Consider the following 72089-nt stretch of genomic DNA (forward strand, 5'->3'; position numbering starts at 1 on the left):
TGCGGCGAACCAGGCAATCGGACTATAAGGCGTTAACACTCTCACTTAGCCATAGGAGTTTTATGGTGGGACTACGACATAGCCCCTGGTTAGTATGCGGCGTGTGGTGCCCTGTATAGTTGATCTGGAAAAGATCCTTCGTGTAACACGGAGAATCACTAAGGATTCCAAGAAGTCGTCAAGTGGTTGACCAGCTCTCGCCGCATCATGACAGTCAGTTTTCGGCTTTCTCTACTGAGGTGCTCATCCGGTTTAGACCAGGGCACAATCGCAGTAGTTCTCCCTTTACTACCCTAGCCGATAGAGCGGAATGTAGGGTAGCAAGCACAGGAGCCGGGCAACCCAACTATGGACCCAAGACAATGATTCGGAGCTGATGCATATAAGGCCAAACTTGCGACGCCGAAGTACGCTGTAGAGTTGTTCGGGCTTTTGTTGGCAACTCATTTGTTCCCATACCGAGCCCCTGGCAGGTTATGCCGAGGTGCCTCTGTAAAGTAGCCGTTAAGGCCGTACTCATTGTTGAAAGAGTATGAATGATTAGGTCGGATAAAGTTTACTGGGAGCGGAGCAATATGCCGATGATAAATTCATATATAGAAACCACTAACCCGGCTATTTGACATGCTCGAGATCGGGGATGGAGGTGAAAGGGCATAGTACAGGCTCGAAATATAGAGTGCGGTCTACAAAAAGTGATTTTGGACCTCCTGTCGCACGTCTGCGCCGCCCGTCCTCGGGGAGGGGGATCCTTAATGGAAGTAGCCCCTTAGGTGAGTGTACGGATCCGAACTCCGATAGAGCCCGTTGTAGATGCTATCCTGTTCGTCACCTATTTTTTTGAAGAGATAATAAAGAAAGGAAGACAGAAAACAGATAAAAAACGTTACGGGAGTGCTCGCAGGGTTGTCTGTATTGTGCTTCTGTCGACGCCCATGGTATCTTGAGTGCGTAGTGATGTACGCGCAGAGCGAATCTTGCTGGAATAAAAGGTGGGCGGCGGAAGCCGAACTGCTGTTTCCGTTTCGGGAGTGGTCGAACTTCAGGGGGAAACTTCTTTTGGTCCCTGGTAGTTGGCTGGTGGGCTGCTCCGTCGTTTTTAGCGCCTAGCGGCCTCCTCCATTTGTGTTCGGCGCTGAGCTTGCCTGCCTGCTTGAAAACCCAACAGTTCCTGTTGGTATGATTAGCTGGCTTATCAGGGTGGCCATGAATCTGGCAAGGTCTGTCCAATATCCTGTCAAGGGTGGATTGCCCGTCTTGGTTTGCCTTTAGTGGCTGTTCCGTTGACCGGTTTTCGGATTGTTGAATCCGGCGTTGACCGTTATGTCGTGTGATATATCATTGTTATTGCAACTATTATGTTTGGTTCGTCGTGGCTTGCCGTTGCCTTCACGGATTTCGGAGGTGCCCGGGTCGCTGGCATTGTTGCTTTTACGAGCGAGCCAGTTGTCTTCTCCCGCGCAAAAGCGAGTCATGAGAGCTGTGACTGCTGTCATGGATTTGGGTCCTTCCTGGCCGAGGTGACGCACTAGCCATTCATCCCGGACGCTATGTTTGAAAGCCGCAAGGGCTTCCACGTCCGGACAGTCGATAATTTGGTTCTTTTTGACTAAGAACCTAGTCCAGAGCTCCCTGGCATATTCGCCGGGCTGCTAGACAATATGTCTTAAGTCATCAGCGTCTGCTGGCCAGACATTTGTTCCTTGGAAGTTGTCTCGAAAGGCGTCTTCCAAATCTTCCCAGTTGCCAATAGAATTTTCTGGCAAACTGTTTAGCCAGTACCGCGCTGGCCCTTTAAGCTTGAGAGGTAGGTATTTGATGGCATGAAGGTCGTCTCCGCGAGCCATGTGAATATGGAGGAGGTAATCCTCAATCCATATTGCGGGACCTGTTGTTCCATCGTATGATTCGATGTTAATGGGTTTAAACCCGTCTGGATATTCATGCTCTATTACCTCATCAGTGAGGTAGAGAGGGTGTGCGGCTCCTCTATGTTGGGCCACACTATGAAGCACCTCCGGCGGACTCCGTTTACGGTTCTCGGACCGGGCATGGGTGGCTCTGTTGTGTCCGAATAGGTAACCCTCATCGCCAGTCGGTGCATGTCCCTGCGATCTGTATGTCGATTTTGTGTGTCCTGTTCTACCCTCCAGGTCTTGTTGGATGTCACGAGTATTCCCCCGAGCTGTTTTGTTCTTGTGTTGACGGCCAGATGGGTTGGTATGGTGCTCTGCTTGTGCTACTGCTTTATCCGAACCGAATTGTGGACGGCATACCACGTCGTTCGATGGTGTTGTGGGCTCCAATGCCCTGCCATCGTATTGAGGTGGCCACCTATATTTGGGGTGGCATTTGTTTGGGCTGCTAAGGCCATATTCATCGGTGGCCAGGACCTCGGTCCATCTTTCATTGAGCAAATCTTGGCTCGCTTGAAGCTGCAGCTGCTTCTTCCTTAGGCTCCTTGCTGTGGCAATGAGCCGACCTTTAAAGCGCTCCTGCTCGAGAGGTTTCTCAGGCACGATAAAATCCTCGTTGCCAAGGCTCTCCTCATCCTCGGAGAGGGGGAGGTAATTACTATCCTCCGAGTCTCCATATGTGACCTGTCCGTCAAGGCTGTCTTGCCCGCTTTCCTGTTCCTCCTGTTCGGATTCTACCTCAACAGGGTCTTCATTGTCCGGAGTGTTATCTTCTCTGGTGCTAGAAGTGTTTTCTGTTGGGCGATGTGACTTAGGGGGGCGCCGTGGGCGCCGGTGTTCGGACTGTGTACCAGGAGGTTTATCCTCGACTGGATTCTCCTTGTCATCGTTGAGGGCGTCGTCAGGTGTGTCTATCATACACACGTCATACCAGGAAGTGGCCATCCCATGTCTAGCTAGTAGTAAGCTCTGGCTCTGCCCCGTACCGTCGATGTTTTCGGAGTGGGGGTCAGGCGTGTTGGTTGGGTCTTCAACAGTGGTTATGAAGTGGGTATCGGGTGGGAAGCAAAATTCTCCATCGTCCGCCGTAAGTTCGAACCGAACACAGTTTGACGACGAGTCATTCGCCAGGGATAGGTTTTTTAATGAGTTTACTAGGTCGCCCATGGGTGAGTGTTGAAAGATATCTGCGGCGCTGAACTCAAAAATTGATAACCGATCAAGCTCGGTGTTCGCGGGTGCGCGCGGTTCAGGACTCGCAGCCGAATACGAGTCCGGCGTTCCGTTATCACAGATGTTGCATGAGGCTGAGTCTGTGTGCGGCTCCAATGCCGCAGGCTATGTGGCCTCGGATGGCACAATCTGCTCCGGCCTTACGGTCGTTGCAGCAATAGGAACCATCTCCTGGATGCGATCTGATGACAGATCTAAGTCATGTTCATCTGGGCGAGCGATCGCCGCGGTCTCGAATCCGGTGAAGATCAAGTCTCCACGGATGTCTGCGACGTAATTCAATCTTCCGAATCTGACCTGATGGCCAGGGGCATAGCTGTCGATCTGCTCCAGATGGCCAAGGGAGTTGGCCCGCAGTACGAAGCCGCCGAATACGAAGGTCTGTCCGGGGAGGAAGGTTCCTCCCTGGACAGCGTCATTATCGACGATTGAAGGGGCCATGGAACCTTTCGTCGACAGCATAATGGAACTCTCAATGAAAGCACCAATGTCGGTGTCAAAACCGGCGGATCTCGGGTAGGGGGTCCTGAACTATGCGTCTAGGATCGATGGTAACAGGAGACGGGGGACACGATGTTTACCCAGGTTCGGGCCCTCTCTATGGAGGTAATACCCTACTTCCTGCTTGATTGATCTTGACGAATATGAGTGTTACAATAGTTGATCTACCACGAGATCATAATGGCTAAACCCTAGAAGTCTAGCCTGTATGACTATGATAATGTGTATATCCTCTATTCGGACTACTCCCTCCGGTTTATATAGACATCGGAGAGATCTAGGGTTTACATAGAGTCGGTTACATAGGAAGGAATCTTCATAGTTGATCGCCAAGCTTGCCTTCCACGCCAAGCAGAGTCCAGTCCGGACACGGGTACAGTCTTCGGCCTTCTTGTCTTCATAGCCCATCAGTCCGGCCCATAGATAACAGGCCGGACGCCCGAGGACCCCTTAGTCCAGGACTCCCTCAGTGCATTTGAAGGCGACAACACTTACACCTTGGGAGCTATTGTGGCACGTCGCCTTCACATTAATAAATCCAAGGGTAAAATTCATGGTGTTATTTACGCTACTCGCTTGGCTGCTCACTTTAACGTTTAGATACGTCTGCATGATAATCCTTTGCCCAAGGTTTATCGAGATCGCTTTGCTATGGAGTACCACCAGTTTATTGCTGTCGATTATCCTAACTTCGCTATTCCATATAACCTGGTTTTCAGTGTGAGAACTCGTGATATTATTCCATTGCCCGCACCTTCTTTGTTTGATCCTATTGCCAGGGGTGGATACAGGGTTATGCCTGCAGACATCATCGCCTACCGGAACAACCAGGCCGTAGCAGAGGAGGAGCCTCAGCACAGGGATCCACAGGTTCCTCCTCCTCAATAGTTCAACACGGGACCTCATGGTTTCTTCGACTACTCATTGATTACCAAGATTAGGCCAAAAGCCTAAGCTTGGGGGAGTACGTATTTCCACGGACATAACATTCATGTTCACACATTTCATTTGTCGGTGTCCACACTTTTTCATTGTATTATCCATGTTAAATTTATCTCGTTTTCTTCTTGTGTGTTTGGAAAACTTTGAGAAAATCCAAAAATATTTCCTGATCCTTTTTGATTTTTCTTTCTAGAGTAGTTAGTTGTAACACTAAAAAGAAAATCCACAAAGATTTCCTTGTTCTTCTTTTGCTTGTTGGGAGCTTTCCGGTGTAAATAATTTTTCTCGTTTTTGTTTTTCCCTTTTATTTGTTTTCTTTCAGGAAGACCAAAAACTCTAAAAATATTTCAGTGTGTTCCTCTGAATTTCTTTTCTTTTTATTGAGTCATACCGAGGAGAAGACCACGATGAAAATGTTGAGTGGCTCTCATATGCATTATTGTTGATCTAACAAAGAGACCATTTTACCTTGTCTTCTCCTGTTGAATAAAATGTTTTCAGATTCCATCTTAGTCCATGACACTCTTGCACTATTATTATTTTCATATCATTCGGTCGTGCAAGTGAAAGGCAATAATGACGATATTTGATGAACTGGCCGTGGCAGAGAGAAACGAGTATGAACTTGACTTGTTCTGTTTTAGTAAATATGTTTAACCTATTATCCATGATTCAACCCATTATGATTAAACATGTTTGTAATGACAATTAGAGATTATAGTTTCTCATGCCATGCATAAGTAGCTAGGAGTGGCTAATGATTTATCTTAGATGTCAACATTGCGCTAAAATGATTGTGATGTAGTATGATGATATGGTATCCTCCTCTGAATGTTCGAGTGGCTTGACTTGGCACATGTTCATGCATGTAGTTGAATCAAAACCAACATAGCGTCTATGATATTTATGTTCATGGCGTTCATATCCTACTCATGCTAGTGTCCAATGTTACTTATGCATAATGCATGTTCATGACCGTTGTTGCTCTCTAGCTGGCCGCTTCTCAATCTAATTGCTAGCCTTCGCCTGTACTAAGTGGGAATTCTGCTTGTACATCCAAAACCTGAAACCCAAGTAATTCCAGATGAGTCCACCATACCTACCTATATGCGGTATTACCCTGCCGTCCTAAGTAAATTTGCATGTGCGATCTCTAAAAACTTCAAATAATTATCCTTTTTGTGTGCCTGGATCATTCATGGAACGACAGGAGGTGGTCGGTATCTTCCATGATTAGCGGGTTATTCTCAGGTTGAGTGTTCATTCACTCGCCATTACACGAGAAAAAGGGGGTAATAGGGATTCCCAGTCCCAAACTGCAAAAAGAAAAGAGCTTACAAATAATCAAACAAAAACTCCAAACGGAGTCATAACATTTACTTTATCATTTGGGAACCGCCACTAGCGTGTTTAGCATCGAAGATGTTGATAACTGATGGTCGTGAAGTAAACAAGAAGGGTGCATGTCTCAAAATTTCATTTACTTCTGTTTTAAAAACTCGAGCTCTGGCACCTTTGCAAATCACTGCTTCCCTCTGCGAAGGGACTATCTATTTACTTTATGTTGTGTCATCACCTTCTAAAATAAGCGCCAGAACCTGAGAGCACTGCTGTCATGCTGATGCATTGTGTGTAGCTAATATTGGGTGCATCATGACTGGATCTTTTCAACCATGAATTAAAACGTTTAGTCGCTGCTTGGACTTTGGAGGTGCTCTGCATTTATGTTTTGCGGTCTCAGAAGGGGCTAGCGAGATACCACTATTTTCATATTATATCATGGTTGTTTTGATAACGTGTTGCCGTTTGAGATATCTTATTATTGCTCGCTAGTTGACTATGTCATTGATATGAGTTAATATAATTTTTAAGAGTTATTGTCGACATGGTTAGTTAGAATCTTGGCTGAAAACCTGGGTGCTGTTTAAGCTTATTTATGCAAACAACAACAAAAGAGTTCGTAAAAGTTTTTCTTTCTCACTTTCAGTTTATCAACAGAATTGCTTGAGGACAAACAAAGGTTTAAGCTTGGGGGAGTTGATACGTCTCCAACATATCTACTTTTCCTAACGCTTTTCCTCTTGTTTTGGACTCTAATTTGCATGATTTGAATGAAACTAACCCCGGACTGACGCTGTTTTCACCAGAACTACCATGGTGTTGTTTTTGTGCGGAAATGAAAGTTCTCGGAACGGAACAAAACTTTGCGAGGATTTTTTATATCAATAAAGATAATTTCTGGAGCCAAGAACCACCGGAGGGGGGCACCTGGGTTGGCACAACCCACCAGGGCGCGCCCCCTCCAGGCGCGCCCAGGTGGGTTGTCCCCACCTGTTGGCCCCGCAGACCCTGAAACCGACGATATAAAATCCTATTTTTCAAGAAAAAAATCAGGGAGAAAGAATTATCGCAATCCACGAGATGGAGCCGCCGTCACCTTCTGTTCTTCATCGGGAGGCCAGATCTGGAGTCCGTTTGGGGCTCCGGAGAGGGGGCTCTTCGATCTTTGTGATCACCAACCCTTCTCCATCGCCAATTCCATGATGCTCCCCACCGGGAGTGAGTAATTCCTTTGTAGGCTCGTTGGTCGGTGAGGAGTTGGATGAGATTCATCATGTAATCTAGTTAGTTTTGTTAGGGCTTGATCCCTAGTATCCACTATGTTCTGAGATTGATGTTGCTATGACTTTGCCATGCTTAATGCTTGTCACTTTGGGCCCGGGTGGCATGATTTTAGATCTGAACCGTTTATGTTATCACCATTATGTCTATGTTCTAGATCCGATCTTGCAAGTTATAGTCACCTACTATGTGTTATGATCCTACAACCCCGGAGTGACAATAGTCGGGACCACAACCGGTGATGACCGTAGTTTGAGGAGTTCATGTATTCGCCGCGTGTTCATGCTTTGTTCCGGTTCTCTATTAAAAGGAGGCCTTAATATCCCTTAGTTTCCAATTGGACCCCGCTTCCATGGGAGGGTAGGACAAAATTTGTCATGCAAGTTATTTCCATAAGCACGTATGACCATTTGCGGAATACATGCCTACATTATATTTATGAACTGGAGCTAGTGCTGTATCGCCCTAGGTTATGATGGTCACATGATGAATATCATCCAACAAATTACCGATCCAATGCCTACGAATTTCTCTTATATTGTTCTTTCCAAGTTACTAGTGCTATCATTACTGTTGCACTTGCTACAAAATCACTGCTATCACTGTTACCGTGACTATTGCTGCTGCTACTATTATCAAGCTATCATACTACTTTGCTACTGATCACTTTGCTGGAGATAATTAATCTCCAGGTGTGTTTGAATTGACAACTCAGCTGCTAATACTGACAAATATTCTTTGGCTCCCCTTGTGTCGAATCTATAAATTTGGGTTGAATAATCTTCCCTCGAAAACTGTTTCGATCCCCTATAATTGTGGGTTATCAGCCGGTGAGGGAGTCCTAGACTAAGGGGTCCTCGGGCCGTCGACCCGAGGATATGGGCTGGACTAATGGGCATTATGGGGCCAAGTCTTGGTGGGGACCAGTGACCGGACAGGAGATCTTTGGAATCGTGGTGTGCCCTCCAAGTCAGGATTAGCGTGATCTTTCCTTTGTTGTAACCGATCGCTTGTAACCCTAACCCTACTGGTGTCTATATAAACCAGAGCATTTAGGCGCTTTAGAGAGAGAGCTACACCTCATACCTTAGGGTTTAGCTCGCTTAATCTCGAGGTAGATCTACTATGTAACCAAACCATACATCAAATACAATCAAGCAGGACGTAGGGTTTTACCTCTTCGAGAGGGCCCGAACCTGGGTAAATACCATGTTCATCGTCCTTTGTTCCCCATCGATCCTAGATCCACGGATAGGGACCCCCTACCCGAGATCCGCCGGTTTTGAGACCGACATTGGTGCTTTCATTGAGAGGTTCTCCACGGATCGCCGAAGGATCGATGGCTGAGCCATTCAAAAGAAACCCCACCAGCGCCGAGGACGTCTCCGCCCCCGGCCAGATTTTTATGTTCGGTAGCGTTACTTTCCGCGCTGACCTCACCGGACACTTAAACCCGGTTGAAAACCTTACCGCCGATTGCGAAGCTAGCCACCAGAAGCTAGATTTTTGGGTGTGCCCTCGGCAAGATCCCGCCTCCGAAAAGTCCACCGAGCCCGACGCCTTGTCCTCGGATTTGGCGGACGTAAAAGAAACCAGCGTATTCCAGGATCTGGCCCTAAAGCTGGATCCCATTGAAGTATCCGAAGAACGTCCCGCTGAACACTCGAGAGGCATGCCCCGGAGGGAACCTCGTTGGTAGACGACCTTCTGGATCGATTCCTGGCTATGGGAATGTCCATCAGCAGGCCTACCACCTACGACCAGATCGGGCTTAAACCCGACAACAACGAGATCGATACCCCGGCCATCACTCACCTCGTCGCTACCGTCGAAGAGGGGGCGGAGAGATCGCGATCTCTGAGGCTTATGACAGTATACACCCGGATCTCTAGCCCGGATACGGACACCCGTCAAGATAAGAGTACGGACTCAGCCCGCGATACGGGATTCGACCTCGAGCCGACCCAACCATGATACGTCTCCAACGTATCTGTAATTTATGAAGTATTCATGCCATGTTTACAACAATTTTATATGGTTTTGGTATGATTTTATTAGAACTAACCCGAACTAACGTTGTTTTCAGCCGAACTACCATGGTGTCGTTTTTTGTGTAGAACTCTGCGCTTGGAGGCCCAACACGAGTCTACAAGAAGAAGGTTGTGTAGTAGACATCAAACCACATGCGGACATTCATCCGGACACCGGGCTATTAGATCCGGACATGGCCTGGGCGCGGCTCGCCGCTACCGACGCCGTGGACTCAAAAAGGACGGATGCAACCAAAAATTTCCCACCCACCTCCCATGCCGAATACTGTAAGGATGCTGAAAGACCGGACGTATGGGATCTGATTTACGGCAAGCAGCAGCCCGGAGAAATGGTCCATCATTACTGGGCCAGATTCCTCCTGGTAAAAAACAAGATAAACAACTGTCATGGCGAAGAAATAATTGAAGCCTTTCGACTCAATTGTCGGGACGAAGTGATCTTAAATGCCCTCGCCCGCCGCCGGGTGCAAAATTTCGGCAAACTATCACACATGATACCCAAATATTGTGCCATGGAAAGCACCTGGAGGTTACAGCAGATGCGCAGGGAATCAATTATTGGCTCCAGGCCCAGCAAGGCCCGAGAAAAATGGGTGCATGCATCAGTTTCCCGCGAACACAATCCCGTCCGAAGAAGAAATAAACCCAGAACGGTTCTGGATGAATTGCTGGATAAACCATGACCTATACACTCGGCCCTGCTTAACGCAAATCTGACTCACAGACTTCCAGCTTGCTCGGTGGTAATGCGGGTGGCCAAAAGTGGCGATCACACCCTCGGCCTTACACCCCCCAATAGGAAATCAACAACGCCACCTCACGACGACGTGCTGACAGTCTACGGGACTTTCTCTTCCAACAGTAAAAGGAAAAAGGCTCTTCGAGAGCTCGGCCAAGTCTACCAAGTGATGGCCTCACAGCCATGGGCGGACGTACCTATCACCTTCGATCAGAAGGATGAGCCAATATCCCGCCGCGCCCACACGCCCGCAACACTAGTACTCAACCCCATAATCGACGGCTTCAGGCTAACTAAAGTACTGATGGACGGGGGCAGCGGCCTAAATCTCATCTAAGAAGACACGCTCGACAAAATGCAGCTCAACTGGCCCCGCATCGCGCACAGTCATACCACATTCCGAGGAATTATACCCGGCAAGGAGGCGCGTTGCTCCGGACGCATAACCTTGGACATAGTATTTGATACCCCCGATAACTACAGATCCGAACCCTTGTTGTTTCACGTCGTGCCTTTCCGCAACGGATACCACGCCCTCTTGGGATGCGAGGCATTTGCACGATTTCAAGCGGTACCACACTATGGATACATGAAGCTCAAAATGGCAGGGCCCAATGGCGTGATCTTGCTCGCCAGCGATCCGAACACAGCCCTGCGAGTGGAAAATAAGACCGCATCACTTGCCCTCGGAACACTATATGATGCTCTAGCAGCCGAAGAGTTGACAACGCTCCGCACTACAGTCAAAAGGGACGACGTGGTCCTCAATAAAAGGCCAAAATCCACGTCATTCAAACCAGCTGACGATATAGTAAAATTCCATGTACACCCGACGGACCCGAATAAAGCGGCATCCATCGGAGCGTAGCTGGATCCTGCAGTTGATGAAGTGTTGCGTGCGTTTTTATGTGAAAACTGGGACATATTTGCCTGGCATCCTACCGATATGCCGGGCATCCCACGAAGGCTGGCGGTGCACAGCCTAAATATCATCAAAGGCTTCAAGTCAGTCAAACAGACAGTACGCCGATTCTCCGAACCCAAACGACAGGCTATGGGTGAGGAGTTGGCAAAACTACTAGAGGCCGGATTCATCCGTGAAATAAAGCACCCGAGTGGCTAGCAAATCTGGTCATGTTACCCAAGAAGGACAAGTCATGGTGGCTCTGAGTCGACTTCAAGGACCTAAACAAGGCCTGTCCCAAGGATCCCTTCCCTCCTACCTCGCATAGACCAGATCATCGATGCCACTCCGGATATGATTCGCTATGCTTTCTCGACGCATACTTCGGATATCACCAGATAAATATGAAGGAGTTCGACCAAGCTGCAACCGCGTTCATCACCCCCTGCGGACCATTCTGCTTCAACACGATGCCTTTCGGGGCTAAAGAATGCAAGAGGCATGCTACTTCTTGAGCTTGCGTTGGTTTTTCCATTGAAGAGGAAAGGTTGATGCAGCAAAGTAGAGATAAGTATTTCCCTCTGTTTGAGAACCACGGTATCAATCCAGTAGGAGGTACAAGAAAGTCTCCAATCTATGCACATGCACAAACAATCAAACACTTGCACCCAACACGATAAAGGGGTTGTCAATCCTTTCATGGTCACTTGCAAGGATGAGATCTGATAGAGATAGATATAAAGGATTACAAAAGTGTAAAACAAAATTAAATTAAATAATACTCAACAAGGTATTTTTGGGTTTTTTTGGTTTATAGATATGAAAATATATGATGCAAAATAGACTCGGGGGCCGTAGGTTTCACTAGAGGCTTCTCTCTTGAAAGAAAACTTACGGTGAGTGAACAAATTACTGTCGAGCAATTGATAGAAAAGCGCAAAGTTATGACGATATCCAAGGCAATGATTATGAATATATGCATCACGTCTGTGTCAAGTAGACCGAAACGATTCTGCATCTACTACTATTACTCCACACATCGACCACTATACAACATGCATCTAGAGTATTAAGTTCATAAGAACGGAGTAACGCTTTAAGTAAGATGACATGATGTAGAGGGATAAACTCAAGCAATATGATATAAACCCATCTTTTTATCCTTGACGGCAACAATACAATACATGCCTCGCTACCCCTTCTGTTACTGGGTCAGGACACCGCAAGATTGAACCCAAAACTAAGCACCTCTCCCATTGTAAGAAAAACCAATCTAGTTGGCCAAACCAAACCGATAATTCGAAGAGAAATACAAAGATATTTAATCATGCATATAAGAATTCAGAGAAGATTCAAATAATATTCATAGATAATTTGATAATAAATCCACAATTCATCGAATCTCGACAAACACACCGCAAAAGAATATTACGTCGGATAGATCTCCAAGAACATCGAGGAGAACATTGTATTGAAGATCAAAGAGAGAGAAGAAGCCATCTAGCTACTAGCTATGGACCCGTAGGTCTGTGGTAAACTACTCACGCTTCATCAGAAGGGCAATAGGGTTGATGTAGAAGCCCTCCGTGGTCGAATCCCCCTCTGGTAGGGTGCCGGAAAAGGTCCCAAGATGGGATCTCACGAGGTCAGAGGCTTGCGGCGGCGGAAAAGTATTTTTGGTGGATGCTTCCGGTAGTTTGGGAATATTTCTGAATTTATAGGCCAAAGATTAGGGTTGGAGGACTCCCTTGGGGACCACAAGCTAGGGGGCGCCGCCCTAGGGCGTGCCCTAGGGCGCGCCCCTGAGGCTTGACGTCGCCTCGGGACTCCTCTAACTTCATCTCCAAGTCCTACGGGTGTCTTCTGGTCCACGAAAAATCATCGCGAAAGTTTTATTCCGTTTGGACTCTGTTTGATATTCCTTTCTGAAAAAGCCAAAAACAAGGAAAAAACAGCAACTGGCACTGGGCACCAGGTTAATAGGTTAGTCCCAAAAAATGATATAAAATAGCATATTAATGCATATAAAACATCCAAAACAGATAATATAATAGCATGGAACAAGCAAAAATTATAGATACGTTGGAGACGTATCAAGCCACATACCAACACATGATTCAAACATGCCTGGAAAAGCAAATTGGCAAAATGGTCGAGGCATACGTGGACGACGTGGTCATTAAAACCAAGAAAGTCGATCAGCTCGTGGACGATCTCCGCTTGACCTTTGAAAACTTACGGACCGACGACATCCGGCTCAACCCGGATAAATGTGTGTTCGGAGTCCCCGCCATCAAGTTGCTCGGATTCATTGTCTCCCATCGGGGAATAGAGGCCAATCCAGCTAAAATCAGGGCCCTGTCCCAGCTTGCAATACCAACGGAGCTGAAACATGTACATAAGCTGGTAGGATGCATGGCAGCCCTAAGTTGTTTCATCTCCCGCCTCGGCGAGAAGGCACTGCCTCTCTATAGGCTACTTAAGAAAACAAAAAACTTAGAGTGGACTGACGAGGCGACCGCTGCTCTAGAAGAAATCAAAACACTCCTGGCAAGCAACCCCATCCTGACCTCACCAGGTGTCGGCGAACCTATGCTGCTTTACATCTCAGCTACCAACCAGGTGGTGAGTGCGGCACTCATCGTAGAACGGGAATCAAAGGGACACAAGTTCCAGGTCCAAAAGCCAGTCTACTATGTACCAGAGGTCCTCACACCATGCAAGTCTCGATATCCTTACTATCAAAAGATAGCATACACGGTCTTTATGGCATCCCGGAAACTGCGACACTACTTTCAAGAGTGTTCGGTGACTGTAGTATCTGAGGTACCCCTCAAAGACATAATCAACAACAGGGACACCACAGGCCGTATTGCAAAATGGGCTATAGAGCTCCTTCCCTTTGACATCGTATACAAACCACGCCGACCTATTAAATCTCATGTGTTGGTTGATTTTTTGTCCAAATGGACAGAAGCCGAACTCCCCAAGGAGTATAGTACATATGCACACTGGACAATGTACTCTGACGGCTCCAAGATGCTGGCCGGACTGTGGGCTGGGGTAATCCTAACATCCCCCACAGGTGATAGTATCCGATACATTTTACAGATTATATACACGGACTCAAATTACACAGCCGAATACGAGGCACTGTTGCACAGTCTTCGGATGGCAACATCGATGGGTGTTCGGCGGCTGGAGGTGTGAGGAGATTCGAATCTTGCCATCTCACAGGTCAACGGCGAATTTGTCACCAAAGATCCAAAAATGGTGGCATATAGAAACACCGTCCTCAGGATATCAGCCCGATTTGAGGGTCTAGAATTCCAACATGTCTCTAGAGATAGTAACCATGCCACAGATGTTCTTGCCCGCATGGGTGCCAAGTGAGACCCAGTACCTAAACATACCTTCCTGGAAAGGATATTCAAGCCATCCATAGTATGGCAGGACAGGGACAATGGCACCTCAACAAATGAGCCTGACCAGATCGCCCCACCGGAAATCAAACCAGATGATCATATCATCGGAGGCTCCGCACTTGAGGAAACACCTTCGGCCCATGAGATCATGGCCATAATATCCCCTTGGACCGAACCACTGCTAGCCTACCTCTTGTGACAAGACCTCCCTGATGATCAGACTGAGGCGCGATGCATAGTACGACGCTCCAAAGCGTACAAGGTCCACGAGGGTGAGCTCTATAAATGGAGCACTCGGGGGTCCTTCAGAGGTGCATCTCCGAAGAGGAGGGGCAACAGCTCCTCACCGAGATACATGCCGGCATGGGTGGCCACCATGCAGCAGCTCAGGCCCTGGTCAGCAAAGCCTTTCGAGCAGGGTTCTTCTGGCCCACAGCTTGCAAAGACGCACGTAGCCTGGTCCAACATTGCGTTGGGTGCCAGCTGTTTGCCAAATAAAGCCACATGCCTCCAACAGCTCTTTGGACTATACCCATAACATGGCCATTCGCTGTCTGGGGGCTTGACATGGTCGGACCACTTAAAGGGGGGGACCAAGAAAAAGAAATACCTACTAGTCATGGTGGATAAATTCACTAAGTGGATCAAAGCAAGGCCGGTAACCTTGGCGGAATCCGGACCTGTTGTTGACTTCATATCTAGTGTTGTACACCATTATGGTGTCCCCCACAGCATAATCACCAATAATGCGTCTAATTTTACCACCCAAGAGGTCAAAGATTGGTGTGCTAAGATGGGCATAAAACTCGGCTACGCTTCGGTATACCACCCGCAAACTAACGGGCGGGTGGAACGAGCAAACAGATTAATTATGAGTGGCATAAAACCTCACTTAATCCGCTCCCTCGAGGAATCAGATTGCCACTTGGTAGAGGAGCTGGACTCCATGCTATGGGGGCTACACACTACTCGTAATCGATCGACAGGATACACCCTGTTCTTTATGGTGTACGGTGCCGAAGCAGTCCTCCCATGTGACTTGATCCATGGTGCACCCAGGGTACATATGCACGAAGAGAAGGAAGCCGAGCTAGATCGGCAAGACGACCTCGACGCACTAGAAGGAGAGCGTGATGTCGCTCGGGCACGCCTTCGCAAACAATCAGCAACAAGCACGGCGTTACCAAAATCGAGAAGTTCGGGCATAGACATACAATGTGGGAGAAGTCGTCCTGCGCCTCCTGGAGAAGCAGAAGCACAAGCTTTCACCTAAGTGGGAGGGTCCCTTTATCATACATGAAGTACTCGCAGGGGGGGCATATCGCCTTCGCCGACTATCGGATCAGGGCCTTGAACCGAACCCATGAAATGCCGCTCAACTTCGGCGTTTCTACGCATAACCCTGCTTCTTCATCAACACTCCCCCCCTTTGTCTTCGTCTTTTTCTCTTTGTTTTACCTTTTGGGACTTTAGCTACCCCGACCGAGAGTTTGGATAAACCGTAACATGGCAGGTCACCATTGTACACATCTTCGGATGTACTACCCAGCTTTACCTGGGGGCTCCTCCTAAATGCGGTCAATTATAATATACTTCTCTCAACCTTATTTTTGTTGTTTGAATTGATCTCCTTCCCGTATTTTTCAAGCCATTATATGCACCTATTGGACTTAAGTCCTTTGCTACGCTGGGTTTCCTGGCTCATGTGTTTACCCCTACATTCCCGATTGTTCAGCTAGGGAGTAAAGGGGGCACCTCTGCGATTGCTATTCCCGGGTAATTTGGATACGTACCTCAGACGGGTGAAGCCGAAAGATAGCGTTCTTACAGAAAAAATGGGTCGGCCTCCAGGGAAGTGAAAATAAATAGGCACTACCCGCCATCTAACTATTCCTGGTTCCTAAAAACCACGAACATCCGTGTGTCACCGGCTTCCGAACTCGCGGCTTATGGTCAACATACCTTACCCGATGAAAGGAACCCTTGGAGGAACTATTTTCTTTGGAAGATGTTCCTTACGTTACACAGTAACATTACTCGCCGCACGCATTTTGTTTGTTTGTACCAAATGGCCGGATTGCCTGGTTACCAGAATTATCCCCTGTTCGTCACGGCATATAGTACGGAACACTCCCCGATCACTGGTGAGGGAGGCGGAAGCCGGTGGCCGGTTAAGACAACGTTTGTCCACGGTTTGAGAATTGCGCGTTGTAAAGTACATGGATACATAGAATCACACACCCTACTCTTTATCAATGCCATCTATCAAACTATCCAAGGCACAATCCTTCTGGGAGTACCTAGCAGCAGGCATCACCTGGTCATATACTAAGCTAAGTGGTATTTCTTGCCCATCCGGCCCTATGGGTCCGACCCGAGCCATATGTTCGTGGTCAAGTTTGGTAAACCGGGTCTTCAACATTGGTCAGGCCTTGTGCACCCCTTCCGACCAGGTCGACATCTTCCACAATTCAAAACGTTTGCCTCGCCCCCTTAAAGCGTCTAGCCAGCTCAGCCTTGCTCTCGGGTGGTAGTTCCAGTGGCCATAACGCCTTCACCATGCTCTTCATGGCCTTCCGAGCTCTCTCATGCGCCTTGGTCAATTCCTTCAAAAGGTTCCCACTAAAGGAACCCATCTCTTCTTCAGGCCGCCCTATCAGGAGAACTATCAAACAGGGGTAGCGCGCGTGTCAAAATATTGTGATTACCCACATACGCGTGACATAATATTCGTGACTTACCGAGTATAACACCTTTTAGCTTCTGGTAGTTCTCCAAGGCCTACGCCAACTGAGACATTAATTTCTCGATTTCCTCGGCTTTCCGCCGGTCTTCCTCCTTGAGCTCATTCTTCTCTTCTTAACTTCGTGTCAGCACTCGCTTGCCAGCCTCTAGTTCCCTCCGCATTTGATTCATCGCTTTGGCGTCTGCAGGGACAGTGCGACATCAGTATACTCGAAGCGTCAGGCTATTTTTAGCACTCTAAAGCCGTTCCACTTACCAAGATTTTAGTTGGTTGCTCTTTTAGCCGCTTCTAGTTCGGCCTTAACGTCGGCTAATTGTGTCCGGCTCAGCTTGAGGTCTTCGGACAACTTGTTGTTCTGCTCCCTCATAGTCTATGTTGGGGATATAACTATTGGATATGACCCGCCCAGGAGGGGCCGGGTCACGCCCCTGGCAGCTTAGAGATGAAGAAGCCTGGTAAGGCCCAACAAGATGTGAAGATGGCGGTTCATGAAGCAAGCTTATTGAAGGCCCAAGATCCAGAGGCGACTTGAGGCCCAAAGGGATGAGCCGCCATATGTTTAACTTATAGTGTAAAGAAAGCTAAGTAGAAACCAAGCCGATCACGTTTGTGTGAGCCGGCCGGGACTCTGTAAGCCACCGGGCATCAACCTGTATATAAAGGGGTGACCCGGTGGCGGGTTAACTCAAGCAACAACTCATCGAGAACTAGGTCAAGCATATTCGCTCCCTGGTAATTGAAACCCAAGCAATACAACCTAAAGAAGGAGTAGGCTTTTACCTCATTGAGATGGGCTGAACCTGGGTAAACTCTCTGTGTCCTTTGTCCCATTTAACCCCTTCAAGCTAACCTAGTTGCGATGGCTCCACACCTAAGTCCTTTTACTAGGGCATTTGCCGTGTTAAGTCCACGACATTTGGCACCCACCGTGGGGCCAGTGCACGGTGGTTTCGAGTTCTTGAAGGGCAGCTTCGCAGGGATGAAGGGGTACGCCGTTGGCCGCATGACTAAAAGCCGCCGCGACAAGCTCTACATCGACGACGCTGGCTGTGGCCCCGAGGCCGGCTCAATCGAGTACAGGTACCGGGTCCCCTTCAACGGAATCCACGTCTTCATCTTCAAGATCAGTGAGTTGGAGCCTAAGCAAATACCTGCACCGACATCATCGAGACGGCTCGGCGAGCACGACCCACCAAGTGTCAAGCTGCTGTGAAGCATGCTTTTGTGGGTTTTACTCACGGAGTGGATCTTGAGGAGGGATATGTGTCCGGCGGAGAGACAACCATCTATTCTGGTGATGGGTCCTCAACCGGGCAGACCAATTCCATATATCAATTGCAAGATGGTGGGCTTGGGGGCCGTTCCGATGGCGACAGTATTCCGGACCCCTATGAGCTGCCAAACATGGTTGCGATCTTCATGGCCGGAACACAACCGATGCTCAATTCGACAACTGCTGCGGCGATGACCTCCAGTTCAATGGCTGCGGCGACGGCCGGGGCAAGCAGCTCTGTGCGCCCGCCGGCTCAGGTGTTATCTGATCTCTTGAAGGTTTGGCGACCTTATTGACTGCAGAGGTGACACCAAAGAATCAAGCACATCACAAGGTGGATGTTGCGAAACTGCGAGATGAAATAGCTTAAGCCAAGGAGGAATTTAATGCTGAGAATGCTAGGATGGTGACAGAATGAGCCGCTTTAGACGCTGCGTCACAACGGATTCAGGCAGAGTCGTTCCGGCTCACCTTGGACCAGAATGCTTCAAACGCCATCAGGAGGAGGAGGCACCAGACCCGTCTACCCATAGAGTTTGAGGCTAGGAACCTTTTTAATACACCATGGACAGGAACCAGTGACCCGCCCGGGGTAAACCGAGTTGTTGAGGCGCCCATGACTGGACAGACGGTTCAACCATGTGCTGCAGACCCGTCTCGTTTGAATTTGATCCCGCCTCAGCAAGTTCCGACACCACCGGGTCATTACTCTAACCCTCTGGATAATATGATTGTTGCAGCTATGCGATTGGTGGCTCTCCCCGTTGAAGGTGAGTCACCAGCCGCGATGGAGATACGGAGGGCCGGTGAGTTTCTTCAGACAGCGGTGGCTCAACAGGCGGCTTACTGTATAGTCGTGATCGGATTCATTCATCCCCTCGTCAAAGCCGGAGTAATAGAAGGCATATTGATTCGCCAGTGGATTCAAGCAGTGAGCGGCACCGTAACTAGCCCAGTAGGCATGACCTGCCGCGTGCTGATAACAATGCCTAGGCTTTGGTGGATCAGGGAAGGGCACGTCGGGAGGCTGAGCTAGCGGCTCATCAGCAATTCCCGGTTTACCCATTGGTGTCTGTGGACGCAGGGATGCCCTCGAGAACCCTTGGTGTGCCTTGCTTAGTGTCGGCTCTACGTAATGAGCGCCTGCCCAAGGATTTTAAGGGCCCCCGCAAGGTGCCTAACTACACAGCAGATCAGCCCCCAGAGGCTTGTATTGAGAGCTATGAGCTAGCCATGGAGATGTCAGATGTTAATGTCGCTGTGTGCGCTAAGTATTTCACCATGATGTTGGATGGGCCGGCTCATACCTGGTTAAAGGGGTTGCCCCCTAACTCCATTCGATCGTGGGCTGAATTGAAGACACACTTTATTCAGAATTTCAAGGACACATGCAAGCAGCCACTGTCGATTCTTGACTTAGACACTTGCGTCCAGGAAGAGGGCGAATCAACCGCCCGATGGGTGCGCCAGATTTTGGCTGTTATCCACTCATCGGATAGTATCAATGCCGGTTTCCTTCCCCTTAAACAGAAGCTGGGGCGGCTTAAGCGCCACTGCAATGATATGGGAGAGCTCATGGAGGCTCTAATCATATACGCCGACTCTGATAATATCAAGGACCCTGAGTCCGATGAGGAGAAGGCTGCCAAGGGGAAGAAGAGTGGCAATGCAAGGGGACAACAACATAATACGACGGGTCAAGGTAATAATGGTAAGCGCAAGCAGATGGACGGTGGTTCAGACTTTGTGGCCAATACCAGCACGCAAAGTAACAATCAGCGTCGTAAGGGGAAATCGTTAACGCCCCGGTTTGGCAGGCCAAAGTTCAATCTTGAGGCGATTATGAATCAGCCTTGCCCAAAGCACGGTACGCAGGAGAACCCGACAAATCATCTGTGGAAGGACTGCTTCATCATGAGGGAGTATAGAAATGACGGCTTTTTCGAGAACAATAATGGTCCGCATGGCGGATCAGGATCCGGTTCTCACGGGCCTGGCTTTGGAGGTGGCGGCTCAAACTCTGGTTTTCAGGGTCAAGGCAATCGAGGCGGTTTTAATCAGAAATCTAATTAAGGGAATAAACAACAGCAGTCCGGCTATCAGAACAATCCAAAGCAACTGAATAGTGGGCAATATCATGTGTTTACCACGAGTTTGTGCAAATGAGATCAGAAAATTCATAAGCGGGCAGTGAACTCAGTTGAGCCGGTGGTCCCTCGATACTTGTGGTGGTCTGAGCAGCCTATCGTATGGGTCCGTGAGGATCACCCTCCCAGGGTTGACAATCCGGATAAATTGGATTTGGTGGTTGCTCCACAGGTGAGAGGATACAAGTTTACAAAGGTGCTTATGGATAGAGGCAGTAGTATCAATATCTTTTACTATGATACTTTTCACCGGATGAGTTTGACTGACAAAGATCTTAAGTCATCTTCTACTGTTTTCATGGGGTGGTGCCTCGTAAGTCGGCGTATCCGGTGGGTAAGATAGCATTGGAAGTGACTTTTGGTGATTGTCGGCGTTCTGGGAATGGGGGTCCCCAGACTTTCCTGCCTGCGGCCCACAGCATGGCTCCACCAGCGGCCCTGTACGACCCATCTTCATCAGCAAACACTCAAGACCCCCGCGAGGGGCCAAGCCTCGCGAGGCGGATGACACAAGACCACCTCAGGGGCGGCCTCACCAGGCTGGCTCACGAGGAGCGGAGAGATCAAGGCAAGGGGCACCTCACGAGGTTCCTATGACGCAAGCCATGACGACCGGAGCCAGGCGCGCGCCAGGTGGGCGCCAGCGCGCGCAGCGTCCTCGTTTCCTCTTTGGTGCTAAAGAGGCAAGCGCTGGCGAGGAGTCCCGAGGCATCAGGAAAAGGTTTCCATATCGGTGCAACAAGACCAAGACCAGCAGGACGGCAGGACGGAGGTCACCGTGGAGCCCAAGACGGCGTCACCACCAGAGCCTTTGGCAGGCGAAGACTACTTTTGTCAGGATAGCTTGTACTAGTTGTCCACCTTCAAACTTGGCCGTTGTGGGATCCCTTCCCGCTCAATATTTGGGAAGAGGACCAGGGCCTCTATAAATAGGACTAGCCACCACCATAGGAGGGGATGAATCAACTCGTCCCCATCAGCAAAGCCTAGGACAGTAGACCGAAACCTTGGCTGGAAAACCAAGCCCAAGAACACCTCTCCTCCTGAGGCTATTCTTCCCGTGTACCTGTTCATTCTCAGCCCAAGAGGCAATCCACCACACCACACTAGAGTAGGGTATTACACCACAACGGTGGCCCGAACCAGTATAAATCTCTGTGTCTCTCGTTCTTCGAGTTCGTCGAGATAGGCCTTGAGATCGTGGCTAGAGCGAGCTAGAGAGAGAGAGGGAGATCTTCGCACGCACCCCAGTGTTGGAACCTCAAGGGTTTTGCCGGAACCCGAAATCCGACATTTGGCGCGCCAGGTAGGGGTGCGCCGAAGCTTCGCTCCCCTGACGGCTTGGCATCTCCGACCAGCTCTTATGGACGGCGCTGCTTCTCCGACTGGATTGACGGGCGCACGCAGCGGCACCATGGGGCTCTGGGCCCTCGCCCCCGCCCTGCGGCAGGTGTGGTGGCCACGCAAGTTCAAGCCGGAGATGCCGCCCCGCTACGACGGCACGGCGGATCCGGCGGCCTTCCTGCTGGCGTACAAGGAGGCTGTTCTGGAAGCCGGGGGCGATGACAAGGTCATGGCCAATTGGTTCCCCATGGCCCTCGCTGGCATGCCGCGAGCTTGGCTTCTCCATCTGCCAGCATCTTCTGTGGCCTGCTGGGAGGAGCTGCGCGACCTCTTCATCGCGCACTTCGGGGGACTGGAGCCCCTGCCATCGCGGCCCTCCTCGGCGGCTCCCGGGCGCCGCCTTCAGGTGGCCACATCAAGCAATTCTTCCTCCAAGTGGGCGTCTCCCGTGCGCAGCCAGGAGCTCCTCCAGGATGGGCGGCGCCCAAGGCCGACCTCACCTTCAACATGGAGGATCATCCGGCGATCACCGCGGGCTCGGGCGCTCTCCCAATGCTTTGCACGCCCACCATCTGCCATGTGGCGGTTACCAAAACCCTCATCGAAGGCGGGGCCAGACTCAACATGCTCTCAGTGGAAGCCTTCAGCTTGATCCATGTGCCGTGCGAACGGCTCTGCCCTACCAAGCCTTTCTCCGGGGTTGGTAGCGGCTCCACCAGACCCTAGGGCAGATCCGCCTCCCCATGACCTTCGGCACCCGCGACAACTACCGCACCGAGCCTATCGACTTTGATGTCGCCCGCATCAGCCTCCCGTACAACGCCATCCTCGGGTACCTGTCCCTGGCTCAGCTCCTGGCGGCTACCCATCCAGCCAACAACCTCATGAAGATGCCAGGGAGCAACGGCGTCCTTACCATGGCTGGTGACACCAAGGAGGCCCTGATGGCCCTCCAACTTGCCTTCAGGGCCGCAGCAGCGGCACGCCCGGCCGACGGAGCCGCCCCGGGGGCTAAGGGGGCTGCGCCGGAGAAAAAGAAGCAGTTGTTCACCCAGGATCAAGCCAAAATGAAGCAAGTGCCAGTCGAGGAGGATGGATCCTCGGGAGCCACCTTCACCATCGGCGCCAACCTCGACCGGGACGAGGAGGAAGCATTGATGAAGTTCCTGCGCGCAAACAAGGACGTGTTCGCCTGGGAACCCAAGCAGCTGGCAGGGGTCCCAAGAGGCGTGATCGAGCATCACTTAAGGGTGTGCCCCAATGTGCGCCCTGTGGAGCAGAAGGCACGGCGACAATCCAGAGAGAAGCAGTCCTTCATCGTGCAAGAAACTCGCCAGCTAGAAGCAGTGGGTGTGATCCGCGAGGTCCGGTACCCGGAATGGCTGGCAAACCCCGTCGTCGTGCCGAAGAAAGGAGGGAAAGAGCGCATGTGTGTCGACTTCACCAACCTCAACAAGGCCTGCCCCCAAGATCCGTTCCCACTTCCATGCATCGACCAGAGCGTTGACTCCACCGCCGAGTGCGATCTTCTATGCTTCCTGGGCGTTCTCAGGCTATCACCAGATCAAGATAGCGGTAGAAGATGTGGAGAAGACGGCCTTCCTAACCCTGTGTGGGTGTACTGCTACACTTGCATGCCGTTCGGGCTGCGCAACGCAGGCGCGACCTTCCAACGGCTGATGCACATCGCCCTGGGTTAGCAGCCCGGGAGGAACGCTGAGGCCTACGTCGACGACATTGTGGTAAAGTCTCGGGAGGCTAGAACTTTGATTCAAGACTTGGAGGAGACTTTCGCGAGCTTGCGCCAGGTGGACTTGCGGCTCAACCCGGAGTAGTGCGTGTTTGGTGTCCCTTCCGGCAAGCCGCTAGGCTTCCTTGTGTCCCTTAGGGGGATCGAGGCCAACCCAGAGAAGGTCAAAGTGATAGAAGACATGAGCCTGCCGCAAACCCTGAAGGAAATGCAGAAGCTCGCGGGCTGCGTGACCTCGTTGGGGCGCTTCATCTCCAATATGGGGGAGCGCGCCTTGCCATTCTTCAAGCTGATGAAGAAGAAGGGCCCGTTCGAATGGACCCCCGAGGCCGACCTTGCATTTCAAGACCTCAAGAGATACTTGACCAGCCCACCAGTGATGGTAGCGCCTCGTCCCCTCGAGCCCTTGGTGCTCTACCTATCTGCCACACCCCACTCCGCCAGCGCGGCGCTGGTGGCCCTGAGAGAAGAGCTCCATGTCAAGGGCCTACCAAGCGGAACCACCAAACCGGACAAGGCAGCACAACACCAAGGCGATGCTCCCGAGGCAGCGGCTGCCCCGGCAAGTCGTCAAGCTCCTGAAGCCGGAGATCCACAGGAAGCACCTCAGCCCCAGGGAGCCAAGGACTCCACCAGCACTCCCACCCTCGTCAAGCACCCGGTGTACTTCGTCTGCACGGTGCTACGAGATGCGAGGGCACGATACCCCATGCCTCAGAAGCTCTTGCTCGCGCTCCTGGTGGCCTCGCGTAAGCTGCACCACTAGTTCCAGGGTCACCCCATCAAGGTCGTCTCGGCTTACCCACTGGAGAGAGTGCTCAGGAGCCCTAATGCTGCGGGAAGAGTCACCGAATGGAACATTGAGCTACAAGCGTTTGACCTGGAGTTCAGCACAACCAGGGTCATCAAGGGAGCTGCGCTCGCCGACTTCGTGGCAGAATGGACTGACACCCCGGAGCTCGGACCAGGCGAGGACCGATCCCTCTTGCCAGGAAGTGAAGCGTCAGATGGCTGGGTCATGTACTTCGACAACGCGTTCGCACGCCAGTGCGCGAGGGCTGGAGCTGTGCTCATCTCGCCCACTTAGGACAAGCTTTACTACGCCGTGCAGTTCTGCTTCCAGCTTGGCGAGAAGGTCTCCAACAACATCACGGAATATGAGGGCCTCATCACCGGCCTTAAGGTTGCGGTGGCCCTGGGGGTGAAACGCCTCACCATCAGGGGCGACTCGCAGCTCCTCGTCAACTTCTCCAACAAGGTGTACGAGCCGAAGGACGAGCACGTGGAGGCATACTTCGCGGAAGTACGCAAAATAGAGAAGCAGTTCCTGGGCCTGGAGCTACAGCACGTGCCTCGTGGCACCAACAAGGAGGCCGACGACATCGCCAAGAGGGCATCCAGGCGCCTGCCCCAGGAGCCCGGCGTCTTTGAGGAACGACTCTTTGAGCCTTCGGCAGCACCTCCGCCTGCGGAACCGGCGCCACTTCAGGAGGAACTCCCCCAGCCACCAGCCTCGGGGGCCCCCGCCTGCGGCCCAACCTCGGGAGCGCGCTTGCTCCTAGCGCTCGAGCCTCAGGAGGGGTGCTGGACCGAGTAGTTCAAGGCATACTTGGTGCAAGGAGCGCTACTAGAGAAGGAAGGGGACGCCGAGCGCATAGCCCGGCAAGCTATGGCGTACTGCATTGAGGACGGTGAGCTTTCCAGGAAACGAACAAATGATGTTTCTTTGCTGTGCATCTTCAGGAAGCAGTGGAATGAGCTGCTAGCTGACATACACACTGGGGACTGCGGGCATCACTCGTCGTCATTAACCCTCGTTGGCAAGGCATTCCGCAGTGGGTTCTACTGGCCTATGGCGCTCAACGACCCGACCGGGCTGGTGAAGTCCTGCGAGGCCTGCCAATTCCACGCAAAGCAGATCCATCAGCCGGTTCAGGGCCTCCAGACCATCCCGCTCTCGTGGCCATTCGCAGTCTGGGGGCTGGATATCTTAGGCCCCTTCCCCCGAGCGCATGGGGGCTACCACTACCTCTACGTCGCCATCGACAAGTTCACCAAGTGGGCAGAGGTGGAAGCTGACCGCACCATCCCTGCCGGATCCGCGGTCAAGTTCACCAAGGGCCGCGTGAGCCGGTTCGGGGTCCCTAACCGCATCATCACCGACAATGGCTCACAGTTCACTAGCAATCTCTTATAAACGTATTGTGCTAACCTTGGAATGCAGATCTGCTACGCTTCCGTGGCGCACCCCAGGAGCAATGGCCCAGCCGAACGCACCAACGCGGAAGTCCTGAGGGGCCTCAAGACGAGGACCTTCAAGAAGAAGCTTGAGGCCTGCAGTAGGGGCTGGCACGACGAGCTCCAGTCCGTGCTGTGGTCCATCCGCACCACCGCCACCAAGCCGACAGGCGAGACCCCGTTCTTCCTCGTCTACGGAGCAGAAGCGGTTCTCCCACACGAGGTCAGGCATCGCTCCATGCGGGTCCTGGCGTTTGATGAAATGCAGCAGGACGCCATGCGGGGGATGGACCTTGTGCTGGGGGAGGAACACCGCCGTGAAGCCCCGCTCCGAGCCGCAAGATACCAGCAGGCGCTGCGGCGGTACCACTGCCGCAGCGTCCGCTCCAGGACGCTCGAGGTGGGTGATCTCGTCCTGAGGCGGGTGCTCTACAGGGAAGGGTTGCACAAGCTCTCACCCATGTGGGAGGGCCTGTTTCGGGTCGCCCACGTCTCCAGGCCTGGCGCCGCGCGCCTGGAGACGCAGGACGGGATCCCTATCCAGAACGCCTGGAACATCCAGCACCTCCGGAAGTTCTACCCATGAAGCAAGCCCAACGCCAGTGAAGCAAGGCCCAGTGCATATGATGGTCTCCGCTCGTGACACTCTCACGTAATAATGAGTGGGGTTGTACACGCCCTGGAGTCTCAGGAGTGCCGCCCTCGGGCCTCGGGGGCTCCCTCCCATGTCCTAGTGGCAGCAGTTAGCTCCGCGCTGGTGAGAAGACAAGAAGACTAGACTAGGTGCCGGACACGGCTTTTCATTTGCTTTCCGCAGTTGGCTTGCTCCTCTTTAATGAAAATTTTCTTTCTGGTGGTCCTATCCGGCTTGGTTCCGTCGCCTTTTGGCTCCTTTTTCTGCCCTCGGTTACTCGTTTTGGCCCGTACTCTCCCTTGCATGCCTCGCGAAGGGGCTGGATAGGTGTCTCGTGAGCGTTTTCCCTGTTCTTCGCGAGGCACCCTCGCTCGAGCTCGCAAGCTAGCGCACCTCTCTCAATCCGTGCCCCTCGGGTACCGCGATGCGAAGCGCTGGGTCGTGGCCGGCTACGCCTGCGACCAGGGCTCGGAAGGGCTCGAAGAATAAGAGTTTCTTAATGCAGTCCCTAGACGCCTCCCAAGCCATGGAGGCCTCGCTAGGTACTGGGAAATGCGCGCCTCACGAGGCGGAAACTACTACTGCGAGCGTGTCAAGCTAATTTATTCCTACGCGCCTACGTAAAACGTTGATGCGGCAACATGACACAGGAATGATAAACATAGCATAGCAATTTGGAAATCATGGTTCGTTGCACGCCCCTGCGGGGCCCCATACTTGTCTCTCTCTTAATGCAGGAAGAAAAGGAAGAACAAAACAAAAGTGGCGCGCGCTCCCACGACAGTTCACGAGGATGGGCCGAGGGCGCTCTCCGGGATCCATGGCGCTCTCCTGGGCTCATCCAGACTCCTCCTCGTGCTTCACTGGGGCGCGGCAACGAGACGACACACTGCCTCCCTCTAAGCAGGCGTGGCGGCGTGGCGGCTAGTCGTAGGTGCCGCTGCTGGGGCTATCGTCGGAGGTAGAGCCGCCGTAGCTGGACAAACTGCGGCCGGCACCAAGGGCGAGCTCGCCCTCATCCTCGTCACGGCCGTTGCCAAGGCCGAGCACCTCGTCGCCATCGTTGTCCTCGGGGCAGCAGCCGACGCGGCGACCATCTTCCCCAAACACCCTCACGAAGAGGGTCGCATTGCCGTCGTACTTGAAGTGGAGGGTGCACCGCCTGCCCAGGCCGTGCGCCTGGGCAAACATCTGCCAGCCGCGGGCCAGGGCTGTGTTGCCTGCGACGGAGACAACCACTGCAACCCAAGAAGCCTTGCTGCAGCAGCCGTCAGCCTGCAGCCAGAGCCCGCCTGGACTCTTGGCCGGCAGCTCACCGGTGAAGAAGCGCGGGAGCTGAAGCCAGGTGCCGGCCGGGTTCTCCGACCACACGACGACCTCCGGTAGCACTTCCGCCGAGTGGAAGCGCCGCCGGGGAGGCCGCGCGACCATGGCGCGCCTCCCTTAATCGACGGGGCTGCCACAACATGGGCGACTCCCACCACATGAAGAGGCGCCGCCGCGGCCGCGAGGGGCCACGGCAGGGGTCGTGGTGTGCTTGCGGGGCGGCCGCGCCCCCTCTTGGGAGGCAGTGAGCTGGGCCCCTCCTGGCGGGCCTTCCCATTCTCTGCGGCCGAGAACCTCTTCGGGGGCGCCATGGGTGTCGCTACTAGCAATGAAGCAAGGAGGAAGAAGAAGCGAGCGGGATGGAGGAAGAGATGGGCAACGGGGGGCTCCGCCCCTCTCCCCATTTATAGCCAGAGGGAGGCCAACCGTCGACCTCCACGACCGCAGGTAATGATAACCCTTTTTGCATGCAGCATGGACTCATCGATTCGGGCAGTTGCCGAGGCAGCGTGGGGAAGTAGAGACGCCCATGTCCAACCAGTCGCCACGCGTCAATCAAGGCCGCAGGCTATTGGGGCCCGCGGCGCTCCGCACTTGCCCCTTGGCTTCACCTCGATGCCAAGTTCGGGGGCTACTGTCGGTGTTCTGGGAACGGGGGTCCCCAGACTTGCCTGCCTGCGGCCCACGGCGTGGCTCCACTAGCGGCCTTGTACGACCCATCTTCACCAGTAAACACTCAAGACCCTCGCGAGGGGCCAAGCCTCGTGAGGCGGACGACACAAGAACTCCTCAGGGGCGGCCTCACCAGGCTGGCTCACGACGAGCAGAGAGATCAAGGCAAGGGGCACCTCACGAGGTTCCTGTGACACAAGCCATGACGACCGGAGCCAGGCGGGCGCCAGCGTGCGCAGCGTCCTCGTTTCCTCTTTGGTGCTAAAGAGGCAAGCGTAGGCGAGGAGTCCCGAGGCATCAGGCAAAGGTTTCCATATCGGTGCAGCAAGACCAAGACCAGCAGGACGGCAGGACAGAGGTCACCGTGGAGCCCAAGACGGCGTCATCACCAGAGCCTTTGGCAGGCGAAGACTACTTTTGTTAGGATAGCTTGTACTAGTTGTCCCCCTTCAAACTTGGCCGTTGTGGGATCCCTTCCCGCTCAATATTTGGGAAGAGGACCAGGGCCTCTATAAATAGGACTAGCCACCACCATAGGAGGGGATCAATCAACTTATCCCCATCAGCAAAGCCCAGTACAGCAGACCGAAACCTTGGCTGGCAAACCAAGCCCAAGAACACCTCTCCTCCTGAGGCTGTTCTTCCCGTGTACCTGTTCATTCTCAGCCCAAGAGGCAATCCACCACACCACACTGGAGTAGGGTATTACACCACAACGGTGGCCCGAACCAGTATAAATCTCTGTGTCTCTTGTTCTTCGAGTTCGTCGAGTTAGGCCTTGAGATCGTGGCGAGAGCGAGCTAGAGAGAGAGGGAGATCTTCGCGTGCACCCCAGTGTTCGAACCTCAAGGGTTTTGCCAGAACCCGAAATCCGACAGTGATGAGCATGATTACAGAGCTGAAACATTGACTTTTGAGGTGGTCAAGATCAAGAGCCCTTATCACGCCCTGTTTGGACGGCCAGCTTATGATAAATTGATGGCGCGGCCTTGTTATGTTAATCTGCAGCTTAAAATGCCAGGTCGTAAGGGTACCATCACGGTGCATGGCAACAGGAAGATAGCTTTGGAGTGTGAAGAGGGCGACGCTGCTTATGCTGAGTCTGTTTGTGCAACTTAGGAGTTGAAGTTTTACAAAGATAATGTTGACCCGGCAGATATGACCCCCTTGAAAAAGCCAACCACAGAGCATGACCCTTTGTTGATGTTTAAGTCGGCCGATGACACTAAACAGGTTGATTTTGTTCCTGGCGACTCATCCAAATAGTTCAGTATCAGTGCTAATATGGATCCGAAATAGGAAAGCACGCTCATCGACTTCATTTGTGAGAACCGGGACATCTTTGCATGGAAGCCTTCAGACATGCCAGGTGTACCGAGGGAACTTGCTGAGCAGACTCTTAATATTGATCCAAAGTTTAAACCGATCAACTAATTCCTTCATTGCTTTAATGAGGAGAGGTGCAAGGCCATCGGTGAAGAAGTGTCCCGGCACTTGGCGGACGGATTTATTATTGGAGTTTTTCATCCTGAATGGTTGGCTAACCCGGTGCTGGTACTTAAGAAAAACGGCACTTGGCAAATGTGTGTGGATAACATAGACCTTAACAAGGCATGTCCAGCTGATCCTTTTGCCCTCCCTTGTATTGATCAGATCATTGATGCTACGGCCAGTTGTGAGCATTTGAGCTTTCTAGATGCTTATTCTCGATATCATCAGATCAAGATGGCAGTTAAGGACCCGGAGAAGACAACTTTTATCACTCCTTTTGGAGCCTTCTGCTACGTCTCTATGCCTTTTGGGCTCAAGAGTGCCCAGGCAACTTATCAGCGTTGTGTTTAGAATTTCCTCCACAACCAGATTGGACGCAATGTTCATGCTTATGTGGATGAAATGGTTGTGAAATCCAGGAAGAAGGAAACCTTGTTAGAGAATTTGAAGGAGACCTTTGATAACCTCCGGGTTTACAAAATGATGCTTAACCTGTCCAAGTGTGTCCTTGGTGTGCCAGCCGGCAAGCTGTTGGGTTTTTTGGTTTTTGAGAGAGGCATTGAAGCTAACCCAGAGAAAATCAAGGCTATCACTTCTTTGGCTAACCCGACATGTATCAATGACGTCCAGCGTTTGGCGGGTCGTATTGCGGCTTTGAGTTGGTTTATAAGCCGCGTGGGAGAGAAGGCTATGCCTTTATACCAGATGAAGAAGAAAACAGACCATTTTGTATGGAGTAATGCTGATGATCAGGCTTTTGAGGCACTGAAAAAGCAGTTGGCTGAGCCGCCAATCCTTGCAGCTCCCATTGATAAGGAGCTCTTGCTCTTATATGTGGCTGCTAACAACAGAGCCGTCAGTGTAGCGGTTGTTGTGGAAAGAAAGGATCAGGCAAGGAATATCCGGTTCAGAGGCCGGTTTACTATGTTAGTGAGGTACTCGTTGAATCTAAGCAGAGATACCCACATTGGCAGAATCTGGTTTATGGAGTGTTCATGGCTAGTCGCAAGCTGAAGCAGTACTTTCTTGGCCATCCCATCACTGTGGCCAGTTCGGCTCCCCTAGGGGATATCATTCAAAACAGAGAAGCCACGGGCCGGGTGGCCATGCGGGCCATTGAGCTTGGACCCCATGGTTCGAAATATATGCCTCGGACAGCTATCAAGTCTGAAGCCCTTGTGGATATTATCAATGACTGGACAAAGCTGCAGATGCCTGAGGAGAAGCCTGATAACACGTATTGGACTATTCATTTCGATGGGTCCAGGCAATTGGAAGGCTCGGGGGCTGGAGTTATTTTGACTTCCCCACGAGGTGATAAGTTTTGCTATGTTTTAAGGTTGATGTTCCCTTGTACTAACAATGCAGCTGAGTACGAGGCCTTGCTCCATGGTCTTCGGATGGCTAAAGAGATGAATCTAAGCCAGGTGAGGTGCTTTGGCGACTCAGATTTGGTGGCTCAGCAAGTTTCAGGGACTTGGGATTCCAAAGACCCGCTCATGGCGGCTTATCGCCGTGTAGTTGATGCTATTGCTGGTCATTTCAAGGGTTATCAAGTGGAACATGTTGATCGCAGGAAAAATGAGGCGACTGATGCTTTAAGCCAGCTGGGGTCTCAGCATAAGCCGGTACCACCTAATATTTTCCTTGATATTTTGAACAACCCTTCAGTTAAATTGCCTACGGAAGAGGGCCTTGCTATCCCTGACCCGGAGGCACAGTTGGTGGCGGCTCTTCACGTTATTCCTGATTGGACAGTTCCATATTTGACTTACATGACCCGGGGTGAGTTACCTGAAGATGAAACTTTGGCCAGGCAGATAACCCGGCGGTCTAAGTCGATGACTATTGTCAATGGCGAGTTGCACCGATGCAGTGTTACAGGGGTGATTCAACGTTGTATTTCTCCTGAGAAGGGCCGTGACATTTTATGAGAGATTCATGAAGGAGATTGTGGCCATCATGCCGGCTCTAAGTGTCTCGTGGCAAGGCTTTTCGTCATGGGTTTTATTAGCTGACGGCTCATGCTGATGCAGAAGATCTGTTAGCAAGTGCGACGGCTGCCAGAAGTTTTCCAGACGAGCTCACGTGTCGGGTCAAGAATTGAGGATGATTCCAATTACTTGTCCGTTTGTAGTATGGGGGCTGGATATGGTTGGGCCTTTTAAACGATCTAAGGAAAAAAATACTCACCTCTTGGTGGCAGTTGACAAGTTTACAAAGTGGGTTGAGGCAGAGCCGGTCAGCAAATGTGACGCGGCAACGGTGGTTCAGTTCATCAAAAAGGTGATTTTCCGTTTTGGCTACCCTCACAGCATCATAACTGATAGTGGCACTACTCTGTCCAAGGGTGCTATGAAAGAATTCTGTCAACAACAACATATTCGTCTTGATGTTTCATCAGTGGCTCACCCCCAGTCCAATGGTCAAGCTAAAAGAGCCAATCAAGAAATCTTGAGAGGCATAAAACCCCGGCTTATGGTCCCTTTGCAGGCGACGCTGGGTTGTTGGGTTGAGGAGTTGCCCTCAGTACTATGGAGTATCAATACTACCCCCAACAGATCTACGGGTTACACGCCTTTCTTCATGGTTTACGGAGCAGAGGCGGTTCTTCCCAGTGACATACGTTACGACTCGCCCCGTGTGTCGGCTTATGTTCAAGCTGATAATGAAAAAGCACGTCAAGATGCTCTTGATTTGTTGGATGAAGAACGTGACCTTGCGGCGGCTCGTTCAGCAATCTACCAACAAGATTTACGTCTTTAGCATAGTCGCCGGGTTAAAACCCGGACCTTTCAAGAAGGTGACTTGGTGCTCCAGCTCATCCAGGATCAAACAGATATGCACAAATTATCCCCACCTTGGGAAGGGCCTTTTGTGGTCAGCAAAAATCTGAACAGCGGGTCATACTACCTCATTGATGTTCGAGACTACAAGGACTCACGCACGTCAGAGGAGGAGACCTGCCGGCCATGGAACATTGCCCATCTTCGGCCTTATTACACCTGAGCCACCAGCTCTTGTGTTGTACATACTTTTACCAATGTATATATTATGATTAGTATAATAAAGCCGGCATCCCTGATAATTCAGGGCCTCTGTTGTTTCATGTCTGAGTTTCTGAGTCTTTATTGTCAATTCATAAGATCACTTGGGGGTTTCCTGCTCACTGAGCATATCTATGACTACCCTTTGATCCGGCTTATACGCCTAGTTGCAAACAACTTGGGGGCTTTCTGCCCAGGTTTAAAGGTTACCAAAGAGAACTTGCTACAAGGTGCAGTTCAAACATAGGTAATCTGCCTTTACGGCTTATGATAGGTCACTTGGGGGCTTCCTGTTCAATCAACATAGCTATATTTACCCTTTTGATCAGCTTGGACGCCAGGTGTATTCACCTAAACTCCGGATTATCCTGCCTTTGTATGTAGGACACTCCGCCCAGGTAAGCCTGGAATGACCCGCCATACTCTTGACAGTCAATCTTATAAAATCCCTGAACTTGTCCAAGTTAAAACAACGGTTGGTCATGTGAGGCCCGGTTTACAGGTTTGAATAAAGGATTAATTCAGTGGTTGCGCGACCCTTTGAACAGCACTTGATATTGAGGTTTGGCAGCCTATGAAAGCCTTGTTTTTCTGGTTTGTTATTTTATTTGAACATTGTTTGGGTTCATATTTTTCTACCCTATTGACATATGGTTTAAAACGATTCAAGCCATGTAGCCTTAATCCTTATGGCTCATATTTGAGCGTATCTGGAGGTTTAATAACCATGCATGGCTTTCGACGACAAGTCACCAGTATGATGTGATTGTGCACTTGGATTTCTGTGCTCTAAGTTTTTTGGGCTATTACCGTTGCTACATATGGCGCTGTAAGCCGGCAATATGAACAAATCTCACTTGGAGGTATGTTATTTACTTGGCATATGAATATATGCGGTTTTAATAACCCGGCCTGGTTATGGACTATACAGTCACCAACAAAATTTTATATGGGGCATTATGACACGCACTGGGGTAAACCGCCAGGGCACATGTTATCTGCTTGTGTGCAGGGACAATGATCATATGACTTGCATGATTGATAACATTATGAGCATAAGCAACATTTCTTCAACATTAGATCGGCGGTTCAAAGTATCATGCAAATAAACATGCACGATGGCATGGCAGATCATTGTTTTTACTACCCCATTACACAGCTTTCCAAGCCCAAATGATTAACTATTTTTTCAAGAAGAGCCGGGAGGCAGTCTTGGAGCCACCTTACGACTCAGTTGCCTTGTTCTGGCTGGGTTGAAGCTTCCAGTTTATCCAGCGCCGGTTCTTCCTCTTCCTCCACTGGCTGGAAATCATGTGATGTCCAAATCATGCCAGTTATGACTCTGAATACAACCCCGTCATCTATGAGCGTGGATGGATAAATATCAAGAGCGAAAGTGTGCTTACGTGTTGGAGGAATAAGATCCATCACGGGATAAACCGACGCTTTCAATTTTCCATTTTGGATGGTGTAAGCCGCCTCATACTTGGAGATCTCAGATTTCTCAGCCAGCTTCCTTGCAAAAGGTCGCATCTCCCTTATAATTTTGGTGAAGTCCTCTACAGTGAAGGGAGACCCATCTTCTTTTAAGCTTGGGCAGCCAGTAGCTAACTCCTCAGGGTCAAGCTCTGCCTGCCATGCTTTGGCCCGGCTTAGGGCAGTGATGCCGCCAGCTCTGGCGGCTGACCACTTTATCTCCTCTGCCCTCTGGGGTACGACTGACAGCTTGCCCAGTGTTTCTCTGATAAGGGAAGGTGGCTGCTTAGTATAAGAGACGGTAGCTATGGCTCTTTGTGCCCGAGTGTATAATTGCTCCACAAGAGTGTAGACGGCTCTCAGCTTCATGCGCATGTTTGAGCCAAAGTGGGAGATCTTGGAGCCTGCATTAGCAAAGATATTGTTAAACCGGCTACTGGTTTGTTACACATTGGTGGTGAAAGATTGGAATACAACATTTCTTACCAAAGATGGCGGTTGGCATGCAATTGATTTGATGTGTTAAGCCGGATAACTCATCAGTCACCGGCTTAAGAGCGGCCTCAACATCTTCTGATCTTTTCAATAGAGCTGCCTTCTCGGTGTCCTAGCTGGTTCTCTCAGCGCTGAAATGTCTTTTCAACCTTTCGATCTCTTCTAAGGTGGTTTTTAGCTCTGATTTGGCTTTTGAAGTCTCTGATTGTTGGGACTGGATGTTTTGCCGCAGATCCGCCACTTGAGATTCTTTCATATTTAATTGAGCCTGCAAGATAAGGCGAGTCAGCATCAATATATGGTTATGCTAATTACTTCATTTGAAGTCCCAAGCATAATACAAGTATTTTACTTGGCACTTGGGGGCTAATGCACATTGCTCTTTTGAAGACAATTCTATGATGACCCGACTAAATTTCTACGGCTATAGCCGGTTCATGGGGGCTACATATTTGGATTTTGTTCATAAATATGGCGATAAGTCCTGACTTAGCCATTCTGATTAAGCCGGCCCTTGGGGTCTACATGTGTGAAATTGAGCAATACAATTTGAAGTCCCGGCTTAACTTTCCAGTTTCAGCCGACCCTTGGGGGCTACATGTGTGAAATTGAGCACTATCATTTGAAGTCCCGGCTTAACTTTCTAGTTTAAGCTAGCCCTTGGGGACTACTCGTTTTGATTCAACAGTTACAAATTGTTATGACATGTCTACAAGAACAACAAAGATATTTAAGTCTACGGCATATTCAAGTTTTTCATATTCAATAGACTTGGCGGCTGGCAGATATATACTTATATGAGAAGGTTTTGTTAGTGCTTACATCAAAGCGCTACTTCATGAGGTAAACCAAGCCGGCTTCAAAGTTACGGCTGGTGTGAAGGCGGTTCAGATAACCTGCATGAATCTCATGGGCATTGAATTGAGAATAGCTCTCCAGGTCCAATTTCCACTTGCCTTTGTCAGCAGCTGAGAGGTCTTCTTTATTGCCGTGCTTGGATAAGACGGTGGGATTGCCTGGTGCTGTGTAAGGCGTCCCTGTAACTATTACATCTATGGTTTCTTGAGCCAGCTGAGCGGGACTGGGCGGCTTAGGAGGAGCCGGATTAACATCCATGGAGTCCATGGTGACATGGTGCTCTTCTGGTGGCGGATCATCAAGGGCTGTTTCAGAGGTTTGGTGCAAAGATTCAAATATTGTCTGATTCTCTGGGTCAACAACCTTGGGGTCTTCGGCTGGTTTATTCACCTTCAGCTTCTTGCTAGGTTTGGCTATAGCACTGAAAATAAGACACATGATGGGATTAGTATATCAATTGAGTAAAGTGTTAAAGCAAGCAAGTTTAATGGTCTTACCCAGGTACGGTCTTGAAAAGAGGGACCTGAGTTCGAGTAGAGTCACCAGATGAGGAGTGAGAGGTTCCCTGATAGTTTAAATCAGAAGGGTTAAGAGGTTGTCGAATAAGACCCGCCTTTGGAAAAGATAAGTCGAAAATTTGCGAAACCTCTGCTCGGCGCTTGCGAGGAGCCGGCGTGTTGGGTAAGCCGGAGGAGAGAATCCCACCGCCACTGTTCCGGGTTGTGCGGTGAACTTCATGCTGCTGCTTCTTCAATATAAAGTTGGGATCCAAGTAATCTAAAGGGTGAGAAAACATTACTTTCCGGTTCGCTTGACGAACTTTCTGTCTTGGCAGAGGTTATGAATAGGAGGAAAGGATAGTTACCTCTTCACCATCTGCGTGGCTACCTTCCGCATCATCCTGATAGTAATGAATGTCAATAAGATGAACAAAGAATGAGCCAAGAGAGTAAAGTTCTACCTCTGACTCATCATCTAGAGTAAAAAGATCAGTTGCATCTGCCTTGTTTTTGGCAGGCCTCTTGGTCACCTTGTTTTTGTTTCTGACCTTCTTGGCTGGCTTATCTTGGAGTTTTTTGTTCCAAAAGGGGGAGTCAGCCTGGAAAAAGTTCAAAGAAGTATGGGAAGGCAGATTGACAGATAGTGAGTAAATGAAAGTTGTTCAAAAAATACTTACAGCTGGTGGCTTGTTGAGGGTGCAGAAGGGGTTCAGCCCCACTTCGCTGCAAGTATCTAGACTCTCATTGAGCAGAGTCTTTGTCATATCATTGATTTATTTATCATCCAAACGGATTGGAGAGTAACGCAGCAGATCTTTAACATCGCCGGTATATTCGCACATTAAGCCAGACCGGCGGCTTAAAGGCAAGATTCTCCATGCGACCCAGTAACGAGCCAGATCAACTCCAGTCAAACCATTGGCCATCAGGGCTCTTATCTTGGAAAATATGGGCATATATTTGGCCCGTTCTTTTGTGCTGATTCGCTCTGGGAGAGGGTGTCCGTTGCTAAGCTGGCTTTCATGGTAACCCGACAGAGGATTTTCACCTTCTAGAGATGTATCTTTGCAATAGAACCAAGTCTGATTCTAGTCTTTAGGATGACTGGGGAGTGCGGCGGCAGGAAAGTTGGCTTCTTTACGCCTATGAATTGAAATGCCCCCTAGTTCTAGGCTGGGTCCATCGTAAACTCAGTATGGCGGTTCAGGTAGTAAAATTCCCTGAACAATTCGACAAGGGGCTCCTGTTGAAGATACACTTCGCAAAACAATTGAAAATTGCAGATGTTTGAAATAGAATTGGGCCTGATATCTTGAGGATGAAGCTTGAAGAAAAGAAGCACATCACGAAAGAATTTTGAGCCGGGTGGGGTAAACCCCCGGAGCATATGGTCAGTAAAGACAATGACTTCGCCTTCTTTGGGTCAGGAGTGGTTTCTGTGCCTGGGACTCTCCAATGGATCACGTTCTTTGCGGCTAAGATGCCTACTTGAACGTGCTCGTTCAGCGTTTGCTTAGTAACCCGGGAGGCGACCCAGTTGCATGAGGTAACCGATTTGGTCATTTTGTTGATGAAAGCCTAAAAAGAAAGATATTGTTGGTTTAAGGTTATGCTGTTAAGCCGGCCAGTGATTAAAAAGTAAGTACATTATGCAAGGCCAGTTCATAGGTAGAAGAATAAGTGCCATAAAGATTAACAAGGTTAAACCGGAAGACAGTGCCGGGTTATACGGATTGTGAACATATACTGGCGGCTTAACAAGGGGGCTAATGCTATATGGCGGGTTACGGCTTATCGTATAAGCCGCCCGCACGTTTTTAGCGCGACAGATCTATACTGAATTTTGGCTAAGTGATGGACAAATAGGTTCCACAGATTGGTGCTATGATTTTGGATCTGCAGCAGTTCTGAAAAGAAACTAAATTTTAAACCTAAGGTTGCGGCAGCGGAAAAACTCATCTGCTTTGGTGGAATCTTATATGGAAAAATTATATTGTGTGATTGGAAAGGGATGCAAGACTAATACAGCGTGACTTTAGTACCATGTTCAGATCAAACTACATAGTCTAGAGAGGAAAATGAGGAACGACGAAGAACACCGATGAACGGTGAAAACCCTAATGCAGATCTGCTACAGGGAAAGGTGGATACTTACTGACGCTGATGAAGAACGGAGATGCACCGCAGTTTCTGGTCCGTTCAGGTCGATGCAGCGGCCAGAGTTGAGGACGCTGGAGGAAGACGGCGGCAGCAGAGCTCGGGTGCGCGGAGGCATCGCGAGAAGGAAGATGAAGATGAGGGGGCAAGGTAAAAAGTGAAAAGGACCTCCTGCCCCTATTTATAAGGAAGTGGATAGATGGCATGTGCGGGAATCGAGAAGACCAAAAAATGATTATGTGGCTATGTGGACGCCTCGATTTTTGGGAGGTTCATTAAGATAAAGATCTGTTGAGATATCCTGGGCTTTGTGCAAAGTTAATGCACAATGATGTCATGGCGGGTTAACACGATGCTGAGACGTGACATCATGGCGGGTTACAATGAATTGATGAAGAATTGACGATGGAAAATTCTGCTAAATCATGTAAAGATTGATGTGAACAAGTTCAAATCAACCTGGGGCCTAATGTTGGGGATATAACTATTGGATATGACCCACCCAGGAGGGGTCGGGTAACGCCACTGGCGGCTTAGAGATGAAGAAACCTGGTAAGGCCCAAGAAGATGTGAAGATGGCGGTTCATGAAGGAAGCTTATTCAAGGCCCAAGACCCAGAGGCGACTTGAGGCTCAACGGGATGAGCCGCCATATGTTTAACTTATACTGTAAGGAAATCTTAGTAGAAAGCGAGCCGGTCACGTGTGTGTGAGCTGGCCGGGACTCTGTAAGCCGCCGGGCATCAACCTGTATATAAAGGGGTGACCCGGCGGCGGGTTAACTCAAGCAACAACTCATCGGGAACTAGGTCAAGTGTATTCGCTCCCTGGTAATCGAAACCCAAGCAATACAAGCTAAAGAAGGAGTAGGCTTTTACCTCGTTGAGAGGGGCCAAACCTGGGTAAACTCTCTGTGTCCTTTGTCCCGTTTAACCCCTTCAAGCTAACCTAGTTGCGATGGCTCCACACCTAAGTCCTGTTAAGTCCACGACAGTCTGCATACTCAAGACAATATAAAAATCCTTAACTCGGCCGTCCCGCACAAATTAAGGCTTGGCGGCTGCTAAGTTAGGAACTATAAAACGCTTTTAAGTTGTCTCGCACCTACATTCTGGAAGAAAAGAGACAGGCAATCCCTTCAAGCCAGGTTCGGGCCGCTCCAAGGTATGCATCCAGTGAATTAAAAGCGTTAAACTCCTGATCGGTAAAAGCAGTGTGGCACAAGGATTCTCTCCGGCGGCGGTGATTCATTACACTCTCAACCTCGGAGTTGGTAACCAAAACATCATCGGGGTCCTCTGGATGTGCACCAGTGGCTCTTCTCCTGCAAAGTTAAGCAAACGTCAGGCAAAGGATATTAAAGACGACCCCTCTCGTCATCCCAAAGCATGTTACCTCTGAGCCAAGGGGGCGGTCAATTCTGCTCCAGCAGAGGCCTTCCTCTTGAGCGCCTCGTTAGGGGCCAGAGCTGGCGTATGCCGTGCTCCTCCCACAGTTGTTCTCCATGTAGTTCGACGGCCCTTGGGAGTTGAAGTTAGAGTGTGTGCACTACTGCAGGATGCTACTAACGCGACACTACGATTAGAGACGCTTTGATGAAACTGTGTGCGATGCATTAATCACAAACGGGGATGTAAAAAAACCATCAAAAAAGGTGCAAAACGTTTGCGATGAATGATACATCAAACATTGTTCAGATTTTAGTTGCGTGTGCGATCCAGGGCACACGGTTGACCCGTTCAAACTGTTTGCGAGGAGGCAAAACAATAGAAACGGGCAGCCAAATCAATGTGTGTGCGATATACGACATACAGTTCGCTCCGATGAACTATTTGCTATTGGGGAGTGCAACAGAAACAGTTAGCCAGATCAAGGTGTGTGTGATATAGGGCATACGGCTCACTCGGACGAACTGTTTTCAATTAGCGAACACAACAGAAACGGTTCAACTTAACAAGATGTGTGTGATACGGGGCAAACAGCCGACTCAACAGTGAGCAACCACGTGGTCAACGTTCTGCCATCAATAAATTTTGACCTTGTTGAGGGAGTCCTGGATTATTGGGTCCTCGGGGAGCCGGCCTATGTGAGATGGGGCGGACAGATGGGCCGTGAAGATACAAGACAGAAGGCCTTCTCTCGTGTCCGGATGGGACTCTCCTTTGCGTGGATGGCAAGCTTGGCATCCGGATGTCTAGTTTCCTTCCTCCGTCAACCGACTTTGTACAACCCTAGTCCCCTCCAGTGCTTATATAAACCGGAGGGTTTAGTCCATAGATGCTATCACAAATCATACATGCTAGATATCTAGGGTTTAGCCATTACGATCTCGAGGTAGATCAACTCTTGTAACCCCTATACTCATCAAAGTCAATCAAGCAGGAAGTAGGGTATTACCTCCATTATGAGGGCCTGAACCTGGGTAAACATTGTGTCCCCCACCTCCTATTACCTTCGATCCTTAGACGCATAGTTCAGGATCCCCTACCCAAGATCTGCCGGTTTTGACACCGACATTGGTGCTTTCATTGAGAGTTCCACTATGCCGTCGACAGAAGGTTCGATGGCTCGATCAATCATCCATAACGATGCTGTTTCAGGGGAGACTTTCCTCCCCGGTCAAATTTTCGTGTTCGGCGGCTTCTCACTGCGTGCCAACTCAATTGTCCACCTCGAACAAATCGACATCCACGATCCTGGTCATCAGATCAGTTTTGGAAATCTGAGCTATGTCGCTGATATCCGAGGAGAATTGATCTTCCAAGGATTCGCGGCCTCGACCACAGCTCTGGCCTTTGATCCGGAGCATGTCACCAGGTCCGAAGACGGGAGTTTAGAGCCCGTCGGACTCTCTGTAGCTATAGAGCTCGCCACCGGAGATCCGGAGGGGACTGCGTGACCAGCAGGCCCGGAGTTAAACCAGGTTCCCTCTATCATCGTAAAGCCAGACTCACCTCCGGATACCAGCTCCGAACTCTCGAGGTCCGCGTCACTTGAGCTCGGCCAGGAGACCTCTGCCCCTCCCAGCTCCACGGACTCTCGCTCCCCCGTCCAAACCTCGCTCTTAAACGAGGCTCTGGACTTAATGCGATCCCTCGCCATTACAGAGGAATCACGTTCGAATTGCATCCAGCCTGGACTAGGGGCTGAGAGCAGGGAATTTTACGTCCCACCCACCACCCACTTCATAGCCACTGTCGAGGACTTAACCGACATGCTGGACTACGCCTCCGAAGACATTGACGGTACGAATGACGATGCCAGAGACGAACAAGGCCAAGACCTGCCGTTTACCGGACCTTGGACGGCCTCCTCCTCATATGACATGTATACGGTGGACACACCCAAAGAAGATGACGGCGATGGCAGAAAGGATCCGGACGAGGACGAGCCCGACGAGGCATCACCAAAGCATCGACGTCAGCGGTGCCGTTCAAAATCGCGCCACAAAATAGACAGTAATACCGGCACCGAAGACAATAACACTCCGGATAATGCCAAAGACCTCGAAGCCCCCATCGAACAAACATCCGAACATGATGATTGGGAGGAGGGGAAAGTCGACCCCGACGATCCGGTCAGAAATGACTCAGAGGATAGTAAGTATCTACCACTCTCCGAGGATGATGTAAGCCTCGGTGATGAAGACTTTATCGTGCCAGAGGAACCCCTCGAGCAAGAGCGCTTTAAGCACCATCTAATCGCCACTGCGAGAAGCCTAAAAAAGAAGCGGCAGAAACTCCAAGCCGAACAGGATACGCTCAACGACAAATGGACCAAAGTCCTGGCAGCCGAAGAATACGGCCTCGAATGCCCAACAAAGAGCTACACGAAGCGCAAGATGCTACCCCAATTTGACGATGAGGCCCTGGAGCCTATACCACCAACGCGTAACGCTGCTGACAAACCTGACCGACCACCACATGGACGGGACAGAGCGGCAACTCAAGCCGAACACCAGCCCGCACCACCCCGCCTTAGAGGCAGGGAGACAACGGCCCTAGGATATACCTACGACCTACGACAGGACCTGGACAATAGAGCCGGTCAGACCAGATCTATCTATGTATCAAGGGGGTGCACACCAACCCGAGAGGACGGCCATCAGGCCTGGCGCGACAAGCACAACCTCACCCGGGCCGAAAACCGCATACGGACTTCATCCGAACTGCGTCGTGACGTCGCCCGATACAGAGGCGCCGCACACTCCTTGTGCTTCACCGATGAGGTAATGGAGCACCAATTCCTAGAAGGGTTTAAACCCGTGAACATTGAATCATACGATGGAACAACAGATCCAATAGTATGAATTAAAGATTTTCTCCTCCACATTCACATGGCTCGCGGTGACGATCTTCATGCCATCAAGTACCTCCCCCTAAAAGTCAAGGGACCAGCTCGGCACTGGCTAAACAGCCTCCCAGAAAACTCAATTGGTAGCTGGGAATATTTGGAAGACACCTTTGGAGACAACTTCCAAGGCACTTATGTCCGGCCTCCAGATGCCGATGACCTTAGTCACATAGTCCAGCAGCCCGGAGAGTCAGCCCGGAAGCTCTGGACCAGGTTCTTCATTAAAAAGAACCAAATTGTCGATTGTCCGGAAGCCGAAGCCCTTGTTGCCTTCAAGCACAGTGTCCGGGACGAATGGCTCGCACGACACCTCGGCCAAGAAAAACCGAAGTCCATGGCAGCCCTTACCGCACTCATGACCCGCTTTTGCGCGGGAGAAGATAGCTAGCTAGCTCGTAGAAGCAATAGCACCAGCGACCCTGGAACCTTTGAAGTAAGAGATGGCAACAGTAGGCCAAGACGCAACTAAAACAAGCGTCAAAACAAAAATGACGATGCCGAGGATACGGCAGCCAACGCCAAATTCAGTGGCCCTAACTTCGGTCAGCGGAAAAAGCCATTCAAAGGAAACAAAGACGGTCCATCCAGCTTGGACATGATACTCGATCGGCCTTGCCAGATCCATGGCACGTCTGACAAGCCTACCAATCACACCAACCGAAATTGTTGGGTCTTTAAACAGGCTAGTAGGATAAACACTGGCAACGAGGGGAAAGGGGCGCCAAGCGAGGACGACGAAGAGCCTCGTCCACCGAGCACACGGGGACAGAAGAAATTCCCCCCCAAGGTAAAAACGGTGAATATGATATATGTCACTCACATCCCTAAGCGGGAGCGCAAGCGCGCTTTAAGGGACGTCTACGCCCTAGGGTCGGTCGCCCCAAAATTCAACCCATGGTCGGCTTGTTCGATCACCTTTGATCGAAAGGATCCCCCGACCAGTATCCATCATGAAGGTTCGACAGCTTTGGTCCTCGATCCAATTATCGATGGATTCCATCTCACGCGAGTCCTGATGGACGGCGGCATCAGCCTTAACCTGCTATATCAAGACATCATCCGCAAAATGGGAATTGATCCATCAAGAATCGAGCCCACTAAAACCACCTTCAAAGGAGTAATACCTGGTGTAGAGGCCCGCTGTACGGGCTCAATAACATTGGAAGTGGTCTTCGGTTCGCTGGACAACTTCCGAAGCGAAGACTTGATCTTCGACATCGTCCCCTTCCGCAGTGGCTATCACGCACTGCTCGGACGGACGGCTTTCGCTCGTTTCAATGCGGTCGCGCACTACGCTTATCTAAAGCTCAAGATGCCCGGACCACGTGGTGTCATAAAAGTCAATGGAAACATGGAACGCTCCCTTCATACTGAGGAGCACATCGCGGACCTCGCAGCCAAAGTATAGAGCGGCCCTACCAAGGCGCACACCTCATCAGCCATCAAGCCACTCGACGATGTTAAACGAGTCCGGTCCGTTCTGCATGCTCACAGCTCTGTAACTCCAGAGCAAGACTAGCAATTTCTCCTCCGTTGATTACCAGGCACATCCGGGAAGTTTGTACCGTGTGTGCATAATTATGCACTCAAAATACCTTGGGCATCAACGGAGGCACAATACAGACAGGTCTATAGTATGGTTTGACCCTATACGACCTTGACCTTTTTCTTTTGTCATTTTTTCTCTTTTACTACAGGTGCATTAAAACCTATCTACTCTACGAACTTACAAGGACTCTCTTCGAGCCCGGTTTCCTACAGATAACCGAATGACATTCCTCTCAAGGAATCTCTCTCCCCAAGGCGAAAGCGGCGCAGACGTGCGGTGGGATGTCCAAAGGATTTTCTAGACCAAATTTCATTCAAGGACCTGTATAGAGCTTTTCCCCTTGTTCTTAAAACCCTGGCATGTAAAATGGCCTTGATGATCGTGGTACCCTCTGTAAGATCACGTTTTGATGTATCAATCAGATTCTAATAAAGACAGTTTTGGTCCAACCTTATACGGTATGGGCTTATTTCACAAACTGTACTCCGTCTCCACAGTTGTTTCAATTATACACCTCGACACAAATTGCCAGGGGCTCTATGTGGCCACATAGGCGTTGCCAAACAAAAGTCTGAATAACTTTATTGTACACTTTGGCGTCCCGAATATAGCATTATATGCATCGGCTCTGAATCATGTCTTTGGTCAATAGTTGGGTTGCCCGGCTCCTGTGTTTGCTACCTTACGTTCCGTTTGTTCAGCTAGGGTAGCAAAGGGAGAACTACTGCGATTGTGTTTCTGGTTCGCCCGGTCAAGAACCTCAGTAGAGAAAGCCGAAAACTGAATGTCATGATGCGGCGAGAGATGGTCAGCCATTCGGTGACTTACTAAATCTCTAGCGATTTTTTCCGTATTACACGAAGGGCTGGTCTTCTTCCAGTCACGTACGTAACGCATCCACACCCGGGTAGCCGCGTACGTACCAGGGGCTATCTCATAGCCCCGCCATCAAACTCCTATGGCTAAGTCAGAGTGATAAAGCCACATAGTCCGATTGCCTGGTTCGTCGCACTGACACCTCCTTTACGGACCAAGACGTGGGGTCAAGTGTGGTCATGTGCTATTCCGAACACCCCTGTAGTATCTACGTGGGGGCTGAAGCCGACGACTGGTAAACTCTCAGAAATATAAACGGCCGCACAGGAGGAAAAACCTTTCAGATAAAAGCATCAATATATTACAAAGACTTAGTTCATAGTAATACGTCTGGACAGCCCGGATACATTCATTCGAACATAATATCCTTCGAGCATTGACCCTTTATCAAGCCGGCACCCTCTAGGACGTCTTCGAAATAGCGCTCCGGCTTGCGGTGGCCCTTGCCTCCGGGCGGGCCCTCAACTGCTATGACGGCGGCCTTCATCTTCGCCCAGTGCATCTTAACGCGGGCGAAGGACATCCGCGCACCTTCTATGCACACTGACCGCTTGACTGGGTCAATCCGGGGCAGTGCATCGACAAGTCGCTGCACCAGGCCGAAATAACTGCTCGGTGTCGGTTCAATATCCGGCGTATCTCGTAGTAGGGGTCCTAAGCTAGGCGTCTTGGAGCGATGGTAACATGGACATGGGATTTTACCCAGCTTCGGGCTCTCTCGAGGAGATAATACCCTACATGCTGCTGATACGTCTCCAACGTATCTATACTTTTTGATTGTTCCATGCTATTATACTATCCATCTAGGATGTTTTATATGCATTTATATGATTTTTGGGACTAACCTATTAACCCAGAGCCCATTGCCAGTTTCTGTTTTTTCCTTGTTTTTGAGTATCGCAGAAAAGGAAAACCAAACGGAGTCCAATTGACCAGAAATTTGATGGAGATTATTTTTGGACCAGAAGAAGCCCACAGAGCAATGGAGATGGACTAGAAGAGTCCCGGGCTACCCACGAGGGTAGGGCGCGCGCCCCCTGCCTCGTGGACAGCCCGGAGACCCCCCTGACTTGTTCCCGACGCCAATACCTCTCATATATACCCAAACTTCCAGAAAGAAACCTAGATCGGGAGTTCCGCCGCCGCAAGCCTCTGTAGCCACCGAAAACCAACCTAGACCCGTTCCGGCACCCTGCCGAAGGGGGGAATCCCTCTCCGGTGGCCATCTTCACCATCCCGGCGCTCTCCATGACGAAGAGGGAGTAGTTCACCCTCGGAGCTGAGGGTATGTACCAGTAGCTATGTGTTTGATCTCTCTCTCTCTCGTGTTCTTGATTTGGCACAATCTTGACATACCGCGAGCTTTGCTATTATAGTTGGATCTTATGATGTTTCTCCCCCTCTACTCTCTTGTAATGGGTTGAGTTTTCCCTTTGAAGTTATCTTATCGGATTGAGTCTTTAAGGATTTGAGAACACTTGATGTATGTCTTGCATGTGCTCATCTGTGGTGACAATGGGATATTCACATGATTCACATCATGTATGTTTTGGTGATCAACTTGCGGGTTCAGTGACCTTGTGAACTTATGCATAGGGGTTGGCACACGTTTTCGTCTTGACTCTCCGGTAGAAACTTTGGGGCACTCTTTCAAGTTCTTTGTGTTGGTTGAATAGATCAATCTGAGATTGTGTGATGCATATCGTATAATCATACCCACGGATACTTGAGGTGAGATTGGAGTATCGAGGTGACATTAGGGTTTTGGTTGATTTGTGTCTTAAGGTGTTATTCTAGTACGAACTCAATGATAGATCGAACAGAAAGAATAGCTTCGTGTTATTTTACTACGGACTCTTGAATAGATTGACCAGAATGGATAACTTTGAGGTGGTATCGTACCCTACAATAATCTCATCGTTTGTTCTCCACTATTTGTGACATTGGAGTGACTCTTTGTTGCATGTTGAGGGATAGTTATATGATCCGGTTATGTTATTATTGTTGAGAGAACTTGCACTAGTGAAAGTATGAACCCTAGGCCTTGTTTCCTAGCATTGCAATACCGTTTACGCTCACTTTTATCATTAGTTACCTTGTCCTTTTTACAATTTCAGATTAAAAAACCCTATATCTACCATCCATATTGCACTTGTATCACCATCTCTTCGCCGAACTAGTGTACCTATACAATTTACCATTGTATTGGGTGTGTTGGGGACACAAGAGACTCTTTGTTATTTGGTTGCAGGGTTGTTTGAGAGAGACCGTCTTCATCCTACACCTCCCACAGATTGATAAACCTTAGGTCTCCACTTGAGGGAAATTTGCTACTGTCCTACAAACCTCTGCACTTGGAGGCCCAACAACGTCTACAAGGAGAAGGTTGCGTAGTAGACATCAGCTGCCTTTGATTGTTTTCATATAGGTGTAGTACAGAGTACATGTATCTACCACGAGATAGTAGTAATGAATATGAGATTGTCCATTGACTAGCCTGGCCTCGGTTTATATATGCATCGTAGGACTAGGGTTTAGAGGAGTCCTTGTCTTGGGCGCCAAGTCTTGTGGAATCCTCCTTGTATGCGGCATGGGCTGTCCGAGCCGGCCCAATAGTGAACCGCCATGGGGGTCCTCGGCCCGATCCAGCTGGCCGGGAGACGACGTGGTGAGTACCGCCTAGTCCAGGACACCGTCAGTAGCCCCTTGAACCGGTCTTCAAGTTGGGGACGCTCCTCGATTCTTCTGAACTGTTCTTCATCTTCAGTCATCGGTCTTGAAAACTGGTTCAACAAATCTTCCCATCTTTGATCTTGAGGACCGCAAAGTTTACACGTCGGGTATCTGAAGAGCCCCTATAAGTACTCAGCCATTATCAATGCCTTGTTATTTTTAACACCACACCTCGGGTTTGAAGTTGTTCCCGTGCGGCGGTGTCCTCTTGCATCCGAGCTCCAACGCCGGACTGCATTCGAGGTATCTTTTGCAGCCGAGCAACGCCGGGCTGTATCCGAGGTGTCATAGATCACCCTGGTTCAAAAAGGTTGAAGGAGTTTAGCCCAGCTTAATGCCGGAAATGCCCTCTATAGAGCCAGCCGCTTGCATCCGAGCTTTATGCCGGACTTCTTCCGAGGTGACGCACCATCTCGGGCTTGGGCTGATTGTTTGCGGATTTTATTTCCGATTGATGCAATTTATCTACTGACAAGATATGTAGCCAGTAGCCCTCAAGGCGTGTGTCGGTCTAAAACATGAGATGCACCTGAAGGAAAACATGAAACCGCTGATCCCAGTAGCCATTGAGACCCATGTCAATTCAAGAAATCGGCCTAAGGATCAAATCCTAACTCGGTAGCGTACGTAGGAATAAAAATGCAGTGTAATACATTAGAGATAATAATCGGCGGACGGGCCCCTGAGAGAGGGTCGTGAGAAGTCGCTGTGAGATATTAGCTTGATGTCGGATAAGTCCCAGATGGTACTTATTGTTGTCCGAGGACGCGCTTTCCTATAGTTCAGTCAAGCCGAACACTAAGCACTTTGAATTTTCTGCACTGAATAGGTAATGAAGTAGCCCCCGAGACACTGGTCGAGTGGCAACACCAGATCAGGGGATCGATGTACCCCTTTAATATTTGTAAATGTTAAGCACGAAGCCCAGTAGCCCCCGAGCCTTAATGTGGGCACGGGTGGCCGAATTAAGGATCGATGTCTAGAGTAAAATCACAAAGTATGTGTTTCTATGTATCCAAGTACTTTACATCATTAATGCTCGGATCCGCACTATACAAAACTTTGTTGACCGACCATCGGCTTCAACCTCCTCGTCTAGTAGACGGGGAGTGTTTATCCCACTTTATAAAGCCTTTATGAGGGCAAAAATTTACGACAAACAAGGCAATCCGGCCATACGGTTTTATGAACAAAGGTACGCGGAGAGATATGTTACATTATTATTATTGGAAGAAACATCTTCCAAAGAAAATAGTTCCGCCATCGGTTCCTTTCTTTGGGTTGTCATGCTGACCATGATGAAACCTCACCTCCGATCAATGTGGGAGGAAAATACTGAGGATATAATTCAGGGAAAGTTCCCGAACTCTAAGGTCTGAATGTTCCAAAATTTTCACTTCCGTCGTTGCCGACCAATTATATCCGTTAAGATTGCTAGCTTTCGGCTTCACCCGGTCTGAGGTACTACCCGAATGACCCGGTAGTAACAATCACAGAGGTTCTCCCTTTACCGCCTAGCCGGACAATCGGGAACGTAGGGGTAAGCACAGGAGCCAGGCAACCCAGCTTGGCCAAAATCTTAAGTCAAATTGATGCACATGTATGGCTTTATAACGATGATTGCGGAAGGCAGCCCTCGTATATTAAATACAAACGCCGATGATATGTTTATTTTGACTCCGTTGCGACCGTTTATCAGTTGAAAGTGGCCCATCGTCAGCTTCCACCCCCTTGTAGATGCTATGCAGGGTGTTGTCGCAATAACAAAACAACCCTTAGCCGACGTCTCGGTGCCCGAAGGCGGTTGTGTTAGCGGAAACGAGGCAATCAGATATGCGGGCTTTATAACTTTCACTTAGTCATAGGAGCTTAAAGTTGGGAGGGTAGTTAATAGCCCCTGGTTAGTATTCGGTGACATTCGAGGTCAAGCCGAAAACACTTCGGCCAATGTTATGAATGGACCGACATTTAACACGGGGTGACCTCTATCGATTGTTATAGTTTAATACAGTCATCGGATCGCTGACCAGTTTACGCTTATTGTGACAGTCAGTTTTCGGCTTTCTCCACTGAGGCGCTTAACCATGTGAGCTAGAAGCGCAATCGAAGTGGTTCTCCCTTTCCACACCTAGCCGAACAAAGCGGAATGTAGGAGGCAAGCACAGGAGCCAGGCAACCCAACTATTGACCGAAGACATAATTCGAAACCGGTGTATATATAGCACTTTCAGAGAATTTTTTTGTCGAATCTCTAAAGGTGTCCGGCGTTGCACCGCGAGACTAATGTTGGAAACACACAAATAGTTTAAAAGTGACACAGGCTTGGAAAACCAAAAAACTCCAGTAAAAACTGGACGCCCGAACTAGATCAAGTGTTCGGTGCCAAATCGAAAATTGGTCTTAGAAAATAAAGGTGCTTCTGTCGTGCTTTAACATGGCACATCCTATCTCAAGACTTCAAGCGGGTCAGCCTACGGCTTCAACTTCCTATCCCGAAGGCGGAGTACTTCTCGTTAGGCCAGTTTAGCAAACTAAACTCTAGCGGCTTTGAGAGAGAAATTAGGCTCCTCGGCTATTGACCACACGCTCGCGTCGAAAAAAGGAGTGATAGAAAAAGACTTTGCAACGACTAAGAAGAAGAACACTTATTATAAAACAGCTCATACTAATTTAAGAGCCCCCAAGTGACTTGGGTAAAATAATTTTATTTATAATGATTGTGTGTACCGAAGTACTAATATCATATATGTGTTCACCCAAACTTTAAACGCGTCTTAACCGACCGTCGGCTTTTCCCTCTTCGGTCAAGGGCCAAAAACTGTTATGTACTCCACCTGTCAAGAATATCGATGGTGTTTCCGATAACTAGGCAATCAGGCCATAAGGATGTAACAGACAAAGCGCGCTCGGGGGACTTATGCTATATTACTGACGAAGTGTAAGAAGCATCTTCGAAGAAAATAGTACCCCCAGCGATACCTTTCTTCGGTTGCTCATTGTTACTATGAGACTTTTGCAATAGAATTTTTGTACTCATAAGTTCCGTTGTGTGCCGACCATGATTGAAAACAATAAGAGTGCTAGCTTTTGGCTTCACCCAGTCTGAGGTCCAAGCTCGGATGACCCGATCGTGACAATCGCGGAGGTGCTCCCTTTACTCCCTAGCCGAACAATCGGGAATGTAGGGGTAAACACAGGAGCAAGGCAACCCAGCTTGCGGAACACTTAAGTCAACATGGTGCATATTGTGCCATAATACACGAACAAGGAACGAAGCCATACAAGTATAATCATATGCAAGAGGAAAGGCTTCATAAAGGAAGCCCCCAAGTAAACGGGGTATTTGAATTTGTGTGTCACAAACAAAGTTTTGACAAGGAAGTTTTTCATGAACAAATTTTTTCCAAAAAGGTATAATGCTTGGTCGAACCGAAAAAGATTAAAAACTGAAAGTTTATGAGCATGAAAGCGACTTAGCTGGTTAATGTGCTCGGTGTTGATGACGCGATTGGGGTTTGTGGCGGGACGAAGACGCCCATTGATCTGTGACGGATCCGACAAGGTTCGCAGTCCTCGGCATGGCCGAGGTCCCAGCCCCCAAGCCTGAGGTGTCCGAGCAAGGAGTTCGGCACTCCGGAGTATTGACACGGCTCAACCGACGTGGTAAGGGGAAGCCCCCACGCTAGTCGATCTGTTCGGAATGGTGGACGTCAGTTTGATGAAGCGACGATGCTGTGCGGCCGATGTGGCGAGATGAAGTTCTCGGTCCAATTAACATGGCGAAGCTGTGATCGGCGGATGCCGAAGTCTCACGCAGGTCGGCTGGTGATGCCGAAGTGACTGCGTAACGCAGTCAAAATCAATTACCTGCACACATAAATAGTGCAAGCAAAAACACAATAATAATTGAAAGAAAGAATTGCATAATTAATATATGCGAAGCAAATCATGAGGTAAGTTTGGCCTGTGCGCCGGGGTTGGTTCGACGGAGTGACAGCATGGTGCGGTGACAGCATAATGTAGTGTGAATTCGACTGGTAGGCCGAGCTGCGGATGCGGCGCCAGTCTGACTACAGATGAAGCCGGCTAGATGGGGACCGGCCGGACCAGCGCGTCGAGCCGCCGACCGGTGGACCAAGTTGTAAACCGGTCGCAAAATATCTACACAGAAAAAACTATGCAAACGGGGAGAGAGAATATTCTGTGTGTATTTACAGTACAGGTAACTAGAAAGATAAACCTGATGTTCCTGTTTTGGGTAGCACGGCATAATGTGCCACTATTAATGTTACTGCGTACATAAAGCAGTGTAGGATGGAAATAAAAAATCCCTTTGTGTAATTTATCTATGCAAAATAAATACGTTAAAAAAATGGCCTATATGTTGGGGTCGTCTTGGTCGAGCGAAGATGTCAACGCAGGTCGTCGCTCGTGGAATGACAATGTAGGCGCAATGTGGCTTTCGTCGAACCATGGTTGCCGTGCTAGTGACAACATCTCGGATCACCTCGAAGTGGCATTCACAAGCAAAAAAATTTGCACGCACAAAACAATGCTGACCGACAGAAAAATTATCCGGGAACAGGTACATATTTTTTTGTAGGACCAGTAAATGAAACAGTGGCACCTAATAGTTTTTTTTTTGTAGCTGTCATGGCGGCCAAAGCAGAAACAATTTCCAATAGAGCGAACAGGTAGCATCTCGTGTAAAGGCGCCGTCAGTCGGTTCGATCCTAGATAACTTGCGAAACTGGAATAGTGCAAATCGGAAGTGTTGAATTTCTCGTATTAAATTGTACGAGACAAATAGCTGGAATAATTCCGCCTGAGTGCGGATGTACATGTTTGCATCCATAAAACCAATTGATGTGTCACGACTAGTACTCCAGTTGATTACTCCACGGCAAAGTGCATAGAAAAGGATCAGTAGTAAAAAAGTGTAAACAGCCCAATTAAATATTAAAGAAAAGACACTACAAAAAAAGACACATCCGTGACATTTTGGGCCGAACGATTTTTTTTCTGTCATACATATGAGACTTCTATGATGATAATTGTGACAAAACACTGTATTATCATAGATGTGGTGGGGTCCTACTTCTATGACAAAAAATCATGACAGAAAATGGGCTTTTCGTCCTGGGCGGGCCGGAGACGCAGCTGCATGACATTCTTTGGGCCGTCCATGACGGAAAAAACCGTGGTAGAAGCGAGGGCGAGGAAAATATCGGGGTGTTCCCGGTTACGGTGGGTGGTCGGGGCCGAGCGATGCGCGTTTCTCTCGTACACGCACGCGCGTGGGTGCGAGGCATTGGGCTCTAACTGAACCCGAGCGATTGCACTGCAGGCTACGCGTTACTGAACCCGAGTGATCGATTGATGGCTGTTAACTGAACCCGATCGAGCGATTCCTTCGCTACTGCTGCTAACTGAAGCCGATCGATGCTGCCTCTGTATGAACAATGAGCATTGCTGGGGGGGGGGGGTTTGGATGAACAGTTCCCGATGGGGTGGATGAACAGGACCCCGTGGTGTTGCCTCTGGATGCACATGACCCCGATCGATGGAGCCGGTTGGGGCTGGATGAACTGGACCCCGTGGAGGGCAGGATGAACAGGACCACCCCGTGGAGGGCTGGATGAACAGTAGACGGTGGAGGGCTGGATGAACAGTAGCCCATGGAGGGGTGGTTGAATAGGAGCCCGTGGAGAGGGCAGGTTGAACAGTAGCCAGTGGAGTAGCGCGCGGTGGAGGTTGGATGAACAGGAGCCCGTGGAAGAACAGTCGCAGGTGGAGGCTGGAAAAGGTCGACGGTGGATGAACAGTAGCCCATGGAGGCTGGAGGGGGTCGACGGTGGAGATGAACAGTATCCCGTGGAGTCCCGTTTTGCGGTACGCCACACCCCTCCCGATGAACATGACCCCCATTTCGACCGTAGCGCTCCAACACAAGTCTGTTTCCTTCGTTTTATGGTACGCCACACACCTCCCGATCAACAGGACCCCCGTTTTGACCGTAGGAGGTCCGTTTCCTCCGTTTTGCGGTACGCCAGACCCCTCCCGATGAACATGATCCCGTTTCGAACGTGGCTGGTCAAACACAAGGCCGTTTCCTCCGTTCTACAGTACGCCAGGCCTCGTTTCCATCAGCTGTTCCGTCCAAGCCCTCCCGATGAACACGATGACACATTCCGTTCCGACCCAGCCGGTTGGCTCCCCATGAAGACGACGACGACGCTGTTTCTCTGTTCCGACCCAGCCATGTACACGAGCCCTGGCCGTACGTACTCGCGAGTAGGCGTTCGAGACCCCGCCCATATGTACGTACATGGCCGTATTTACTTTCTTGCACCTTGGCTGCTGTACGTACGTGTACATGCTACGTGCGCGCCTCTGCTACGACACGTGCACGCCTCTACATCGACCAGTATGTACGTACACGTTCGCGACCAGAATGACAACGCTAAATATGCTTCGATTAGGTGGGTCCCGACTGTCAGGCACTTCCTTGCGTGCGAAGATGTAGCTGGTGGGTCCCAGCAGTCAGGGGGGCGAATCGATTTTTTGCCCGGACGCACTTCCTTGCATGCGAAGATGTAGCTGGTGGGTCCCAGCAGTTAAGGGGAAATGTTTTTTTCACGAAATAAGGTGGCCCGTTCGGAGGGTCCCCGCAGTCAGGTGGAGGAATTATTATTTTGCGCGTAATAAGGAGGCACTTCCTTGCTGCGGCCGTGGACCCAGCTGTCAGCCTCTCCACGTAGAGTACTCTTCCGATGGAAGTCATTCCTTAACCACGTTGACCACGCCGCGCCGAGAGCACCACGGCGGTGGACGACGGCGAAGCCTAGGAAGGGGACGACGCGGAGCCGGGGAAGACGCGGCAGTGGAAGCCCGCGCGGAGAGGAGTACGAGGGTTCACTGGTTCGGCTGCGGTGTGAGGCTGCCGTCGCCGCAGGGCCTGGCCAGCGGTGGGAATAGTAGGGGGCGGTGAGGCCTCCACGGCAGCAGAGCTGGCCGCGGGAGGCAGGAGCATGCGGTACGACCGGTGCTGCTTTGGGCGGCTGGAGCAAAGAATACCAGAGGTTGAAGAAGCACTACGGCTGTTGGATGGACATCGTACGGTCACTGGAGCTAGAATCGTTCATATTGACTAAGTTGACAAAGCACTCCGTCCCCGTCAACTTAGTAGGCCCAAAAGTCAGCCACCCACCAAGGTGGGTCCCAACTAGCAGGGGGAGTATTCATTTTTGTGTGTGTAATAAGGAGGCACTTCCGGTGGGTCCGAGCTGACAGCGAGGGGAACGTTTTTTCGCGAAATACGGTGGCCCGTCCGGTGGGTCCCAGCAGTCAGGGGGAAATGTTTTTTCGCCAAATACAGTGGCCCGTCCGGTGGGTCCCTACTGTCAGGTGGAGGAATAATTATTTTCCGCGTAATAAGGAGGCACTTCCTTGCGGCTGCAGTGGACCCAGCTGTCAGCCTCTCCACGTACAATACTATTCCGATGGAAGTCGTTCCTTCAAAAGGTTGACCACGCCGCGCCGAGAGCACCAGGGCAATGGACGACGGCGAGGCCTAGGAAGGGGATGACGCGGAACCGGGGAAGACGCGGCTGTGGATGCCCACGCGTAGAGGAGTACGAAGGTTCACTGGTTCGCTGCGGTGTGAGGCTGTCGTCGCCACAGAATAATAGGGGGTGTGCGTGAGTAGAGGGATGGCCTGGCCAGCGGTAGGAGTAGTAGGAGGCGGTGAGGCCTCCGCCGCATCGCAACCGGCCATGGGAGGCAGGAGCACGAGGCACGACGGCTCTGGTTTGGGCGGTTGGATCATGAAGACCAGAGGTTGAAGAAGCACTACGGCCATTGGATGGACATCGTACGGTCACTGGAGCTAGAATCGTGCATATTGACTAAGTTGACAAAGCCCTCCATCCCCGTCAACTTAGTAGGCCCACAAGTCAGCCTGCCACTATACTAGGACCCAGCTAGTAGGGGGAGTATTCATTTTTTGTGCGTAATAAGGAGGCACTTCCTTGCGTGCGAAGATATAGCTGGTGGGTCCAAGCTATCAGCGGCGGTAACATTTTTTCGCGAAATACTGAGGCCCTTTTGATGGGTCCCAGATGTCAGGTGGAGGAATCATTATATTGCGCGTAATAACGAGGCATTTCCTTGCGTGCGGCCATGGACCCGGCTATCAGCCTCTCCACGTACAGTCCACTTCAGATGCATGTCGGTCGTTAACCACGTTGACTAGGCAGCGCCGAGAGCACCAGGGCGGTGGACGACAGCGAGGCCTAGGAAGGGAACGACACGGAGGCAGGGAAGACTCGGCAGTTGTTTCCCACGCGGAGGGGAGTACGACTGTACGAGGGTTTACTGGTTCGTCTGCCGTCGCCGGAGAATAACAGCAGGTGTGGGTGAGTAGAGGGATGGCTAGGCTAGCGATGGGAGTACGGTGGGGCGGTGAGGCCTGCGCGGCAGCAGAGCCGGCCGCGGGGAGGAGGGGGCAGGCAGTCCCGCCGACGCTTGTTTGAGTGGCTGGAGCAGGAAGAGCAGAGATTGAAGAAGCACGACGGCCGTTGGATGGACATCCAACAATCACTGCTTGCGCGTCAACCTTTTTTTAGGAAAGCCTTAAATCTGTGGAAAACATCATACAACCCATCTGCCATTATTTCTAATAATTTACAGCCCATTTGCTAATTCTTAAGGTTTTTTTGGAGCCCATATTCTTTTTGTTAGCATTACAACCCATATTGTGGCCACGGTTAAAAAATTATACGAAATTTTGCATATTTCAATGCGGTCTGAACTGTTTTTAATCCCGAAATTTCGAGTCACATTCAAACTGATTTAAAAATAAATGTATATCAATATAAAATCCAACAAATTATACACGCATAAAAATCAATGCAATTTAAAATCTCGAAATGAAAAAAAAGAAATTTGAAACTAATTGCCGGTTTGGTGTGTTTTAAAAATGTACAGCCCATTTCTCATTACTAATAGGCCATTTTCTCGGCCAGCCGAATGAAGCTCTCCTTGTCTTGAAAGATTTGCAGCCTAACAAGCCTGACAAAGCGACTTACTTGGCAAATCACAAAAAAACTGGGCTGTGGCCGTGGACCCAGCTGCAGCCATGGACCCAGCTGTCAACCTCTCCACGTACAGTACTCTTCCGATGGAAGTCGGTCGTAGACCACATTGACCACGCCGCGCCGAGAGCACCAAGGCGGTGGACGACGGCGAGGCCTAGGAAGGGGTCGAGTGGAGCCGGGAAAGACGTGGCAGTGGATGCCCACGCGGAGAGGAGTACGAGGGTTCACTGGTTCGGCTGCGGTGTGAGGCTGCCGTCGCCGCAGAATAACAGGGGCTCTGGGTGAGTAGAGGGATGCCCTGACCAGCGGTGGGAGTAGTAGGGGCGGTGAGGCCTCCGTGGCATCACAGCCGGCCACGGGAGGCAGGACAAGCGGCACGACCGGCGCTGGTTTGGGCGGCTGGAGCAAGAAGACCAGAGGTTGAAGAAGCACTACTGCCGTTGGATGAACATCGTACGGTAACTGGAGCTAGAATTGTTCATATTGACTAAGTTGACAAAGCCTTCCGTCCCCGTCAACTTGGTAGGCCCACAAGTCAGCCTCCCACGATGCTGGGTTCCAGCTGGCAGGGGGAGTATTCATTTTTTGTGCGTAATAAGGAGGCACTTCCTTCCGTGCGAAGATAGCTGGTGGGTCCGACCTGTCAGCGGGGGGCACTTTTTTTCGTGAAATACAGAGGCCCTTCCGGTGGGTCCCAGATGTCAGGTGGAGGAATCAAAGACTTGAGAATGCGTACAGAACAAGCTTGTGTACCAGTAAAGAGACGTTGCTGAGTTTTAGAAAAAAGACAGACGTGCTCCTGTAGCTGGTTCGAATCCAAACCTAGACTATGACTATATATGGTGCTATGCTACTCTGCAAGTAATGAAACTGACATATCCAACGTTCGCTTCTCCTCTTCTCTACTTACTCTGCCTAGCATCAGAAGCTCTGGCCGCAGCAACCATGTCCGCTGGCTGCTCGTCCACCTGCTCTTCAACATGCAACAACCAAATATGTGTCAAGTCGCCACCCGTACCATCGCTTGTGGGTCTCATCACACCCCCGCCAGCACGCGCACTGCAGCCGGTTGCTCATCGCAACCCGCTGCCGTTGGTGTGGTGCCACTGCTGCAAATCATGCAGAGTCATCCATCGCGTCTCAACCACAATCCTCATCGCAACCCGCTGCCGTTGGTGTGGTGCCACTGCTGCAAATCATGCAGAGTCATCCATCGCGTCTCAACCACAATCCTCAACCCTGGCCGAGTCTTCTACAAATGCCCGAATCATGGGGTAACAATATGTTTAAGTGTTGTTCTGCTGCTTTCAGTTGCTGATTTTTTTATTAGTTTGGTCGATGATCTTCCAATTTGATTCGTGCAGAAAAGGGAAGATTCGTGTGATTTGTATTTCTGGGAAGTTGCTGATGTGGGGGAGTGCAACTACGCTGATTATTTGGTTAGCCAAGGAATCCCAATACCAGTAGGTTGGGGTGTTGGACAAGTAACTGAAGGAACGACAGAAGAGGAAGATGCAGAGCAGAAGGTTAAAGATGCAGTTCCTCTGATCATGGCCAAGCAACAGCTGCTGAACGGCCTTGACAGCAATGAGGAGATGAAAGAGCTTGTGAAGATAATGGGCAAAATCGATATGTTCTGTAGGATGATTGTCTCTTTATTTGCAGTGTATGTAGCACTCGTCATGTATTCAGTGGCTATGACATGAGCACTTTGCTGAAACTAGTAATGAATGAAACCTGTGTAGTAGGCTGGGCGTAGTGTTGTGAACATCTAATGATTTCTATTAACGGAAATCAGGGGGTATCCCCTTTTGCTCATAAATAAATAAATAGTAGAGGCCCTTTTGTTAATAAATAAATAAATTAGCAGAGGCCCTGTCGGGTCAGCTTTGTTCTCATTCGAAGACGTCGAGCAAATTGCAGTCCAACATCAAACTATGTCATCAAATTCAAGTTTCACAGCCAAGTATGAGTACAACTAAACAACAATGTCATCATGTTTTAGTCGTCATACAATCACCAAACACAAACACTACTAGGAAAAGGGCTATAGCTAATACGGACATTAATGGCGCACCAGATACAGGTGCGCCATTAGTGTCCTCATTACTAATGGCGCACTAGACACACGGTGCGCCATTACTAGCAAATTTGATTTTTCCAAAACTATTAATGGCGCACCAGGGCACAGTGCGCCATTACTAGTTTTAACTAGTAATGGCGCACCACACGCTCCATGCGCCACTACTAACAATTTTTTTACTTTTTTTTCAAAACTAGTAATGGTGCACCGGGGTACAGTGCGCCACCTAGTAATGGCGCATCCCAGACACGGTGCGCCACTACTAACAATTATATATATATATATGTGTGTGTGTGTGTGTGTGTGTGTTTTTTTTGCAAAACTAGTAATGGCGCACCACATAACAGGTGCGCCATTAGTAACCAGGGTTACTAATGGCGCGTATTTATGTGGTGCACCATTGGTAACCTGAGACCAGCTAGATATTTTGGACAGCCACCTACCACACTCACTTTCCCCACTTCATTCTCTCCACCTCCTCCTCCAAGCTTGTCTCGGCTGCCTCCTCCTCCTCACCTCATTTGCACCATAGATTCACCCAAATTAAGTGGTTAAATTACCTTTTTTTGATAGGTAAGTAAGGGAAAGCTTACTTTATGTTGTAGATCTACTTTTTTCTCCCTCCAACAACATGCACATGCACTTTTTATGGCCTAGCTAGATCTACGTATGTTTGTGGTGTTGCATATATGTTTGTGTTTGCAGGTACCGATATTTGAAATGCGATAGTTGCCAATATTTTGCCAGAATGTTGATTCATTTCCATTTCGGCGAGAATTTGGCACTATGCATTATTTTTGGTCCTATTTTTAGGCAAAGTCATGCCAAATTTTTTCTTGGTTCTAAAATATCGTTTTGCTCTACCCCGGAGGCGACCATGGTCCGCACGATGACCGAAAGCATCGTGAATAGGTTTTTGAGCTCCGCGAAGGCCGAGATTATTCAAAAGAACGAGACGGAGATAAGATGCCTGTGTCGAAGATGCAAGCTGAAGAGCCTTATTGCGGACCCGGATTCCGAACAGGTGCGGGACCACCTGCTCTTGCGTGGCTTCATGGATGGCTATCGGTGGCAAGGTGATGAAGATGACTATGAAGTCATCCATGGGGGCCGGGCAAGAAATGAGGAAGGGCAGCAAGACAACCACCACGGCGAGGGCGGGCGGGAAGACGAAGAATCTCCAGGACATGATCACGACGGTGATGCTGTACACAGTCATCACGTAGAATATGATGGACATGATGATGAGGAAGATCAAGACGAAGGGCGTGATCATGAAGATGAAGATGCCGGAGCGGACGACGATGGACCATCGATGGGCTGGGTGAAGGACCCTCATATTCAAGAGCTGCTTCTCAAGCAGACGGATAACGCAAGAGCTGCAGGCCGAGAGAAAGCCAAGCTGGATCAACTGGAGATAGACGCGGTTACTCCATTGTATGAAGGATGCGTGCCCGAGGATACCCACCTGAAAGTAACGCTCATGGCTCTAGAGATGAAGGTAAAACATAAAATGACCGACGCATGCTTCGACGAGAACAAGTCATTCTGGCACGAACGTCTTCCCAAGGGGAACAAGTGCCCGACCAGTTTCGAGGAGGCGAAGAAAATCGTGTGTCCTCTGGATTTACCGCACGTGAAATACCATGTGTGCATGAACAATTGCATTATTTATCGGGACGAGCACGGGGAGTCTACCATATGTCCGGTGTGCGGCGTCACTCGATACAAGAAGAGGAAGATAGCTCCTCGAAAAGTGGTGTGGTTCTTTCCGATCACTCCTCGTCTGCAGCGGTATTTCGCGGACCCTAAGCTAGCAAAGCTGCGTTTGCACACGGATAGGGAGGAGAAGAAGCGAGAAGATGACGGAAATGATCCGAAGATAAATAAAAAAGACAAGATGATGAGTCACCCTAAGGATGCGAGCAAGTGGCAAGCGTTGAACTTCGAACACCCAGAATTTGGGACGATCCAAGGAACATCGTGCTAGGCGCGAGTGAGGGAGTCCTGGATTAGGGGGTCCTCGGACAGCCGGACTCTATCCTTTGGCCGGACTGTTGGACTATGAAGATACAAGATTGAAGACTTCGACCCGTGTCCGGATGGGACTCTCCTTGGCGTGGAAGGCAAGCTTGGCAATACGGATATGTAGATCTCCTCCCTTGTAACCGACTCTGTGTAACCCTAGCCCCCTCCGGTGTCTATATAAACCGGAGGGTTTAGTCCGTAGGACAACAACAATCATACCATAGGCTAGCTTCTAGGGTTTAGCCTCTACGATCTCGTGGTAGATCAACTCTTGTAATACTCATATCATCAAGATCAATCAAGCAGGAAGTAGGGTATTACCTCCATCGAGAGGGCCCGAACCTAGGTAAACATCGTATCCCCCGCCTCCTGTTACCATCCGCCTTAGACACACAGTTTGGGACCCCCTACCCGAGATCCGCCGGTTTTGACACCGACATTGGTGCTTTCATTGAGAGTTCCACTGTGTCGTCGCGATAAAGGCTTGATGGCTCCTTCGATCATCGACAACGATGCGATCCAGGGTGAGGTTTTCCTCCCCGGACAAATCTTCGTGTTCGCCGGCTTCGTACTACGGGCCAACTCGCTTGGCCATCTGAAGCAGATCGAAAGCTACGCCCCTGGCCATGAGGTCAGGTTTGGAAACTTGAACTATACTGCCGACATCCGCGGAGACTTGATCTTCGACGGATTCGAGCCCATGTCAGGTGCGCCACACAATCACGATGAGCCTGATTTAGCTCTGCCGTCGGACAGTGTTCGGGAGATCACACCTGCAACTACTTCGCCCCTCAGTCCGAAACAAATTGCGCCATCCGAGGACGGGTGGATCGACCCCGCCACGGAGGCCGCACGCTCAGTGGCGATAGAGCTGAATACTGACTTCACCTCTTATGAGACCCGTGTGGCCGGACATTTGGATTCGTCCCCGGCCACGGGCTCCGAACCGCCTGCGTCCGTGCCTATCGAATCTGATTGGGCACCGATCATGGAGTTTTCCTCCGCGGATATCTTTCAGCACTCACCACTGGGCGACGTGCTAAACTCATTGAGGTCTCTCTCCTTGTCAGGAGACCCTTGGCAGAACTATGTCCGGCTAGAATCGGAAGCGGACGACGAAGAAATTCGTTCCCCACCAACCACCCACTTAATAGCCACTGTCGACGATTTAACCGACATGCTCGATTTCGACTCCGAAGACATCGACGGTATGGACGATGATGCAGGAGAGGAACAGGAACCACCATCCACAGGGCGCTGGATAGCCACTACATCACACGATATATATATATATGGTGGATACACCCAAAGAAGACAACAACAAGGAACGGAAGGATGCAGCAAAGGATAGCTCCCTCGAGAAGTAACCAAAGCGACGGCGTAGGCGCCGCTCCAAATCCCGCCTCGGCAAGAACGGCGATAACAGCGCAAGAAAAATTACACCCCAGTCGACTCCAGAGGAAATGACGACCACACAGACCCAGCAACAGAGCAGGATGAACCAGCGGACGGTGAACACAGTACGGAGCCGCTGTTCGATCACGGCGACGCCGAGGATAAAGCTCATCAACCTATCTCCGGAGAGGAAAACAGTCCGGACGACGATGCACACATCATCCCGGAAGGGCACTTGGAACAAGAGAACCTCCGCAGAAGGCTTTTTGCCACCACGAGGAGTTTGCAGAAGCAGAAGCAAAGGCTTAAGGACGCACATAATACGCTCAACAGTAGTTGGAACAAAGTGCTCGACACTGAAGAAAAGTATGGTGGTAGTCACCACACAAAGAGCTATCCAAAGCGCAAGCTGTTGCCTGAGTTCGATGATGAGGCCTTAGAGCCCACACAGCCGAAAAATAAAACGGCTGACTGGTCGGATCGACCACCTCGTGGCCGCGATAGGGTGGCTACCGAGGCCGCACATAAGTCAGCACATGACCCACGCAAGGGCTTGCATTAAAAGGCCGGCGTGACCAGATCCATCTACGGATCTAGGAAGCACGCTCCAGCGCGTAATCAATACCGAACACTACAACCGTCAGAACGCCATGACACATCCAAATACAGGGGTGCCACGCACCCCCTATGTTTCACCGATGAGGTGCTGGATCACGAATTTCCATAGGGATTCAAACCCGTGAACATAGAGGCATACGATGGAACGACAGACCCTGTGGTCTGGATTGAAGACTTCATCCTTCATATCCATATGGCTCGCGGAGACGATCTCCACGCCATCAAGTACTTGCCCCTCAAGCTGAAAGGACCAGCTCGGCACTGGCTGAAGAGCCTGCCCAAAAATTCAATTGGAAGCTGGGAGGAGCTTGAGGATGCTTTTAGGGCTAACTTTTGTCCGACCTCCGGATGCAGATGATTTAAGTCATATAATTCAACAGCCCGGAGAGTCAGCCCGAAAGCTTCGGAATAGATTTCTCACTAAGAAGAACCAAATCGTCGACTGTCCGGACGCCGAAGCCTTAGCAGCTTTCAAACACAGCGTCCGAGACGAATGGCTCGCCAGACACCTCGGCCAAGAAAAACCAACGACAATGGCAGCCTTAACAAGCCTCATGACCCGCTTTTGTGCGGGCGAAGGCAGCTGGCTGGCCCATAGTATCACCAGCGACCCAGGCACATCTGAAGTCAGGGATGGTAATGGAAAACCACGACGCTGTAAAAGCAAGCGTCGAAATAACGAAGACAGCCCAGACAACACGGCGGTAAACGCTGGATTTAGGGGCTCTCGACCCGGTCAGCGGAAAAAGCCTTTCAAAGGTAGAGATGGACCGTCCAGCCTAAACAAGATTCTAGACAAATTATGTCAGATTCATGGCACCTCCGATAAACCTGCAAATCACACCCACAGAGAATGCTGGGTCTTCAAGCTGGCCGGCAAGTTAAACGCCGAACACAAGGGGAGGGAAACACCAAGTGAAGACGAGGATGAGCCTCGTCAGCAAAACACTGGGGGACACAAAAAGTTCCCACCAGAGGTCAAAACAGTGAACACGATTCACGTGACGAAGAGGAGGAGCAAACACGCACTCAGAAACATATGCGCCGTAGAGCCCGTCACCCCTAAGTTCAACCCTTGGTCGGCCTGCCCGATCACTTTTGATCGTAGGGATCACCCGACTAGTATCCGAAACGGAGGATTGGCCGCCTTGGTGCTAGACCCAATAATCAACGGATACCATCTCACCCGAGTCCTCATGGAGGGCGGCAGTAGTCTTAATCTGATATATCAGGACACCGTCCCCAAAATGGGGATAGACCCAACGAGAATTAGCCAAAGCAATACTACCTTTAAAGGAGTAATACCAGGCCTAGAGGCCCTCTGTACGGGCTCTCTAGTACTCGAGGTTGTATTCGGCTCTCCCGACAACTTCCGAAGTGAAAAGTTAACCTTCGACATCACTCCATTCCGAAGCGGCTATCAAGCACTACTCGGAAGAACAGCTTTCCCTCGTTTTAATGCAGTACCGCATTACACTTCTTTTAAGCTTAAGATGCCTGATCCACGTGGCATCATCACAGTTAGCGGAAATGTTGAGCGTTCCTTACGTGCGGAAGAACGTGTGGCGGCTCTAGCAGCCGAACACTAAACGACCTCTCCAACCAAAATAAATGATCGGTTGTCAAGACCGTGGACACGGCTAGACGAGTCCGGCGCATCACTAGCTTTAACAGATTAGATAAACCTGAGATTGGTTTGATGGATATAACCCCATAGGCAGTACCAGGGGCTTCCCGCATGTAAAAAGGACTACAGTTCGGCTCAACCTTACTTATCTTGAATTTTAATGGTTTATTGAGAATAACCAATTTTTCGCATGACAACTTTCACCTAAGTTCTCTCTCTTTTACAGATGATAATCGTGCTACACCCTTCCAGGATACGGCACAACGGAGACACAGGCGCAGACGTGCAGCAGGGCCCCGCTCAAAGGTTTCTTTTTAGATTAAGACCCTGTGTAAACCTTTCTTGCTGTCTCTTGTTGCTTCACATCCTCCGGATACTCAGTATAACCGCGAGGGATGCTGACGTTATTGGCATTTCGCCACGTCAGAATAAATGCACGTACCTGGACACTTAGGGTTCATTATCAAGGGCGTTACTCAGCCCGGTATATGTTGTAAAGACCGAATACCTCAGGGAGTGTTCGGCGTCGCGAGTTTAGCCTTATATGCATCTGCTCCGAATCATGCCTTTGGTCAAATGTTGGGTTTGCCCGGCTCCCGCGTTTTTCTACCTTATGTTCCGCTCTATCGGCTAAGGTGGCACCGGGAGAACTACTGCAATTGTGCCCTGGTTCATCCGGACGAGCACCTCAGTATAGAAAGCCGAAAACTGACTGTCATGATAAAGCGCGAGACTGGTCAACCACTCGATGACTTATCGGAATCTTCGGGATTCCTCCGCATTAACGAACGACCGGTTTTCCCGGTCATGTACGTACGCGCACCGTATTCGGATAGCCGCGGAAATACCAGGGGCTATATAGTAGCCCCACTGTCAAACTCCTATGGTTAAGTGAAAGTGTTAAAGAAATATAGTCTGATTGCCTTGTTTGCCGCGCTACCACCTTCTTAATGGACCAAGACGTTGGATCAAGTGTGAAGACGCGCTTTTGCAAACACCCCCGCATTATATGCGTGGGGGCTGAAGCCGACGACTGCAAACTTTCAGGATATATACATATACATAAATGACCGCACAGGAGGCATAATAATACTTTCAGGCAAAAGTACAAACACAACCTTTATAATTCAAATAACATTGTTCTTACAATGGGGATACATTTTACTAGAACATGATACTCTTCGAGCACTGAGCCTCTATTAAACGAGCGCCCTCTAAGACTTCTTGAAAATAGTGCTCGGCCGATACCCGGCCTGCGGCCGAACTCTGGGTTGCAATAGCGGTGGCCTCCATCTCTGCCCAGTATGTCTTGACACGGGCAAGAGCCATCCGCGCACCCTCTATGCACGCCGACCTCTTCACAGCGTCTATATGTGGCACAACACCAAGGAATCGTTGCACTAAGACAAAATAACTATTCGGCCTTGGTCCTCCCGGCCAAAGATGATCCACGACAGACGTCATGGCAAGCCCAGACAACCTATGGAGCACGGCCCACTCGGCCATTTGCTCATTTAACAACAGCGGACGCGCCGGAGCATTGAACTGCGACCAGGACAACTTTTCCACTTCGTGATCTTTTTGATCTTCGAAAAACTTGGTCGCATCAGCAGCACTTGCTGCCAAATCCACGTACGCGTCCCCAGAACTCCATAATTGATCCAGAAGGGTATACTTAGGATCTCCGAACTTCGTCCGGAACAAAAAGGGCTTCCCAGCCGCGGTATCTCTGGCTTGACGTAGCTCCTGCTTCGCCGCTCTAATTTTAGAGCGGGCTTCCTTTGCTGCTACCATGGCCTTCTCTAGGTCCGCCGTCTTTGTCTGGCTTTCCTTTTCAAGAAGCTCATAATGGTCGGTGGCATCTTTCAGCTCAACAGCCATCTTGGCTATTTTCTCTTTGCTCTGGCAATGCGCAGCCTGTTCGGCTCTTAACTCTTCGTCCGCCTTTAGGGCGGCCGCATCACTCCTCCTGGCTTGTTCCTTGACTCAGGAAAGTTCCGCCCAAAGGGTCTCCACGGCGGCAGCTCCATCTGCAGTTACAGTATATTATAGATACTAGCATCATGCTCCTCTTAATATATGTTGACCACTGGAGAATACATACCCTGTGCCTCGTCAAGCCGCTTGTTGACAAGCACGATGTCGGCTTCTGCCGCATCAAGTTGCCGCTTCAGTTCGGAAACTCACCAGTCCGGCTAGCCACCGGACCCTCAGCCGCCTGCACATGAAAGCGGCCTGATCATTACCTGGGACAATGATCCTCTTTTTGCCGCCTTTTTCGACAGCAACCAGAGTCTCAGGGGCTACTATCTGCATAGGGCACATCTAGCGTGTGCGGTACCGTCAAAAATACACATATTACTTTGCGTACCTCAAAGCCTCTTAGCAGGCTTGTAAAAGCTTCATGCAACCCGCTTTCGGCGGATGAAATCCTCTCAACCACTGTGCCCATTAGCGAATGATGCGCGTCTGAGATAGCCGCTTGCTCCAGAAGATTCATCAGTGCGTCTGGCCGCACACCAGATAGTCCCAGACTCTTTCTGTTGCTCTCCTTAGGAGCCAAATACTCCCGACTTCGGGTGGCCGAAGGGTTACCTTCTGGCCTTGGCGGATCAGGAGAAATCCTCCCTGACGACACCTCAGGGTCGTCCGCTTCACGAGGCGGGGAGGCACGGGGAGGCGTTTCGCCCTCCATCATCTCTGGAAGAAGATCCCCCGAAGACAAACTCTGCTGAGAAGGGCTACGATCCGAACTACAAGACATACGTCTCGGTTATTGTCCTCGGAAATAAAGTAGGATATATTTACTATAAAGTGCCTTTGTTTACTTACAGCTCAGTGGAGGGCTGGCCCCCTTGTGGGCACTGTGCGGTAAGGATGCCCTCCGGGGCAGGGCCCCCTGATAAAGGTTTCTTCCCTCGTTTGGAAACCATTGTTTCCAAGTCGTCAGAAGCGACCCTCTTCCTTCCTTGGGGAGAGGGAATTTTAGATTCTTCTCCCCGGTTATCCTCCTTCGCGGAGGCACTGATTCCCCCGGTTTGGATGAATAATGAGTGAGGCTCGCTTTCGGCTTCTTCGTTCCTCCCTTTATCTTCCCCTGACGGCACTTGATAAGGCGCAAGTTCAAGCATCCTGGCTAGTACAGGATCTGGTGAGCCTTCGGGAAGGGGGGCCGGACACCTGATCATCTTCTCCTTTTTTATCCAGTCCTGGTCAAAAGGCGGCTTTTCAGAATGATGTTGTGATAAATTAAAAGACAACATGTTCGGCCGCGGAATTACTCACTTGGGTGTCTGGACGATTGCAGCTTAGACCCGCATCCTCGGTGGTGTCCGGACACTTCATTTGAGATCCGAAGAACAATTTGTACATCTCTTCGAGCGTTACGCTGAAGAAGTGCTGAATAGTTCGCAGTCCTTCCGGATTGAACTCCCACATACGGAGAGATCGATGTTTGCAAGGCAGGACTCGACGAACTAGCATGACTTGCATTACCTTGACAAGGCTGACATCTCTCTCGAGGAGATCTCGGATGCGACTCTGCAATATCGGCACATCATTTACTGGCGCCCAGTCCAGCCCCTTGTTGATCCATGACGCTAGTTGTGGTGGGGGCCCGAGCGGAAGGCAGGGGCGGTTACCCACTTAGTACCGCGGGGAGCTGTGATGTAAAACCACTCCCGTTGCCATAAGCTGGACACCTCCGGGAAGGAACCCTTGGGCCATGAAACATTAGCGCCTTTGCTTATTACAGCACCTCCGCACTCTGCGTGTCGCCCCTCAATCATATTCGGCTTCACATTGAAGGTCTTGAGCCATAAGCCGAAGTGTGGGGTGATGCGGAGAAAGGCCTCACAAACGACGATGAACGACGAGATGTGAAGGACGGAATCCGGGGCCAGATCATGGAAATCAAGCCCGTAATAGAACATGAGCCCCCTAACAAAGGGATCTAGACTAAAGCCTAGCCCTCGGAGGAACTGGGAGACGAATACGACGCTCTCACCGGGTTCGGGAGTGGGAATGACCTACCCTCGAGTAGGCAGCCTGTGCGAGATTTCGGCAGTTAGATACCTGGCTTCTCTTAGCTTCTTGATGTCCTCCTCTGTGACAGAGGAGGGCATCCACCGACCTTGAAGGTTGGATCCGGACATGACTGAAGGTCCGAAGCGCCTAGCCTGAGCCTTGGGTGTTGGAACTCAAGGTGGGGGAAGGGCTCGATTGAGCGCGAGAAGAAAAGGACAGGCCTTGGCCCCTTTATAAAGAGGGTGGATATCAAGCGTCCTCCGCGTGGCCGTTTGGAACTTGCCTAAAATCGAGGAGTCATACCAGCAGGCACGATTGGGTTACCCACGCCCGTATTGATGAGAATCCCGTAAAAAGAGGGACACGATCTCTGCTTCGACAGGACGTGCCAATAAAACCGCCTCGCAACACATGCAGTGGCAGGCTCGGAAAAACGGTTCGTCATGACCAGACCATGGCAGAACGTCACGTTATGAAAATCTGTCAGCAGATTAGATTTGTGGAAATATTATTCTCTCTGCGGTGGTATGTGGAATTTATTTTGCAGAGCTGGACACTATCCTCGTGTTCAAAATCTTCTATGGAGTATTTGGAGGAGGAACCCGCCTTGGAATGCCGAAGACAATCTGCGTGTCGGACTCATCGTCATTGAAGCCTGGTTCAGGGGCTACTGAGGGAGTCCTGGATTAGGGGGTCCTCGGAGAGCCGGACTATATCCTTTGGCTGGACTGTTGGACTATGAAGATACAAGATTGAAGACTTCGACCCGTGTCCGAATGGGACTCTCCTTGGCGTGGAAGGCAAGCTTGCAATACGGATATGTAGATCTCCTCCCTTGTACCGACTCTGTGTAACCCTAGCCCCCTCCGGAGTCTATATAAACCGGAGGGTTTAGTCCGTAGGACAACAACAATCATACCATAGGCTAGCTTCTAGGGTTTAGCCTCTACGATCTCGTGGTAGATCAACTCTTGTAATACTCATATCATCAAGACCAATCAAGCAGGAAGTAGGGTATTACCTCCATCGAGAGGGCCCGAACCTGGGTAAACATCGTGTCCCCCGCCTCCTGTTACCAGCCGCCTTAGACGCACAGTTGGGGACCCCCTACCCGAGATCCGCCGGTTTTGACACCGACAGCGAGCACCGATGGAGTCAATCCGTTTGGCAGCCAGAGAAGCACACATAGCACCTGGCCTGTGTTTGTGTGGATGTACAACCTTCCCCCTGGTTGTGCATGAAGAGGAAGTACATTCACATGAGTATGCTAATTGAAGGGCCGAAACAACCAGGGAACGACATCAATCTGTATCTGGGGCTGCTGAAAGAGGAGCTAGACACGATGTGGAAAACGCCAGCCAATACGTGGGACGCCGCAGAGAAAGAATATTTCCCTTTGAGAGCTGCACTGCTCATGACGGTGCACGACTATCTCGGTTACGGATATCTCGCGGGGCAGGTGGTCCACGGATTTTCTGGATGCGTCAGGTGCATGGATGACACAACGTATCGCCAGCTAGATAGAGATCCCGGGTCTTCGAAAACCGTGTTCATGGCACATCGAAGGTGGCTTCGCGATGATGACTCATGGAGAAAACGCAAGGATCTGTTCGATGGTGAAACCGAACCCTGAAGACGCCCGTGTACGAGGAGCGGCGAGGAAATAGATGAGCTGTTGAAAAATTGGAAAGAGTGCCTAGAGCCGGGAATGAAGCGAAAGGTGCCAGAGCCGTTGCTGAAGGTATGGAAAACGAGGTCTGTTTTCTAGGACTTGCCGTACTGGAAGATCCACCGTGTGCCTCACAGCCTTGATGTCATGCATATCACGAAGAACGTGTGCGAGAGTCTGCTTGGTACCCTGCTCAACATGCCAGAGAGGACCAAAGATGGGCCGAAAGCAAGGCCAGACTTGAAATCAATGGGCATCAGGGAGGAGCTTCACGCTAATGATGATGATGACGAGGCGAAGCAGGACACGGAAAGTCATCGCAAAGGCAAAAAGGCCAAGAAGACCGTAAATGACTACCCTCCCGCGTGCTTCACTCTAAGTCAGGAGGAGATCGAGCAATTTTTCACCTGCCTCGTAGGAGTAAAACTTCCTTACAGTTACGCAGGAAAGATAAGCAGATACCTAGACTCGGCGAAGCACAAGTTCAGCGGGATGAAGTCTCACGACTGTCACGTGCTGATGATGCAGATACTTCCAGTTGCAATCCGTGGGATCATGGACGCGCACGTCCGTGAAACACTATTTGGCCTATGCAACTTTTTCGACGTCATCTCTCGGTAGTCGGTTGGCCCAACATAGAATTCTCCTTCCCTTTTCTTGATAGGGTATATTATTAGAAGATACCCATATATATCAGTCAACCTAGGGTGCCTCGACATCGATAAACCCTAAATGATGAAAACTTAGCTTTTAGGATGCCTCGGTGTCGACAAACCCTAAATGATGAGACCATGATCTTGTTCCTTGACAATAACCAACTTTTTGACCAAACTTTTTCCCTATTTAGAGCGAAACATGGCCCACAATGATGAGGCCGGCGGTTCGGGCAAGGCATTCTGGGAGCTGTCCCAGGAGATGGAGGAAGAACCTCACCGCTATGAGGACGCCGCGGAAGACACCGATCCTGACTACACAACCCCTAGTGGCATCGGGGATGACACCACTGATGGTGCTGCCGAGGATGCCACCACTGATGATGGCGGCACGGATAGATGGCAGTCAACCGAAGAGGCAACGGAAGGACCGGCGCCCGAACGTGCTCGTCACCGTCAAGGAGGAATTTACTGAAGTGTCCTCTGAGGGGCATCCAACGGCGCCCAAAGAAATAGTCAAGGGGTACGCGGGATAGCTCGGGTGCATTCTCCGGAGCACCGTCTCGATCAACACCGAGAACCTAAGTCATCATGACCGAGGGAATTTTCGCAACCTCCTCTTCACGAAGCTACACGAACGATACAAGTTCCCCGGTGACTTCGCAAACACACGCCTCTCAGGGAATAAAGTGAACAGTGCTGCCCTCACGAAGATGAGCACGGCCCTGGCTACTTGGAGAGCCTCGGTGAAGAGCATGATTGAAAAAGGTGATAGTTATGAGAAGATCAAGGAGAAAAATCCTTCGATCAGCGAAGATGACTACCGGGAGTTCAAGATCAAGTGCGAGAGCAACGCATCTGCGGAATCAAGTCTGTGGGGGAAAGATATGCGGGA

Source organism: Aegilops tauschii, chromosome 2 (genome assembly GCF_002575655.3).
Source record: "Aegilops tauschii subsp. strangulata cultivar AL8/78 chromosome 2, Aet v6.0, whole genome shotgun sequence".
In the NCBI taxonomy this organism is placed as follows: domain Eukaryota; kingdom Viridiplantae; phylum Streptophyta; class Magnoliopsida; order Poales; family Poaceae; genus Aegilops; species Aegilops tauschii.